This window comes from Candoia aspera, chromosome 13, assembly GCF_035149785.1.
Source record: "Candoia aspera isolate rCanAsp1 chromosome 13, rCanAsp1.hap2, whole genome shotgun sequence".
Lineage (NCBI taxonomy): Eukaryota > Metazoa > Chordata > Lepidosauria > Squamata > Boidae > Candoia > Candoia aspera.
The window spans coordinates 18,347,719-18,418,640 of NC_086165.1; the positions used below are offsets into that span (position 1 = coordinate 18,347,719).

Sequence of the window (70,922 nt, forward strand, 5' to 3'; positions counted from 1 at the left end):
GTAACCTTTCTGTCCCACCAATAGTCTTCTGAAGCACATCTGGGTTAGAAGCTGAAGGCTGGTCTCAGTGATTTTTTATTCTTCTCCCAAAGCACGTTTTCTTAGCTTGTTCTCTGAAAGGGAAGGAAAGGCCATCAGGATATGTGCAGAGATTTTCCACCAATGCCACATGAGTCAAATATGGTTTCACCAGTTGGATGGCATGGAGTCATCTCACAGAGACTCTCATTCGCCCCCTGTCCCCGTTCCTTAAAATACGCCACAGAAAAGAAAAGAATGATTTTGTCCTCAGCTTAAAAGCAGTTCTCCTTCACTCATGCTTAAGACAGAGAAAGAATAGTTCCATGCCATATGTTTACAGATTAAAAGAGCCAAAACATGCACATTACCTTTTCTTTGAAAAGAGAGAGAGAGAGAGAAGAGGAGGAGAAGGAGGAGGAGGAGGAGAAATTCTGATTGCAGATAACCGCTCAGTTTGATTTAGTGTCGAATGATTGTGATGGGGTTGATAACTCAGCATTCATCAGTAATTCATCTTCTCTTGGTAGAAATTTACCGCAAAGCAGAGCTTTCCCATCCCTGACAAGTCCTATTAATCTTCTTCAGACACATTTCAATAGGTGTCTCCATCTCAGCCCTTCATCTAAACACTCGTGAGTGTTGCCAGAGACTGGGATATGCCTTTATTTCAGATTCCACAAGGAGAGACGATGGAAGAGGGAACTTTGCTGGGCTGGGGGTGGGGGAGGTTTTTAATCCTCCCTGTCCATTTAGTCTTTTGTCACTCATGGATAACTCTCTTTAACCCAGCCTGAAAAGGAAAACATTACTTTTCTGAAAGAACAACCCATTGAGTTAGATCAGCGTTCTTTAACTTGGCACCCCAAATGCCTGGAATTCTATCTCCCATCATGCCCAACTTACACATATTAAATAGTCATAGAGTGATAAATGCTTTATGTTACTCTGGTGAAGCAAGTTGAGAAATGTTGTGCTTTTTAAGATGCAACTCACATGATGAGGTCAAGCTCCCCTAACCTAACAGCCTTCAGATCAGATGGACTGCATCTCCCATCATCCTGATCCAGTAGTACAATGGCTGGGCTGATAGGAGATGTAGCTTAGCACATCTAGAAAGTGCCAAAGGAAGCTAGGGAAGGTTGAGCTGGACTGAGTGGCTTGGGTTTAAGAAAGCCAGCAATCCTTCATCTGAAATCTCTCCTTAGGAAATCTCTATCTCGTCATTGTTCAGCAGGCCACGCCATGCAATTCTCACTGTCTCTGTCATGAAAAGGTAATCATACTGGCCTACCTGGTGAAGGTATTGCAATATATGATTAACGTCTTAAAATATCTTTCCTTCACATGGTCTTAATAACAGTGAGATTTGAGGGGAAACAAACACACGCAGGTGCATGTACACTGTAGTTACGGTCCTGTAAGATGCTGGCCTGACAAGTCTCCCCACTGGGACTGCAGTTGTGATAAAGGACTTTGCCTGTGATGAAGTTCTTCTGGTTAAATTTTAACATGCAGGTAGATTATCTCTGAGGGCCTCTAGAGAAACATGGAACTTTGGCAACATGCTGTGGGTGCTCTCACAAAACCCGGGCCATGGCGATGACTTTCTATTCAAGGCTGCCTGCAACAGTGAGCATAACACACCATTTATCAAAAGGCAAACTAGTGAGGCTACAGGCCCTACTGTGTGTGTGTGTATGTATGTATGTATATGTTTTAAGAATTTTGATTACAAAGGCTACTCTCTGTGTTAGGACTACTTTTATCGTAACAGCTGCAGTAACAAAGTCTTGCAAGTCTGAAGGTGCTTCCCTGCTCCCTCCCTTCAACTTCATGTGAACCAGGGAGGGGCTTGTCTGAGACATTTTCTCACGTTACTTTCTTGGCCTGGGCTCATTCCCCTTTTATCTGACTGTTGCTTTGGTAGCAGCTCTTCCTCCTGTCCTTCAAGGATACTTCCTATGCCCTCTACATTAACCCCCATCTAGGAAGTTTTCTACCATTCCAGTGCTTTTGACTTCTTCTTTTCTTTCCCTTGGGACAAAAGGGTACCCTTCCAAACAAAATACTGAGTTGCAAGCACCTACCATTTGTATTTTCTGGGAATATCTCTGGCATCCTTGGAAATAAGGGGGATGCCAGAGGCTGACACTAGCAGCATGCCTTTTAATGATTTAATTTTTTTTCTCTCACTAATCAAGAGGCTGGCAAGCCCCCTGGACACCATGTCGCTTAACTCTAGTGTAATGCAATAATTGCCGGATGTTTACATTAAACAAAGATTCTGAAACTTAGAAATTTTGAAGGTCTTCATATTGGTAACATTATTGCAGATGGTTGGAGACCACCCACCCCATTCTTCTATTTCCAGTCACCACTGATTTGGTCTATGTCCTAGTTGGTCCTATTCCCACAGAATACTCAACTGGGTCAAAGTGGATGACAGTGTTTTGTGGGAATACCCACAGGGGAGTCAACTGCCCCAATCAATGAACTGCAGGGTTTTAAATGTAACACCCCACCCCCCAAATATACAGTATCTAGTCATCCAAAGAGTTAAATTAACTCTACTCAGTCAGTCAGGCTGTAGGACAATCTAAACCTGGTAATTCAATCCCTTTTTCCTAGTCAGTCATCCAAGAAAAAGACCTGGGGAGGAAGAGTGGCTGGAAAGCAAGCCACTCCATTACAAGAACTCACTGCCAAAGCCTAGCCACATGGTATAAACCTCTCACACTGATTGGCTGTTGTGGCCAAACCATGCCTCCTTCTGTCTGCCTAGCCATGAATGTGGGACTCACGATGTCATGAGCAAGAGGCTCATGGGATATTAGGCGCTTTCTAGGAAAAGTGGACAAAGATGCTATACTCCCTGTGTGATGATTATTGACCCAATCTGTGTGACTGAGTGCAGCCAGAAACACCAATAAGTAAACTGGATTATTGGCTAACTAGGTGAAGCGCATTATAAATATAGGCCAATGTATCTGTCCAAAGTGTACATCCTTTTTGTTTCTAAAAAGCAATGGTCACTGTTAATGTGGGATTTCCAGCTCAAGGCTGGCAAAATCCAGATGACCATAAGGTGGCAGCAGAGACACAGAAAGGTCTAATGCTTTGCAGCCTGTCTGGTGGCCAACTGGATGTTTACACCCCAGATAGGACAGCTCTAGCTTTATCCTACTCCGCAATACATTTCTTAGTCATATAGTGCCGCAAAAGACTTTTTGTAGCCTTGTTGCAATAAATCACATAGCTTTGCCTCTCTGGAAACTGTTCTGTTCTGATCGTTTTGCCATAGCTATAACATAATAACTCTCTTAAAAGATATTGCTTAGGGAGGGATTTTACATATGACCCAGTTACCTTCAAAAGTTCCTGAGAATCTTGGCCACTATGACCACTATGACCACTCACCTTCCTAAATTCCTAAAAATACTGTTTTTAGGTATTTATTGTTTGAGCTTTGTTGTATGCCACCCAAAGTCATGTGTTGTGAGATCGGTGGCTATATAAATTGGACAAATAAATAAATTCCTCCTATATATTTGAAAGAAAAACATCCATGTGGTTTTTACTTTCTGGTTTCTTTATGAAAATAATAATCCAATTATCAAAGCTTTTCATTTGCACCAGACTGAAATATAATCCTGGACTGTTCAATTAAATTGTGGGTTTCAGCTTTTAACTGGCAAAGTTTGCAAACAGGATGAAACAGGATAAATTTGATCCATCCAGTTTTAGCCCAATTCTCCGCACCCCTGCCCAAACCCAGCTCTACTTCCGCAGGCCATTCTTGATGGAGCTCTGGTGGGAGAGGTAAGGGCATACTTCGAATAAATATGGTCTCTGGAGTGCAGTGATTGTATGTTGTTGGGCAATGGCATAACAGTGTGGAGAATTCAAAACCTTCTCTTCCAGCCTGATCCATTTTTAATGCACATCAGTCAAATGCCACTTGAGACCCAAGCACCATGATATAACACCTAGGATCCTCTCCGCCCCCTATCCCACTTTAGCTACCAAGGCATGAACAAATATTGCTCTGTCAAATTAGTTCTATGTAATATTTAAAGATGGATTAACTCTGGGATCCGTTGCAGCAGGCAAAGAAGATGGATGCAAAATGGTTGTGTGTGTTGTGCCAAAGGGCTGCTTGGAATTCAAATGCAGTCATGGGGAGCTGAGATAGTTGGCCAGTGGAAGATAAACATGGCACTACCCTTTTGAATCAAATTCTCAGATTGGTTTTAATGCACCAGACTTGGCACCTTTGAATCAATTCAGAGGTTTGATGAGCTCTTCACACACATCCTTTTTACTGAATCATTGCAACTCATGGAACCAGTGATTTGAATCTACTTGACTTACCATATTGTAAATCCAAAGTGGATTTTGGAAGTTTCACAGACCCCTAGTACTTAAGCCTGCAGTTCAGTTTGTTACAGAATGTTTACACTCAAACATAGGCAGGAGAAAATACAGTACGTGGTGGGGAGGAAATGAAGCAGTGGCAGCATTTTATGTTCATTCTTGTAGCTGTGATGCATGATAATGTTTTTTGCTGCTTCTCTCCATCCAGAAGTTGAAACAAATAATATCTAAATGCCAGCTGATAAACTGTCACTTACGTAGTTCCCTGTGGTGAGTCAAACTCGCATCCCGGTGACTAAGCAAAGATGGTATTATTAATAGATGCAGAGATTTCTAAATTCTCCCCACCATTTTTTTTTCCTTTCTAGCATCTACATTCCATAAATTACATATACAGGAATGTGTTCACCACGGACTTAATTGCACAAATGATTAAGTTGTTGTTGGCTGTTTTTAAGTTTTTGCATTTCTTAGGAACTTCTGGCTGGGATGTATGTTTCATTTCCTGCTTTAGTAATGACATTCACAGGTGCATGAGAAAGAGAGAAAAGGGAGAGTTCAAACAGTCCATTTTATATGCTGCATGGCAATGTCCTTTAGGGACCACCCATGTAGTCATGAGTAGCATGCATCTCATTGTCTGTGGGTCAGTGAGATGAATTAGTCAGTGGGTTGAATATGTGGAAGCCATATGTTCCCTGAATAATCCTATGTGGCATTTAGCACTGATTCATGGAAGCAATTGCAAGCATTACTTTTTATTTGTGGAGGTGGCCAGTGTTCCACCATCATGTTGAGAAGTTTCTCAGCTGACCTTCTTTTTCCTACTCCTAGAATGTAGGAGTGTTCATCACTGAGTACCTCCATCAAAACCACCATCAGGGATTCCTGCAATAAAAAGACTGAGCTTCAGCAGCATCCCTCTTGTCTAACCATAACAATTTGGGAAGAAATGGACAAACTTCAGACTTGTAGGATTTATTGCGATTTCTTCTTGTTTTGAGCTGAAAAATTCACCTGCATTTTTTTCCTTATCATTCAACTGGATCCAAGGGAATTTGTTTCTGAAATATCCTTCAAAGAACATAAAATCAGAGGAAGTATTATGGGTGAAATCTGGTTTTGCAAATATTTAGTTACATAGTTACATTAAAAATACAAATTAAAATTACTGTTAAGTATGAAAAATATCTAAAAAATCAAATGCCTGGAGAAAGAGTTGCTTCTTTACAGATTTCCTAAATATTGAGGAAGTGGGGATTACACACAAATTGTGAAAGGACTATGTTCCTGACCCTGAGGTCAATACAGGAGAAGTGTTAGTGTACAGATAGAACATTAGATAGAATTATGCAAAAGCATTCCTCATCACCAGAGCCATCACTTGCAAATCCAGAGAAAACTGAGAATCAAGGCTCCCAAACTTAAACCAGCTCTTTCTGGAGAGCATGACCCCATTCATACCAGACTGAATTTCATTCCCCAGTCCATTGGCCAACAGTATCTTCATCTTGTTTAGGTGCAATTCCAATTAGTTCTCTCTTATTTGACCTGTATCTGATATATCTAATGTTCAAGGGTAAAGAATGTTTCCTTGAAGGTGGATGGTAAAAAGCAATAGAGTGGAGGGCACACCACTCCAAAAGATCATATGACGTGTCCGGAAGTCTCAAGTAGATGTTGACCATGAGGTCAACTTTTGATCTAGTAGGTTGGGTATGCTGCGGGTCCCGTCAGCCAGGGAGTGTTGGTTGGCTGGAACTAGAAGGTGTGCCTTCTCTTCTGTAGTCCCTCCAGAAATTAGGATGTCTCCAACCCTGTTGGCCTTTCATAAGGCCGTGAAGACCTGGCTTTGTGCCCGGGCCTGGGGCCTCAAGCGTGTGGATGGTCCTGTCTCTTGGCTGCATTAACATTCATACATTGCTCGCTTGGCAGCCATGTATATTTATTTTGTATTTATTTTATATTTTAACTGTTTTAATTGTAATTGTTTTAATTGTTTTATAGTTTTATTGTTATAAGCCTCCCAGAGTCACTCGCTGAGATGGGCGGCTATAGAAATCAAATGAATAAATAAATAAATGGGGACAATATACGTGAAATCCTGTAGGACATCAGTATCAAGCAGTAGTTTTCAGCATTACTGTCAGCCTTGCAGGGTAGACCAGATAGGAATCACAACCAGATGAGCTAATTCTACTTTATTGTAAAGTTACATTGACAAAATCTTGCAAGCCTTAGAGTACATGTCTCTTTTATTGCCCAAGAAACTAGGGAGCGTCCCCTCTGAGCCTCTTGCCTCACCCACTATCCAGCTGCAGGCTATGCTGTCTCTTATCTGACTATTCCCTTGGCAGCCTCTCTTTGCCCAGTCTCCCAAGGTCTTTCCCACATTCCATTACAATTATTTTGTGGAAATGTTCTGGCCAGAAGGACCAGAACCCCTGTAAACAGAGTGTACAAGGTCCAATCCTGCTAAACAGACTAGAAAGGTACCATGGACAATGGTACTGAAAGCTGCCAAGAGGTCTAGGAGAACTAGTAGTAGGGCCACATTTCCCCCATCCATTTATTTTCTACCAGCTAAGGTGAATCAAGACATTTTCAATACCACACCCCACCTGAAAGCCTAATTGAAACGGATGCAGAAAATCAGTATCAGTCAGATGCATCTGGAATTGTGAAGCCACCACCTTTTCAGCCACCTTTCCTAGAAACAGGATATTTAGGACTGCCCTATAATTATATGGGTGTCTCAGGTCAAAGGGGAGTTTCTTTAATAAAGGTCTTACGAACAGCTCCTTTAAGCATCAGGGAATGCATCCCACCCACAAGGACACATTGATCACTCCAACAACAACATCAATTCAAAACACCAACAAGATCAATCCAAAGTCATTTCTCAGACTTATCAGAGAATAAAAAAGAAAAACAGATGTTTGTTCTGCAGGGGAAGAAAACTTCTGAGAAATTACCATACTAAAATTGCAGATTTCAGCATTAGTAAAAATGTTGCAATAAAGCAATCAGGGCCTGGTGAAAGAAAAAAATATATACTCAGAAGGGAAGGATGCTGAAGCCTAACAAATTATTCTAAGTTTCATAATGAAGTTTTAAGGAGGAAGGAACAGGAAAAATTGCCCTAAATTGGAATGGGACTCCTCCAAAGTGTGTTTTACTATTTAGAAATAATGAAATCAGTTCATCCTTGTACTCCAAGCAGAACAAGTAATCAGTTCAAAAGGAAAATGTTTATTGTTCTATCGACTTTCAATGGACAAAGAAGGAGGAAAAAATATACATTGGCAAAAAAGGGGAAAAGTCTCAAATTAATGTTCTACCTCCAGACCCACCATTCTCTCCAAGGTCAGATGATTAAACAATCTCCAGGCCATCCAAGGGCAGAATAATCCATATGAATCACAGCTACAAAAACACAAATCCAAAACTTAAAGGGTAAATACTGTTATATACAAGTGCAGGTTCAAAGCAAACACTCAAGTCAATAAACAAATAAATAAAAGGGAAAGAAGCGTTGAGTGGCATTGGGCTCTCTAATGGATGGAGACCAACAATTCAATAACCATCCCAGGTATAGAAACTTCCATGCTGCTGTACAAATCCCTAAAAATATCCCATGCATTTAGAAATGCTTTTGTAGAAAAAGTAACTTCAACCATTCTTAACTTCACTATATTTATATACAATCTTTCTTTCTTTCTTTCTTTCTTTCTTTCTTTCTTTTATTGTTAAATACATTCAATTCCACTTTTTCCCTACCCTAATGTTTCATCTTTCAGTACCTTTAATGACTATGTTCATAACCAGGGCAATGGCAATCCTAGCAGATACATCTGTAAGCTTTGTTAATTTAGACATTGATCAGATCCAGCCTTTTGGGTTTGTTTATGGTTCAATGTATTACACACCCCCAAAATAGGTTAATTCAGTAATCAGGTGAAGTGTGTTGCTGAAGGCAGCTACAAAGAAGTAAGCTTGACTGAGCACAGCTGGACATCCTTCCAATTGTGCATGAGATGAAGGGTGAACTAAGATGGTATTTTTCATGCCTGACCTCTAGCATGAATTCAGGAGTTTATCTTTGAAGCAGATCTACAGTTCTTCAACCCCACTGTCCAGCATAGCCCCAGAGACACTGGCTAATCTTACAGGGCTGTTGTAAGAATATCTGAGCATGAATGTTAAGTGTTTTATTGATCATTTATATGTTGTTCCACTTTTTCTTTACTGTTTCAGCCAAGCAGCTGCGTCTTTTCTGCTATTTCCAGAATAACTGTATTGTATTGAGTACCCATCTTTGCATTACCCAGAAAGTCTCCTTCCTGATGAATGAACAAAACTAATCACCCAAATATGCTTTTGTTCAGGCCACAACCCATTATGGGGGATGTGCCTCTTCAGATGCATCTCCAGAATCAATCCTGAACTTTTTAACCACCCTATCACGTTGCTGCCCAAGCAATTTGAAGAGTTTTATATGTATACAAAAGCATCCAAGCCCACACTGCAGCCTTTAGCTTGATTTTTAAGCAGCTGGTTTGGTTGCCATATGAACGCGTGGGTACATGGCAGTGATCTGAATGCAAACAATATATGCTGGGAGATTTGCCCACTACATTTTATCAACATTGAACATGTATGCAGTATCAGAGAAGGGAGGGTGACAGTCTCTTCTTCAAAAGAAAAATCATTCACCATTATAATAATCAAGAATCATTGCTATTCTTCCCACTTCGTGGATGGAAAACTGAGGTATCCAAGCAAGGATTTGTCTGAAGAATTCCAGCTAAGATAAGGCTTTAGTCTAGCTTTTGTGTCCAGGACCTTTTCCACTGGATGAATTGCTACGTTCCCACCCCACTTCCTCCTGGTGAATGCCATTTCAGACTTTACTTCATATTTCCCTGAAGCACCCTCAAATCTGTTCTCCAAATCATGTAAAGATCTCAATGACCTTATTGTAGGTGGCAAGTTTAAATGTGCCATATTAATAACTTCTTATCCAAGACAAATTAAGTCCTTATGTGTCAAAAGCTCTCTGCGCTGGATTACCTACAAGAGAAGTATTTATTGAATAAATGTTAGATCCAATTTCATTTTAATGTGACTGACAGGAGACTTCGGCCTTTGCAAATGAGATTTAAAAAACACTCAAATTTGAGCCTGCATTGCAACTTTACACCGAACTTGTCTTTTCCTATTACGGTCTTTTCAAAAAGGGGACATCAAAAAGGGTTTGGTGATGAGGAGAGGGGTTTTTTTTGTTCTTTCATTCTTATTCTTATTCTGAAGAGCAAGGGGAGAGATAGAAAGCACAAAAAAAAAAAAAAGGCCTGGCATTCAGCCTAAAGAGAAATCATTGAAACAAATTAATCCTATGCCGTTTAAATTGACATGGTAATCCATCATCAGCAAACTAAACTCTGAAAGCAATCTAGAATCGGCAGTCTTCTTTCACTGCCCCTGAAGGCACAAAGGCAGATAGTTTAAAAAAAAAAGGAGGGATAGAAGAGAAGAAATATGATAAAAGTAAGCAATGCCTTGAAAAGAAGGGAAATACAGATAGGACGGATGAATGGATGGATGGACAGACGGACAAACAGAGGTAGGTAGGTAGGTAGGTAGGTAGATAGATAGATAGATAGATAGATAGATAGATAGATAGATAGATAGATAGATAGATAGATAGATAGATTTGAGATCTGAGTTTCTTCTGCCCACAACCAAAGCTGTTTCCCCTTCCAAGTCGAAGAAAAATAGATAAACCAGGCAATTAATGCTGCATAATCTTCCATAATTCCTCTCTTCTTTTTAACCTCTTCTTTTGAATTGTCTACTGCAGGGAGGAAAATCTCATTGATTTTATCTTTGGGTGGTCAAGATTTTCTGTAGCATATCCCTCTCTCTTTCACACAAACATAGGCACACATACATACAGGGGCACTGGGGGGTCAAAAAAGTCAGGATGGTGGCCATGACTGTGATCAAAGCTGCTCCTCTTTTTACATGTGTCGTAATGCATGTTATAGAGCCAGTTTGGTGTAGTGGTTAAAGCACCAGGCTAGAAACTGGGAGACCGTGAGTTCTTGTCCTGCTGTAGGCACGAAGCCATCTGGATGACCTTGGGCCAGTCAGTCTCTCTCAGCCTTAGGAAGGAGGCAATGGCAAGCCACTTCTGAAATCTCTCAAAGAAAACTGCAGGGACTGGCCCAGGCATTGCCAGAAGTCAGCACTGACTTGAAGGCACACACACACACACACACACACACACAATGCATATTAAAAAGGGGCAGGTCTTTCACTGCACAGTTCTTCCTACCAGCTTGACTATTTTGATTTCCCTTGCAGATACCCCCTCGCATTCAGATGCTGTATACTGTACTTAAGTGCACACCTTCAGAAGACAGGGTCATAGGGAGTCAGGTGGCATACAGATTTGATCAATTGATCAATCAGTCAGACAGGAGAACAGAATCACTAATGCTAGACATGGGAGCTGATCTTTAAGAGGCTCAATCAAGAGTTTTTAAAGAATCACCTGGAGCGGGTTTCCCAATGCTGACACTGTCCAGAAATGTTGGCTTCAACTCTTAGAATTCTCAACAGTGGCTGGAGAAAACCAGCCTGAAATAACCAGCCTCATTCTTCTGAATCTTATTAGGCTTTATTGCTGAAATTATAGCAATGATATCACTGGAAAGCAGTTTATCCTACATGACTACCTCTTTTTCTCTGCAAGTGTAGGTGCAAAAGATGGGCCATCACAAAGTTGTACAGCAGTTGGGTCATTCATGATGATGTTAGGGGGTCAAATCCCTGACCAGATCCAGTAAACAAAGAACTGAATGTCCTTTCCGTTCTATGTCTTCTCAATCCTGTGTATAGAAGTCTAAGCACCCTTTCCTCAAACAAAGAGATATCACACTAAAAGCTGGACTCCACTCAGTGCCAGCATCAAGGGCCACTCAGTTACATCCAGGCAAAGAAAATGCCCTGCGTTTTTAAATCCCAGTTCTCATTCCATTAGAGGAAAGAACTTTTGCTACTGGTTTCTTCCAAAGAAGAAAATTTCTGGGCAATTCTCACAACAGAGTCCAGGATTTATGAACTTCTTTAGCAACGAAGTGACCAAGAATGTACAGGAATGTCCTGTTTTACAGTGTAGTCCATTTGAGCCCAGCCCTTATCCTGGTTATGGAATTTCAGCATCACATGCAAATATGAACCATAATTATTATGACAGATATTTTGCATTTTAAGCCTCTAACCCATGTTGGGCCAGGCTATACAGAAGACTGCCTGTTGCAATGACATTTGCAATGATATGAGACTGCCTAATATTTCTTCAAATAGACCTACTTCTGAAAGAAAGTTGATGACCAAAAGGAGGAAAGGTATTTTGGGTATGCTTCTAAAACCTTGAGAGAGAGGAGAAATCATTATTCTTTTCTTCACTTTTCCTGTGATTGGATGCTATCCCTAAGCATGGTGTGTGTGCCTGATCAGTTGTTGTTGAGATGTTTAGGCATCAGTGTACTTTATCTTCTATGATTTATAATGGGGTACTTTTAGGAGGGAGGGAGGGAGATAGATGATATACACCCTGGAAGTGAACAGATAGTTAAAGGATAAAATCCGTGTCCTTACCACATTCAAGCATTGGCTGGATTTGCACAACTAATGGTTAGCTGAACCATGTTTTAACTCAACGTTCTGGTTTTGCACAGCCACAGTTTTCTCCCCCCTCCCCTTCCCCAAATTAGGAACAAAAATTGGGACACACATTTTGGACCGTTTTGCAGAGCTAGTGTTAGCCCCTGACTAACCTTATCATTCACAATGCACTCTCAGTTTTGTAGTATAACAAGGAGACCATACAACAGCATAAAAACACAAATTTGGTTTTGGAGTTATGTGTTCAGGAAATATTTCATACTGTATCATCAATGGCAGTAGGATTACAAATCCATAATTCAAATCGTATTCAAAACAAGAGCTATTTTAATTTAGGAACATGAAACGAAAAACATATGATCACCCTTCTGCTGACATTATTATGGTTGCTACTGAGAGTGAGCATGGATGAAATATAATTTTGTTTGAAAAAATAATATCCAAAAGGAAGATGCTTTGCCTTTCAAACCCTTTTGTTTATCTCAGTAACAACTATGGTCCTCAAATCTGTGGATTAGCAATTTCCTGATTTGCATGAAAAATGTGGAAATAGGAAATGTAGGATGGATTTTCCAGTGACAAACTGTAGCAACTTAAAAAAAATAAATTAATGACATCAGCCTCAAAGGTTTGCACAGCATGAGGCAAGATTGTAGATTCCTAAATGTGTAAATTATGGCCAAAAAACCCACATAAACACAGTATGCTAGAGGAGGGGGGGGAAGAGTAGGAGAAAATATTTTCTCCCCACCTCCAAGAAGATAAATACCTATCATCTTTAAATAATAGAATTGTACAAATTATTCACAACTTTAAAACAACTCCAGATTTGGAAATAAAAAGATACTGGGGCAAGGGAGGGGGACTACCTTAAAACAAAACAAAATAATAATAACAACAACAACAACAATAACTTGGGGGAGAAAACTGCACATCTTGTTACTGAAACTTAAAATTTTAAGTTACTGAAACTTAAAATGCCAGTGTTTCATTATGAAGATTATAACCCTATGTCTGCTTACTCAGGAGTAAACCTTTTCAAACTCAAAAGCTATTTCAAGTCAATATATGTAAGACTGCACAATTCCTAAAAGGTCCCCCCCCCCCCGCTTCCCAAATAGCTCTTTCTAAACTGAGCTGTTGGCATCACTTGCCCATTCCTGCGTGGAGAACTTTCTCATGAATTGCATTTGAATGAACAACAATAATAAAAATTCCTTGGAAAGATAATATCAGTGGGAAAAGCAGATACAAAACAATGAGGAGTGTTATGAAAAAGTGGCTAGGGTTACACCAAGAAGGTTTCCCCATGGGATTATTTTACCAGACCGTGTGCATGCTTTAATTGGAATATTGGTTTAATTGCTTAATTAATTAACTAAAGGAAGGATCACTTTTAATCAACAGGACTACAAGTTCAGGACACCCATGTTTTGAAGGCAGTGTGAAGGCAGCTCCATTTTCTTCCACCTCTCAAAATGAGGGGTTTTTTTTTCTTTCCTTTTCTTTTTGCTTTTTGAGAATTATACTGATCAGTTCATAGATGGAAACACAGCTGATTAATGGATTCAGGATTCTGAAACTGCTTGACAGCATGCACAGAGTTTAGCTAGCTGCTCTAAACTGGTGGATGTATAAGAAAGAGGATGGCAGATCTCCTATGAAACAAAATCCCAAATTATGAGCAAAAGGAATATCAGGAATGTTTGAAACTTTTTTTTCTCAAAATGTGTATATTAGAAGGTTTTCAATGCATTTTTTCTCCCTATGACACCTGAACTGGACTCTTCATTCCTATGTTTGACATTCTTAAATACATTTCTATCCATCTGATACCCAACAGGCAGTATTTTTCAAGTTAGCTTTGAAAGAGAAAGGATGAGAAAGAAAATACTCCTTGATATGAAAGTGAATGTTAGTAGAAGAAAAATGGGGGGGGGGGGGAATTAGGGGTAAGTGAAATTTTAACTTCCTCTTACAGTCAGGTATTTAACACTGTTTATGACTAGCTCACCTTCATTCACTTGAGGAGTCCCAGTCTCAAAAGAGGCACTTAAAATGTTTGCAAGGATGTGCCAAACACTTCCAGGAAAAAGAAACAAGGATGTGCTAATCATTTCAGGAGTACATAATGTAGCGTGGGTTAATATTGGTTTTTCAAGCTGTCCACCGCACTCATGCAAACTCAGAGTGGGGTTTTCCTAGACTTTTTAAAGCTTCTCTTCTGAATACCACCCCTTAAGTAGATAATGCTTAACATAAGTCATCGTCCTCGGAAACAATGGAGTGGCCTCTTTAATTAACGTGGGCTCCTATTTGTTTAATATTAACTAGGAACGTTAATATGTGCAGAAGAATTAAAGGCAATTCCGTGTTCAAAAATAATTTTACAAGAAGCATATTCTTCATGTTTGTTTTAATGCTTTTTATCCTTAATTTGGCATCTGACAAAAAGACAGGAGGGTGGGGAGAAAGAGAAAATGCCACCACTAGAAGAGACTGTAATTGCACTCCTTAATTGTTGTCAGATTATTGGGGGAAAATATATATGCGTGTGGGTTTTTAAAACAGTAATTGTAATTGCTTTGATTTTTGGTTTTTCAAATTGCTTCATAAAAAGATTTTTTTTAAGTCACATTTTCTTGAAATGTCTCTGTCCAAAATAATAAACCTGAATGTATCACTACCTAGGTGTCGATATGTTATATGCATATATACACACACTTTTTATTTACAACGGCATGCAATTCTAAGTTGATCTCTGTCTCTGTTCTCAGTTGGGAAACAAACCTATTAAAATATGCAAATGAGAGTTTTTCTTGGAGTTTTTTTAGGGGGCATGTTTTTAAATTGATTTTTGGTAGACTAGAACTGCTGGCTTAAAATATGTCTCCTGTTCATTTAATGAAATGGCAACCAAGCAATTAATTCTGGAATTAGAATAGTTAAACTGATATACAAATATTATTCAAAGCAGAAATTTTTATAAATGCTTATAATAGAGTGGGATATCTACACATTCATACACACACTGAAAAGTGAGACTGCAAGTGATAAATCATTCAGGATGATCCCTACCCACCTTTTATTTAAAACCCCATTCCTGCCCATTCACACCTCCATCCTTCCCCTATCTGTTCAACGTAGTTAGCCTTGATTCTGCTCAGGGCCTGCAAGAGTTAATAAAACTCAGCTGCTTCTGACCTTTTGTCTCAGACCTTCCCTATCTCTGGTCTAAAGAATTAGACAAAAAGTTATTAGATTATAGGGGAAAATAGCAAGATGCCTCTTCGTCCTCATCCCCTTAAAACACGTTGGTCTAATCATACTGTAATATTCTTAGGAAGAAAGTTGCTCGGCTGAAGGAAATTTACTTTAATTCAGAGTTGTCAGGAAGTGTGAGATATCTTAGATGAACAGGGCATTGTGAAGTCCTGTAAGGTTTTGTTTATTTTAGCCTGGCAAATGCATCTTCCACCCAGCCCTCAAAACTAGGATTGGGGTACGGTCGCTCCAAGCAAGGAGCAACAAAACAGTTTAACTCAAGGTCCTGTTTTGTTTTGTTTTTTAAAGGAAATCTGGTATCTAGTATCCTTCTGGTTCTTAACTCCAAAAGTTTGCGTGTTTGTTTTCCGCTGAGAAAGGGAGAAGTAGAGAGACTTAGCTCTTAAAAACTCCCTCTCAGCTAACCTGTCCACTCTAAGGAAACTTTGGCGTGGCATCGGTTGGGATTGTGTCTTCTCGGTTTTGCCACCTTCCACGGTGCGAGTGGGAAAGTGCCTTTTGATGTGCGATTAAAGCGGGGGGGACACCTGCATTGTCAAGGCACCCCTTGTTTCATCTCTAAGCTGAGAAAATCTGTTTTGTGCCTTTCAAGCTCTTTTTCTCTCCTCCTGTGATTTGACACAACTGGGGATGAAACCTCTTAGATGGTTGAGGAATTGACTAAATGGCTGTGTTTTTTTTTAAACAAAACAAAAAAGACTCTGTCTTTTATTTATTTTTCTTGGATTTCTCTTTTTCCTTCCTTCCTTTTTCCCAAGAGTTTCTCAGGAAATCCCAAAAATTCGGACAGTTTCACTTTATTTAACCTTACCTATTTCACTCTTTCTTTTGGAAGGAAAAAGCCCCCGGCCAGGGTGGATTGGAAAATAAATCCAGCCTGCGTCCCACCAGAGATCAGAGGGAAGGGGGACGGGGTGGAGTTCATTCGAATAAGAAGATTTTTCAGCCTTGCCTCTGCCCTGTCCCCAGATCTCTCTGCCTCGCTCCATATATTTAAGGAGAGTGGGACTGAAGAGGACTTGGTTGACGGTGGGTAAAGGCTTCCCTGAAGTTCTTCAGAACTTCAGGTCAACTGATGGGGCTCGAGACAATCGGTCAGAGGAGGCCTCCCTCTGAGTTCCCTCAAATGGAGAAGACAATCCCGCTCCACGCCTGTCGTCCTGGAGTCACTCACCCCGGCGTCTATCTCTCCCACCAAGGCCCTTCCAGGATCCGCGTAAAGCGCGAGGGGAATGATTAATAACTGCAAGGGCGGAAGCAGGAATTAAATAAACGTTTGAACCACAGTAGGGCTGTTTCCAACCCGGGCCTTCCGCCGTCTGCTGGGTTCTCTCACCTTCCTCCAAAGAGGGAAAGAGGCGCTGATAATCTCAGGGGATGCGGAGCGAGTAACCCCTCCCCTGTCCTGGTCGGGTTTTATTTCTCTCTACCAAGGGGAGCAGCGGACACCTTCCCTTTAAAGCCGCGGCCCGATAGGTCCAGGTATGGCATTACCAAACGTGAGAAATCCTCAGCTCTCCCGCCTGCCTCGCTGCCTTTTCTCTCCCTCTCCATCCCGGGAGCTCCTAACCACTCCGTGTCGATTTCGCTAACTCTTTTCATCCCGCAAAAGACACAGCTTAAGACTCTCCTGCTTGGAATGTGTTTCTTTGTTTTAGAAACACTGATAAAATGGTTTCCCCCTTCTCTCTGAGAAAGAAAGAAAGAAAAAGAAAGAAAGAAAGAAAGAAAGAAAGAAAGAAAGAAAGAAAGAAAGAAAGAAAGAAAGAAAGATCGGAATCACCTGCCTATTAGCGGGCGAGCGGTAAATATTTAGCTTCCTGGATACCTCCAGCGTCTCCTTTGGATCGATAGATCTCAGCCCAAGAAAAGGGGGGGGGGGAGAGAGGGAGAATTATATTGTTGTCCTGAAGTGGCCAAGAGAAAGAACCCACGGGGGGGGGGGGGGGATGATAGCTTATGGCATTTGAGTCAAACTTCTCGAAAAACTTAAGCTCCCCGGAACTCAGTCCGCGGAAAATGCTCGCAACAGAAAAGCATGGACGTAAAGAAAAAAGTGCTCCCAAGGGCTGGAAGGTCGCTACCTCTTTCTTCCCCCCCCCCCCCATTTTTTTTAAACTTCTCATTTGTATCCCCCCCCCTCCCCATCCTCCCAATACGGCCGTCTCCTCTCCGGTTTAACTTCCGACCTAAATTTGCAAGTTCGTCTCCCGCCGCGAGAAACCTTCCTGACAGCCCAACGCCTGCCCAGTTGAAAGCGACCAAGAGGCAGGAGGGCGAAGATGGATTAATTTGCTCAGAATAATTCCCGGTCTCGCTTTCGCGCGCGCGCGCGTAAGATAGCTGGCGTCCCAGTTCTACACCGCCGTCCATTCCCCATTAATCAAGAGTAGATGAGAAGCATTTCCGAAATTTCTGCGCGCCACGCAGGTCAGAATCCAGGTACGGGTCTGCGTGCTATGGACAGCATAAGCAGCCGCGCATTGTGTAGGCATTTCATTTAGGCAGACAGCTAGACAGAGCTCAGAGAAATCAAAAGAACGCATCAACATAGATTGAGGCAAGGTGTGTGTGTGTCAAAATGACTCCAAAGCTGTTTCTTGGACGAAGGATAGTTATCTGGAAGAGGGGAAGAAAAGGGAAGAGAGAGAAGGAGAGAGAAAGGGATCAGCATGGAGGAAGACTTTGCTCTTCCGAAGCTGTTAGTTTCCTGCCAAATCTTTCCCACCGTGTCAAAAATCTGCAGCAACACGCGTTAGGAGAGATGTGCTCAAGGGGATGCGGGCCTTCTGGTGCCCGAAACAAAAGCAGTCCTGGAGAAGCGCAGCTCTCCATGGCTTGGATTTCTCTCTTCGGACGCATCTTGACACCTGCTCCTCCTCCCGTCACGCATTCTCACGCTCTCTTTCGCTCTCCAATTAGCTGGAGGCATAAATACTCGGGCGGACAGATAAAAATGGGCTAAGTGGGTGGGGAGGCCATTTCGTTCACACCACAGGACAGCCTGCCCGTGTTTTGTCAGGAAGGTGTTTGAAGGCACAGGGGAACCCAACAGATGGTTTGTGGGGCCAGCCTCGCTTCCTGTTTCCGAAAATAAAGAGGGTTCTCCACCCCGGGGGCTCTCGAAGTTCGTGTGAATGGAGCCAAATCTGCGCGTTCCTCTATCCCCCTAGCAACAAAGCCAGGCGATCCAGACCAAGTGAAGGAAATTTCGCGGTCTGCTACATGTAGGGATTTTTTTAAAAAAAAGTTTTCAGGGCATGGAGAATTCGCAGTTCGCAGGCCAAAAATTTCCTGCCAGCAGATCCGTCGGAATTCAGTGGGACTTACTCCCTCTCCGCCCAGCCCGGTGCTGCAGGGCACGTGGATCGTGCCCGCCCAGCAGATGTTTCCGCATCCTAGTGTTTCTTCCTCTCCCTGCAGATTGGCAGATAGGGAGAGACCAATCTGCCCTGCAGCTGTGTTGTCCTGCAATTCCCACCAGCCCAACCCAATTCGGGGACCAGAGTTGCGGGGCGGTGGAAAGTTGGGAGGGCATACGTCTGGGAGGGGGGGGCGCCCGGCTGGGGAACGTTGCCCCGCGCAGTTATCTATGCCTCCGATATAGGGACGAACGCGCGTTCTTCCAGCTGACAGATGTGTGTCTGGAATAACAGAAGGACGCGAGCGTCTAAAACAAACATAAATAAACGTAGCGGTGGCTACAGTTCCTGGATCCGTCCCATCATTCTCACGGAGAAATAACTCTCGGATGCAATTAGAGCCATCTCCCCTTCCCTCCCCGAAGGAGGTCGTTTCGAAGCTTAACTCCCAGTTCCATCAAGGGGGAGGGCGAGAGAGAAAGACACTCACAAATGAATCGCCCAGAAGGGGGGGGGAAGGGGGGGGGAAGGGGGGGGGGAAACCGCAGCAGCCCTCCTCAGATTTGCAGCTGGGGAAGCCCTTTCCGCTGCGGCAGAGACCCTCCGGTTTTCTCCGGACTGCACGGCAGAAAACCCCGGAGCCTTCAACAGAGAGCGGCGTTCCCGCTCCACTTCTGTGCTATTTTTTTTTTTTTTCCCTTTTAAGGTTCCTGTCCAGAAAGGAAAGGAAAACTTTGCCTCCTCTTCGTCCAGGTGAAATCGGACTGGGGGAGGAGGGAGGGGCGATCCGACACCTTTCCTCCGCCGCTGCTTTGTGCGGGGGCCACTTTTTCCGCCGCCCCCTCCCCCCTTTGGGCCCAGCACATTCACTTTTAAGCGAGGTCTCCCGAATCGTCCCGCCTGGACCGTAGCAAACAATTTAATTAGAGGCCTTTTTGCCTCGCCGGAGAAGAAAGAAGGGTGGGGAAGCGTTGGTGTCGGGGCAGACCGAGCACCCCTCCGCCGATTGAAAGGCGCTGATCCGAAAAGACAGAAGGGAGAAGAAAAAGCGATTTGCTGGGGACCTTCTCCATCCCTTTCACACTATTCACACTGACTCACACACACGCTTTCTTCAAGACAAAACCCTCTCCTTGGAAAAATGCAGAGGGAAACACCAACTAGGGGACGAAAACACACACACACACACACAAGAGGACTATCCTTCATATTACTCCCAAATTCCTTGAGTTCAAAGGGTTCGTTTGGAGGGGAGGGGGGGTATAAACCCGACCCACCCTTTGTTCAGCTTGGTATGTTAGGGGAATTTTTCTCCAAGGCCCGCCAGCCAGCCGAGGTGGCGGGCCAGGCGAGGGACCGCCAGCCTTCTTCCTCGCGTTTAGGGTTAACGTAACTCTCACCTCTGACCCCTTTCATCCCAGCGCCTGGGCTAACCTCCGAACTGCAGCCAAGCTTTCGAAAAGAGAAGAAGGGGGGGGGGGAGAGAGAGAGAGGAGGGGAGCAGAGAGGCAAAATGTTGAGACTGAAACCATTTCTAACTGGATTTTTTTCTCCCACTGCTCTCCCCCCCGCCCCCATCTTTCTCTCCTTTAGCTTTGTTTCTGCCAACAGATAACATGTGCAATTATTATTATTATTATTATTATTATTATTATTATTATTATTTAAAAGTATTAGTATTTCTAACAGATGCAAAATGAATTCTTTACTGGCTGTCTTCCCTCCACCCCCACCACCCCCACGCACACACCGCACATACCGCACACAGACAAATTCCCCCCCCCCCCACCAGCTTTCAAGGAAAGGAATACTCTGGGAGCAAAAAGGGAGAAAGTGGCCAACCCGGGAGGGGGCGGGGATGTGGATTATTTGGTGGGGTTTGGGGGAGGGAGGAGAGAGGAGAGAGGGGGCTCTAGGTCGAAGCCTTTCCCGTCACCGCCACCTCCACCGATCATAAAACTATCAAAACGCCTCCTTTTAGGTTATATTTAATCTTGTACAACATTTCCAAGATTGAGGATTTTACAGGCCTATAATGTGGGCATTTGATGACCCACAAAAGAAAGTCCCCCTCCCCCTTTTTCCCCCCTTCAAAACCACCGCGTTATCCCACCAGTCTAAAGCCACCCTTCTAGACGAACCCAATTAAGTGGGGTGGGGGGTGCGCGTGTACGTGTACGCGCAATTATTGGGGCAAATCCATTTGTAAATTTCATTTGCCTTGTAAAAGCTCAATTAACGCTCAGGTAGACGGCGGGGTTCGCGGTCCCTTTTCCAGGTCTGGAATGGGAATACTCGGAAACGAATAAAACAAAATAAAGGTGTGAAGCTTTTGTCTCTTGGGACAATATCTTTTCACCAACTACTGCGAGAGATTATCCCTCCCTGTCCCCTCTCTCTCTCCCTCTCTCTCACACACACACCAATTACTGCATTAAAATTATCTTTTCAAAGCACCTTTCCTTCAGGAGGGAATGCCAGAAAGGCGATTCTCTACCAGCTGGAAATCTTAGCGTGAGCTACAAAGGTCTGCCCTGATCACTGCTCCCCTGCTTCCAACCGAGGGTCCATTCTGAAGGCGGCAGGACCAGCGAGGTTTCACAGCTACCTCCACCAAGTATTTTCGCTCTCTCCCTTCCCTTGCCACCAACCCCCCGCTTCATAGAGGAAAGGAAGGGGAGCTGCTGGCGTGGCTTGGTTTCAGTTCGAGGGACCGCCAAGGTGCGGTGTCACTTTGGACCTTCTGGAAGGGAGGAGGGATCCCGCAGCGGGGAGCAGGCGGCCGGGCTCACAAGGCACCGCTGAACCCGCTCCTCCACAGCCCTGGTGACTGCATTCCTACGACACGCTAAGCTTGGCTGGTCTTCTCTTTACCTAAGCTTTTTGGGATGGCCTTTTGAGTTACCTTAGCCTGAGATGCACGGCTCGAACCCGGAAAGCAGGTTACTTCAGTAACCGGGGGAAGCGCGTTGTGAGAATGCAGCCAGAGGAGGGGGACCGGGGGAGGAAAAGAAGCAGAAAGTCCCAGAATTTTAAGCTTCGGACTTTCCCCCAGGCAGATGCAATTATGGTTCTGGATGTGGTTTGTTGTTGTTGATTTTCTTATCTACTCCCGTTTTCACCCGGACGCACAAGCACTCAAACTCCTCCGTTTACGCTAGGATCTGTTTCCCATCCTTCTGCAACACACATTTAATTTGGAAGCATCTCCCCCTCTCTCTTTCTCTCTCTCCTTTTCCATTGGGGGAGGGGTATGTGCCTGCGTGTGTGTCGGTGTGTGTGTGTGTGTGTGTGTGTGTGTTTCCAAAGTCTCGTCTTTCCAGCCCCAAACAAGGTGTAATCAGACGTTCTTCCTTCTAAGGAGTGAGAAGAGCGACAGATCTTTAACATTTGGGTGGGGGCTCTTTCCTCTCCCCCCCTCCATTTTTTTAAAGGCTTACATTCCTCCACTACCGTGGAGAAACTCACCCCCCCCCGCTTAAACTTAGATTGTGTGTGTGTATATATTTATATAATTCTAACCCCCCCTTTTTTTAAAAAAAAATCTTCACTCGAAGGATACGCAGGGGGAAAACACGTTTCTTCATAGACTAGAAAATATCTCACCCTTTCGTCTTTCTTCCTTTGTAATTTTTTTTTCCTTCTCTTCCTTTTTTCTCTCCCCCCCCCACCTCCCCTCGCTTAAAAAAAAACAATCAGTTTGCACAATCGTTTAGATAAACACCAAGAAGATACGTCTTCACAGCCTAAGGGAGGGAGGGGCAAAACAATAATCATAATAATAACAATTAAAAGCAATTTTGCCAACCGCTGCCCAACTAAAGAAGAAGATGCAAGCGATTTGGGATCTTGAACAAAGCAAATATACTTTGGGTATGTTTAATTCTCGTTTTAAATCTCTCTCTCTTTCTCTCTCTTTCTCCCCCACCACTCTCTCCCTCTCCCCCCCATCCCCTCTCTTGCGACGTGTTTTGGGGTGGCTGCTTCTCTTTTTCTCTGCCTTCTTCTATATTATTATTATTATTATTATTATTATTATTATTATTATTATTATTATTATTATTATTATTTGGGGGGATGTATGACTGTGTTGAGCTTTTGTGTTGCAATCTGAAGCGCTTTGCCTGCTCAGGAAGCCCCCGCGTTGCAGTCCGAGTCTGGGACTTGTTTTCTAAGCCAATGCCCCCCCCCCCCGCCCCGGAGCAGAGCAGAGCAGAGCAGAGTTGGGAACCTCATTTGGGAAAGGTTACCCGGGACGGGGTGAGCTGCACGGGGTTCTTCTCCAGGCGTCACACCGAGAAAGGAGTTGGTGTGCGGGCGCACTCTCGTGGGAAGTTTTCTTCTTGGGGGGTGGGGGGGACGATCCCATTCGCTTCTTAAAGACACCAAACGGCACCCCACATCCCCGCTTCCCAAACCCCACTGCCGATCATGCGGGAGCGTTCGGGGAAGCGAATCCATGGAACAACTGGAGCCGGCGCTACTGTGGGGTTTGAGCAAAGATGTGGTGAAGAGGCGCGCCTGGGGCGGGGGTGGAGGGAATCGGAAGGTAAGAATGCAACTCCCAGGCTGTGTGGCCACGTGCATGTGAGGTCGGTTCAGTTGGATTGATTTTTTCCTTTCTTGCAGAAATAGAGCGGTTTCTCCAACAAGTTGCTCCCCCCGCACCCCCGCACCCCACCCTTCTTCCCTTTCTTAGAATTTTTGACGAATAATAAAATAAATAAATAGGGGGTACTCACCATTGCCAGAGTGAATCGGTCGTTGGTCCAGGATCCGGGCGCAAAGTTTTGTTTGTCCCTTCCAACTCGTGTGTGTGTGTGTGTGTGAGTGAGTGTATGCGCGCGTGGAACCTGGTGGAGGGATTAAAAATCATCACGCTGGTGTCACTTTTAAAAAAATGTGGCGTGGAAAAGAGACACCCTGCCCTGCAGCCAGAAATACTCATACTCGCCTTCTGCCTGTAGAAGGAGGGGGGGGGGATATCCCCGAACTCATGCCTTCTCACCCCTCGCCCCTCCCTTAAAAAAAAAGGCTTTTCCCGGAAGCTAAGGAGGCTCGATCGAAGTCCCGAGGCCAACAGAACCTGTCTGGATAAATGGGCCATTCGGGGGGGGGGAGGGGGGGGATCAGGGAGATGTTTAAAAGCTAGAGAAGTTTAGCCGCGACTTCTCTGTCCATCCCACCCTGCCCCCGTTCGCCTGGTTAGCCTGACTCCGCGTGGCCCCCCAAGTATCTTTCACTTTAAGAGCCGCTCGTTTCTTTGGTAGCTGAGTTTTCTATGCCGGTGACAGACGTTCGCTAGGGGGCAGGCGCATACTGTACTTCTGGAGTCTCCCGGCCAGCTTCTCTGCCCCCCCCCCCCCCGCCCGTTTCTATCCTCTCTCTCTCTCTTTCTCTCTCTCTCTCTCTCTCTCTGGCGCGCTCTTTCTCTCTTGCCATCCGTCTAGCTCTCTCCTAGCCTACGTTCTAATTTCGCACTGTAAATTTTCCGACGGGTCCCGCTCTGACAGCCCCTGGGGATTTTCAAAGTGCCACTAGCCAGTGGTTAAAAATTACATTGACTTGAAAGATCAGAGCAACACAATGTGGGCCACTTTCACCCATTCAGGGCTCTTCGGGTCGAGCTGGGAGGGAAGAGAAGAGAAAGACGGGCAGGAAGCAGCCCGTCTTTCCGTACTGAGACCTTCCAAAGGAATCCGCCGAGAAAGAGGGGACTGGTCAGATTTACACCCACAGGCAGGCTGGCAGAGGAGAGAAAGAGAGGGGGAAAGCCTAAAGCGAAGGGAAGGAGGCGATCTCCCCTTTCCCAACTTCTTGGCTTTGGTTTAATTTTGGCCGCCTCTCCTTTCTCCTGCCCCCGCCCCCCCCCATTTCATCCCGATTTTTATTTTAGTTTGTTTTCCGATCCCCAATTTCTTCCTGCCTGAACCCCGGCTTTTCCCACGGGCAAAGGAATACACAGCGCTTGTTATTTACTCCAGCTGCTGGCGTCCCCCCACCGCCACCTCCGAAACTTACACAGTAGACCCCCTTCCAGCACTCACTCACGCTCAGAAGTAAAAGCGGGGTCCCAACTGGGATTCTAGCTCCCCTCCTTTCACAGGACAGCTTGAACCGGCCCGAAAGGATCCTACCTAGCTGTGCAGGGAGTTGTCCCTGAGTTCCGCGCGCCCGGGTCTCCTTTCACACGTGACGCGGGCTCCCCACGGCCAAACCTAACCCCCAGCCAGCAAACCTAGCCAGGTACTCCGGCCGGCCACGTCCACACCTGCACAGCCGTCCGCAACAGCGCCCGTCCTTTGAAAAGGAAGGGACCGGCGTTCCGCCACTGGACCTGCTTTGGCAGCTCCTTTTCCTCCGGGTCACCTTTCCGAGGCAGATGAGCCGCGCTTCTCTTGTAGGGGCCACAGAAAACACTCAGCCTTTCTCCTGGCCGCCCTTTCTCGGGTCGCCTTTGTGTTCAGGAGAAAGACATAAGACAGCCTCTTTGGTATTCATTTTCCCCCTGCAGGCGTCTTCGGAACGACCTTGCCTGGAAGAAGTTGGGAAGGAGAAATCGAGACCCTGGTCTGCAGGGCTCCCAGAGAGCGGGGCACGTCCAAAGCCCGGCCACTGCAGCTTTTCACTGGCTGGACTGATCGGGTAGCAGGTTAACCTGGCCACTGAAATTAACCCATTTTCTGGGTTGACCGTAGGCATTCCCTAACCCAACGGTCTGGGTTCGCCCCAGCCGTGCCGCGCGCACCCAAGGTTAGCACAGCTAGCCCCGCTTGTGCCCCAGCCGCTAATCTTTCACCGACCCGGCTAAGCTTGTGAGAACACAACCTGTGTGTGCATGAAAGCAGGCGTGTTTCTCGTGGCGAGTGGTCGGGAAAAAGGGCCAAGGTCGGGGCCACCCTACAGGCCGGTGGTTTTCTGGCCAGAAAGGGCTTCGCCTCCTCTCCTCGACACTGGGCCAGAGGCAAGCACAGGTCACATTTTCACTTCCCTGCCATTCCTCCGTTACACCTGCGAGCTTTTAACAGCGGCCTTTATTTCTGCTCCCCCCAAAAAAAAAATTCTGTTAGGAGGAGGAGAAGTGAGGCCAAATGCCGGTCATTGCCGGGCCCGGAGATTCTGTCGCTCTCTTAGAATGTGTGTTGCAGACCTTTGCTTCTCTGGATATACATATACATATACAATGTGTGCAGACAGACTGGGGTACTTATATGGGTGTGTGTGTGTGTGTGTGTATACATATCCTTCATACCCACCCACGTACATATATATCGCATTGCACAGACTATATATTTATGTGGGGTGTCTATCCTCTGCTTGTTCTGTCTAATGTTAACCCCGTTGAGACTTACTATTATTATTGTTATTGTTGTTGTTGTTGTTGTTGTTATTTGCCTGCTCCGAAAAGGTATTTTTGCGCAAAGGTTGGTTAGCTTTGCCCCTGTTTACTTCCGTCTCGCCACGGGCAGCGGGGTGGTTTGAATGGTTAAGCTCAGCTCAGACTGTAAAATAAAATCTAATTGCGTTGGTCTGGACATCCCTAACGTTTGGGTGTTTCGTCTGAGTGTGGGGCTCGCTGGCCCTGGATTTTGTCGCGAACTAAATAAAGAAGTCCTTCCATTCTCGGTTCAGGACGGGGGCAGGGATGGACCTCTGAAATTCCCCCTTCCAGGGTTTTCAATGTGTTTTCTTGGAATAAAAGCATGGTTTTTTTTCCTACTTCCCCCCCCCCTTTCTGTTCTCCTTACCTTGGCCCAGGGAAGGCATCTGGGTGCGAGGTCTTCCTACCTGGGAGACATACCAACACCCTGAAATGGGTGCATGCATCTGGGTACTAATGCTTTCTCATTTCTGTGTGAAACGTGGAGCAAAAGTAATAAATGGGGGTGGGGGGATCATCATCATTACCACCATCGTCTGGAGTGGTGGAGGAGAATGGCAGGGACTTCAAGGGAACAGTGAAGTTTAAGGGTCTCTATTCTGAAGTTGGACACCAGATCCTCGGTCTGATTCTCTCTGTGGGTAGGCTGAGAGATGCCTATCTCACGTATATGCCAGCCAGGCTACAAGGGGAAGATGAGCAGGTGGCTAAATCTGTACCTTTTATCGTAGGATCAGCCTGTCCCAGCGTTAAAGAAACCGGAGGTCCTAATCTAGACATAGGATCCTGAAAATGTTCAGGTTGGAAATCCAGTTTTAACTGCCTGGCTCAGAAGGACGGGTATCGACAGTGAGATCAAGTTAGACTTTAAGCCTGTGCAAACGGCAAGATCAGTGGCAGAATATTAGAGAGACCGTGGATGTTTCGTTTTATAGAGAAGTCGGGTATTATTATTATTATTATTATTATTATTAGCCAGGTAATTAAAAGTTCAGCCCGTGTACCTGTAGAACTTTAATCCGCAATGGATATTAACGGGCATTTCAGCATTGAGTGGTCTTAAGTTGTGTAAAATATTGATTCAGATCACTTCCAAGCTACCTCGAATCCCCTCTGTTGCTCCTGCTTCACAGAGGTGATTACCTTTTTTTCGGAATACCTAAAATCTCCCCGTCCAGTCTCAAGGCTAGTGGTAAAACAAGGACGGGGTGACTTCCCTGCAAATAGACCAGCCTTTCAGAGGTGAAGAAGGCAACCACTGATCTCCCAGCAGAGTTCAGAAAGTCCGTTATCTTACAAAGAGGGTTCAGACTGGTGTTATGCATTCATAAATAAATGCACACACGCACTCACACCCCTGTCTAGAATTCCAGATGCACAACCAAGCTCGTTTTTATACAAAAAAATCGGTGACAATAAAGAAGGATAATGTAATAATAATAATAATAATAATAGAGTCCCCCTTTTGCAGGAGATGGGCGGTAACAAAATTTGAATAATAAAATAAAATAAATAAATAAATGATGATGATGCATGCCCATAATCTTACTGTTGTTGCTCTAAGTTTCAAAATCTCTCAAAGTACTAGGGAGACGGAAGGAGGTAGCGAAGGGCTGAAGAGAGGGGAAAAAACAAAGTCAGACCAACAGACAGACGGGGCTGGTTCCGAGCGAAGGATAGAACAGCGGAGGTTTGGGGGGGGGGGGGTCCAGGGACGAAGCGAACAGAGCTCACTTTAGGACCGCGCGGACTTCCCGGGCTCCAGCCATCCCAGCCCTGCACAAGGCTAAACTGCCAATGAGGGGCGAGGGGAGGTCCGCGAGCTTTTGACCAGTCAAAGGCAGCCTCTTGCCTTATAAGGCGAGCGGTCGCCATGGCAACGTGTGCTAAGTTGCAGCCTCGGTGTCAAAGTTCACTATATAGAGAGCTGGGTGAGCTGAGCGCGGAGAAAGCCTCCGCCGCTCGCCCCAGCCGGTCTCCTATAAATTGCATTCACTCCTTTAACCCCCCCCGCCTCTCCTCCTCCTCCTCCTCCTCCTCCTCTCTCCTCCTCCTCTCCCGCACATCGGATCCCTGCGATTCTCGGCTCCCCCCTCTTTTCTTTCTTTCTTTCCTCTCTCTCTTTCCCTTTCTCTCTCTCTCTCTCTTCTTTTTTGTTCTTCTCCCCTTCCCCCCTTTTCTCTTCTCCTTTCAAAAAAAATAATAATTATCACTAGTACCCTCTCGGTGCATGTGCAATCTCCCCTCCTCTCTCCGCCCCCCCTCAGCTTTTGCAATCGCTTCTCCTGAAATCTCTTCTTTCTCCTCCCCCCCCCCAATCCCTACTTTCACTTGCATGCAAAACCCCAGCGCATGAATATATATATATATATATTGCTTCGGCTATTTATTATTAATCCCCCCTTCTTTTCCCTCTCTGGGGCGCTCCCCCGCCCTAGGCACCCGCCTCCAGCCCCTCGCCTCTTCCTCCTCCCGTCTTTTTATCGCGCTCTCCGGCTGGGGGCTCCTAAGCCTGGGGAGAGTTCACGCCGGTTGCCCCCCTCGCCGGCTCGCTCGCTCGCTCGATCCCCCTCCCGCCCCCTCCCCCGACCCCCCCCTCCTCCTCCTCCTCCTCCTCCTCCAGCGCCGCCGCCTCCCTCCCCCCCCTTTCCTCTCCTCCTCCTCCCCTTATCGCCCCCTGTGTTGTGCGAGGAAGCAGATTTGCTAAGAGACCCACTTGCGAAAGAAACGGGAGTAGCATAAGGCGCGGGCAAGCGGCGGCGGCGGCGTCGACAGCAGCGGCGGCGGCAGCAAGAAGAGGAGGAGGAGGAGGAGGAGGAAGGGGGAACGAGAGCCGGAGTAGCCGCAGCCGCGGAGGAAAAGGAGGAGGAAGGGGGACAAGAAGAAAAGGAAGAAGAACTGGGGGACCGAAGAGGAGAAAGAAAAAAGAAGGCTCGAAGCAGCCGACGGCAAAGAGAGAGAAGCCGAGCGCAGAACACGCCGGGAGAGACTTCCGATTTTGGGAGGGAGGGAGGAGGGGGTACGTGTGTGTGTGTGAGAGAGCGCGCGCGGGTGCGTGAGCGCGTGGAGGGTGCGTGTGCGAGGGGGAGCGCGCGCGCGTGTGGTTTTTGTTTGGTTCCTTCCCCCCCACGCCCCGTCTCTCTCTCGCTCCCTCTCTCCTCCTCCTCCTCCTCCTCCTCCTCTTCCCCGGTTGATGTTTCTACAGCTTCGCCAAACTCCGAGCGGGGCATCCGATCCAAACCCCGCCAGGAGCAGGAGCCAGGCCGGGTCTCCGGGCCGGCGTGCGGAGCGCGGGATCTTTCTGGGCTCGCCTGCGCCTCCTCCGAGCTGCTGCGAGCTTTCGCCCGGCTTGCTTTCCATGGCTTTTCTGAATGGCTGACTGCGGGCTTCGCTGGATCTGGCCCCCAGACGCCCGCCCCTGCTCTTGCTACTCGGGTCGGCTCCAAGAGAGAGAGGGAGGGAGAGACCTTTGAAGAGAAGCGCTCTCTCTCTCTCTCTCTCTCTCTCTCTCTCTCTCTCCCTCCCCAGGCGTCCCCTTTTGTATTTTTTTTTACTTTTCTTCCTCTTTTGCTAACAGACAATCGCCTCGCGCCTTCCTCCTCCTCCTCGCCTCCTCTTTCTTTCTTTTTCTTTTCTCTCGTCCACCCGTTCGCGTTCCCCCTTTCCTTTTCAGTCCACTTTCGCGTGCGTGCCTGCTGTTTGTGTGTATGTCTCTGCGTGTGTGTGTGCGCGCGCGCCTCCCGCATTTATTTACTATTTTGCAAGGACGGGGGAGCCACACAACCTTTTCTACCACCGCCCCTCCGCAAAAAGCATTAAATTAAACTGAACGGAAGGACCCGGAAAGGGAGGAAAAAACAAAACAAGTAAGCAAACGAGGGGGAAAAAAAAGAAAATCACCACCACCACCAACGCGCCCCCTTCCACTCCAGCAACTTCCAGCCAAGAAAATAAGAATAACTTGCCAACGTGAACTGCGAGAGAAAAAGGCTGGGGGGGGAGCAAATAAACTAAAATAAAAGTGGACCCCCGTTCTCCTTAGACCTCCGCAGCTCTCTCCGGCTCAAACGGCAGGCGCAACCCGCCGGGGAAGCGGATCCGCCGGCCACAGCAAGCGACGGGGGGGCGCGCGATTTGGCCACGGTGTCCCTTAGATATGGCAATGGTAGTGGGCGCCTGGCGAGACCCGCAGGACGATGTGGCCGGCCCGCAAGGAACGCAGCCTTCGCAAGCCCCCCCTGTGCCGGGAGCCCCGACGGGCGCCCCCCATACCCCACAGACGCCGGGCCAAGGAGGGCCTCCCAGCACCCCGGCTCAGACCAACCCGGGCAACCAGCAAAACCAAGGGGAGAAGCAGCAGCAGCAGCAGCACATCGAGTGCGTGGTGTGCGGGGACAAGTCCAGCGGCAAACACTACGGGCAATTTACGTGTGAAGGCTGCAAGAGCTTCTTCAAGCGCAGCGTCCGGAGGAACCTTAGCTACACGTGCCGCGCCAACCGGAACTGCCCCATTGACCAGCATCACCGCAACCAATGCCAATATTGTCGCCTCAAGAAATGCCTGAAGGTTGGCATGAGACGGGAAGGTATTGGAATTTCATTTGTTTTCCATTTCTCACCCGTCGGCGGGGAGGGGAGTCAGGCAGGGGTACCCCCTCCGAATACGCAGCACCCATAAACTGAAATCCAGCTTGGGGAGGACTAGATACTTGATTTTTTTTTTTTTTTTGAGTCTGCTTTGTTTTGGCGGGCAAAATCGAGGTGCTTCCTATATACTTTTTTTCTTTTCTTTTTTAAGGACTGATCTGGGGTTGGTTTGTTCTCCTGCGTTGGAGGAAATGAGGCGAGAAGAGTTGGGGAGGGAAGAAAAATGTCTTGAGTTTCTGGGCTGGGGGTGGGAGGAATGCAAAGGCTTTCCTTAGCAGCCTCGATCCTAAGAAAAAGCAACTTTGTCTTTTCGCTCTCTCCTCCCGCATCCCACCCTCCTCGAAATGGGTCGGGGTCTCTCTTAGCTGGGATAGATTCCAAATGGATCCAGAGAAGGGAAGAAGGAAAAACGCTGAGAGGGGGGTTAGCCTCACCAACCGAGGAGAAAGGCAGGCTCCGGGCGATCTCAGCTACGTAAACTTCTTTCTCTTGTTCTCGTTCGCCCACCCCCACCACCCCTCTTCCTTTTCGTTCCCGCTCTCTAATAATCATAACCCATAAATAAATCCTCGATCGATCGATCCCCTCGCCGCAGCTTTCCGATCGTGTCTTCCGTTCGGAATTCCGGCAGGCTCCTCTCCGCTGTCTTGGCTTACCGGAGTTCCGGAGAGTCTCGCTCTTCCACGCGGTCCTTTTGGCCTTCGGAAGACGACAATAAAAATGTTCCCGATTTCCTTGATTACAGATTGCTATTTTTTGTGGCTCGGAGAAGGGGTGGGGGGGCGTTGAGAAGACGGACGCGGGGAACCTGGGGGACGCGAAGCTCTGGAAGGAAAGCAGATTTCGGAGCGTGGAAAGCAAAGGGTCGAGAGGCAGGCGAGGATTTTTATTTTTATTTTTATTATTATTTTTAGCAAGATGGAGCGCCGCGGCGGAGAAGCTCGGAGAGGGAAAGGCGAGCTGCTGCTTCTCTTAATGGCGTGGCGCGCTTCCACTCCCTCAGCCTCCGCTGTTTCGTTGTTTTGGGGCTGAAACAAGCTTTCCCTCTTTTGAGGATCTTGCTGGCTTTCGGTAACCCTACGGGTCAGGCTGCGGCCAGCCCCCTGCTTTCCCTGCCTTGCTTCGGCTTTCCTTGCAGTGAATCTCGATTTCTTTCATTTTCTCTCTGTGTCACCACCATGTAAATTTATGAACAAAACCCAAGGCCCACTTTCTGCAAAACAGACGATTCCCGAGCCTTCCAACAGCCACCGCTTCCTCTCGCCCCTGGCTCGGAGCAGCGGAGAAATGTAACAATAGAACCCAGGGAATCTACATTTTCCTCCTGCCCCATTGCAGTGTTTATTTTATTGGATTATTTTTTATTTTATTTTATTTCTTTTTGCTCCGGCCTGTTTTGAGGAAGAGGGATAGGGAAACAGCGGTGGAGATCTCTCTCTCTCTCTCTCTCCCTCCCTCCTTCCCTCCCTCTCTCAGCCTGACAGATTGTCTCCCTTTCCTTTTGGTGGTTTTTGTTTTTATTTTATTTTATTGTTTAGAAATCAACAGATCAAAGGGCTGGTATAAAGGCCAAGGCCAAGAAGATTTCAGAAGAAAGGCGGGTTGGAAACGTGGGGCAGTTTCATCCGAGGCGTTTCCCAAATAGCTTCTGCTTGTATCTTGCTCTTATCTTGAGGTGGGGGGGCATCCCCCTAAGAATTCAAACTTCCCCTTCCACGTCCACAGCCCCCCTCGGAAACTATCACACAAATATGTGAATGTCTCTACTTTCAGTCGATGGAGAAGGGGGGGGGGTGCGTCTTGACCTTCCCAGGTCCTTTTGATTCCCTCCCCTCCTCCGATCTCCCCTTCTCCCTCCTGCCCCCGCCCCAGAAAACAAGCCAGCCAGCTGTAGATCTGATAGCACCATCGCCCTTCTTAGCAATGCAGGTATTAATTGCTGTAGTTTCTTCCTTATTTACTGCAGCCGTCCAGAGGGGCAGAATGCCACCCACACAGCCGACCCACGGCCAGTTCGCCTTAACCAACGGGGACCCCCTGAACTGTCATTCGTACCTCTCCGGATATATTTCTCTGTTGCTGCGGGCAGAGCCTTACCCGACTTCTCGCTTCGGCAGCCAGTGCATGCAGCCGAATAACATTATGGGCATCGAGAACATTTGCGAATTGGCCGCTCGGATGCTCTTCAGCGCCGTGGAGTGGGCCCGGAATATTCCTTTTTTCCCCGACCTCCAGATCACCGACCAGGTGGCCCTGCTGCGGCTGACCTGGAGTGAATTGTTTGTTCTCAACGCCGCCCAGTGCTCCATGCCTCTCCACGTCGCCCCTCTCTTGGCAGCCGCCGGCCTCCACGCGTCGCCCATGTCCGCCGACCGCGTGGTCGCCTTTATGGACCACATACGCATCTTTCAGGAGCAGGTAGAAAAGCTCAAAGCCCTGCACGTGGATTCGGCGGAATACAGCTGCTTGAAGGCGATTGTCCTCTTCACCTCAGGTAGGGGCAGCCTCCGCCGGGGAGGGGGGTGCCTCCGGTTTGGGGTCACCACTTGCGACCGTTTGTGGGGAGCGGGATTCAGGTCCCAGACACCAGGCCCCCTCTTTCTCCTCTGTCCTGATTTTCCTGGAAGAAATGCAAAAGGAGAGGTAGGAGCTGTCTATAGAGGTTGGTTGCGAGCTGGCTGGGTTTTCCGGGGAAAGGAGAGGAGGATTGGAGCTGTGGTCTTTCCTGACCCGGAGGCAGGTCCTGCTGTATCTCGCGTCAGCTCTGTAGGCCTCGGGTTAAATAAAGTTCGGAAACTTCTCTTCCCCTTCACTTGGGGGCAAATAAAGAGAGGCCGAGAGAATATATATTGCTAAGAGCAGGAGGCTGGATAAACTGTACGTGGTGTCAAGACAACAGGGAGAGAACAACTTCGTCCTGTTTTTGTTCTCAATGGAGCCCCACCGAACCGCTGTGGATGGGAAGGGGTGGGTGGGTGGACGTTAGTCTCCAGAGTTGTCCCACGGAGCTCAGAGAGACTGGCTTTTGTGTCTCTAAGCAGAAGACTGTGCCGTGCAGAAAGCCTAGCTTCCTATTTGAGACGATTGAAAGACAGCAAGCTGCTAAACGACAAGGACCAGCAAAATAAAAAGTAACATAAACCAATTGCTTCAATAAAACAAAATAAATAAATAAAATAAGGTCACCAGGCAAGGTGATGTTCTACTCACAGACAGAAAGAAATCTGCTGAGCTTCATAATAATAATAATAATAATAATAATAATAATAGTAACAACAATAGCAATCACCATCGTTCTCTGCAATAAGCAAACCTGATCTGTCCTAGAAATGGTTTGAGTAGATAAATCTTCACTAGAAAAGCTGTTGGCCTTCTAACAGCATCTAAACAAAGAGACAGGTTTTGTCCTTAGTTGAGAAAAGATTATTAAGTTTAAATGTAGCACACCGGTGTGCACATGCATGCACTTATATTCAAATTGCTGTTTCCCAAACCACAGCTTCCTATGAATGAATATTCCTAATAATATTGTTTCATCAGTAACTGCAGTAAAGGATAAGGCCATTGTAATTCAGCAATTGCAGAATCCCAGGGTCTTCCCTCTCCCCATTTTAACAAGTCATAAAAGCTGAAAATAGGCCATTTGAACAATCAAACATGGGGGAAAAAAATCTAACCAGGGAGAAAATATATTTCTGTGCCAACTTTCTCCTGTATAAAAATAGTGCTACAGTTATAAAACAATAATGGAATGTATGATGAAATCTAATTAACCATGGCTGGACCTGGATGACTAAGATATCTGATGTTAACTCTGGAGGTGAAATATTTCAAATCATGTCTGCCTTTTATACGACAAGGAAAATAAAAACAGCAACAACAACTCATGAGATCAAGTCTCTAATGTTTGCCTAACAGTCCAGAGAAAGTAGCTGAAGATGCAGTCATATCTTAAGATTTCTATTTCTTTCCTAAATAATAAGTAATCTTGGGAAAAAGGCCACTTCGTATAAAAGGAGGCAAGGTCTGTGAAATCCTCGTATGTAGAAATGTCCTTGCAATCAGGAAACTGGCCTAGCAAAGTGCAGTTTATATGAGAAAATAAAGTCTTACAATTCAGTTCTTGTCGTGTTAAAGGAGATCTGGGGGGAAACCAAGAGTCTTTCTGGACTTTGTCCAAAATTTAGGTCATGACCTGAACTTCCTTTTATATATTATTGCTTTCCACAATTGCATTTTTTCCCCTGTCCAAATCTTCGTTCCCCACCCAAATCACTTGAGCTCCAAATGTGGTTGATTGTCAGAAACAATTCTATAAACGAAGTGTGTGTGTGTGTGTGTGTGTGTGTGTGTGTGAAGTTGGTGTCTCTCTGTATGTCTGTGTAATTTAAAGGGAAATAATTTCTTAGGGCTTTTCCTTCAAACTCCATCTCTCCTTTCTCCCAAATATTGACTTCAAAGAAATTTATCTTCCACATTTATGATTATCATTTGAATTAGTGCAATTAATATTGTTCCCTTTTCCGGGAAAGTCTTCAAGGCATGGTCACCTTTAAAGTGTGAAATTTATGACTGTTTGCAAAATGCGGATCTGCATGTAAATTGCCTTTCCAACGTAGATAAGGCTTCTGTTATCTGATTTTGTGGAGTTATAAAACGGGGGGAGGGGGCGGAAACGGATGCGGGATTGGCCAATTCAGACGCCCTAATATACCGCAGGGCCTGGCGTGTATTTGAAAGCCCGCAGAGAGGCATCTGATTTCTTTCTTTTTTCCTGGGCCTTTTCTATAGATCCTGGACAGGGATTCTAATGGCTTTCAAAATATGCATGTGTTAGTACTTTACCCAGCCAGCTAAGGTCACAACCTGAGTCAAGCCAGCTTTTGATTAAAAGGGCTTTCATTGTATTTTAGCTTGTCAAATGTGGAACCGTATTTATTTTATTTTATAAATAAATATATATATATTATAAATAAATATATATATATATAATATATATATATATATATTATTTCATATTATATATATGAAAGCCAGCAGAGGGGAAGAGGGAGAAAACAGCTCTAATGAAGAGAGAGATCAGACTCTGCATGGTTGCCTTTGAATAAGCTAAACTGACAAGATCAGTTTTAAAGGACCACTTAAATCACTTTCAAAGACGAGGAGAAACTGCAGTGTCTCTTTTAAGGAGAATCGCTTCTTTTTTTCTTTCTTTCTTTCTTTCTTTCTTTCTTTCTTTCTTTCTTTCTTTCTTTCTTTCTTCCTTTCTTCCTTTCTTCCTTTCTTCCTTTCTTCCTTCCTTTCTTCCTTCCTTTCTTCCTTTCTTCCTTTCTTTCTTCCTGGGTGCTGCTGGGCACCATTCTTTTGAGCCGAACTAATTTCTGAACGTAGGTGGCTTTCTTTAAAACTCATCTGTCTCCCCTACTCTCTCGGTTGGGGTCTGCATCATTTATTTTTCCCAATATTTTTTTTTGTTTTGGGGGGACAGAATACAGAGCTTCTTATTTCTCCCTTCCCTGCTCCAAAACACACCTTCCCTTTTCCCAACTTCACCAAGAAATTACAAATCTGTGCAGATTCGGGGAAAGGGGGAAAGACACCCACCCATTCCAGAAACTCGGGGTGGAGGGGGCAATTTTTAAAAAAAGCCCAACGGGGAGGGGGGTCAGCACGTGCTCAGCGTGTTGTCTTCCTCAAACAGCCCCCCCCCCCCCGGGCTTCAACACCAAAGAAAACACCTTGCTTGCTTCAAAACAGGGTTCCTCGGGAGAAAGCCCGGCTTTCAGTAGGCGGAGAGGGAAGGTCGCTGTGATGGGAACTCTGTAAGGGCTGAATTTGGGGTGAATCGTGTTTGGAAGTGGAGCAGATCTGGGGCGCAAGTCTAGAGGGAGCCATAAGGCCCTGTCCTAACCCCTTTTACGGGAGGGTAAGGTGACCGATTTTAAACAGGCCGTCCCGTAGGATTCTAGCTCTGTGCCTGTTTCACTGTAGTGAATTTACCGTGCTTGTACCGGTGGCGATGATGTGTGTGTGTGTGCGCGCAAACTGTATACACCATTTATTAAAGAAAACCATGTCTTATTTAACACTGACGACGGTCCCCCCCTTTCTTTGAACCCCCCTTTCTTCTAGATGCGTGTGGTCTATCCGACGTAGCGCACGTTGAAAGTTTACAAGAGAAGTCCCAGTGCGCGTTGGAAGAGTACGTGAGGAGTCAGTATCCAAACCAGCCCACCCGTTTTGGGAAACTGTTGTTGCGCCTCCCCTCTCTTCGCACCGTCTCTTCCTCGGTCATAGAGCAATTGTTTTTCGTCCGTTTGGTAGGTAAAACCCCCATAGAAACCCTTATCAGAGATATGCTACTATCTGGAAGCAGTTTTAATTGGCCGTACATGGCCATCCAATAAGAGAAAGGGGGAAAAAATGTTGGAGAGAGGAAAAAAAACCCCACAAATCAGAGAATTGGACAAAGCAAAACAGAACAAAAATGGAAAATTTGGAACAGAGGAATCGCGAGTGACATTGGGTCTGGCGGTTGTTTAAACGTCCTTCAGTTAAGCAAGGATGTAACATCTTGGCTAAAAGAAGAGAGGAGAATAATTTGAATGGACTATAGATTTTTTAAAAAGAGAGACTTGTTCAATGGACTTTTTACAGAATGCATTAAAATTCCCTTGTCTTTCACAAGTTACTATTTCTCTCTCACTCTCTCTCTCTTTAAAAAGAAAAAAAGCTTTTTTTCTCTTTCTTCCTTCCTTCCTTCCTTCCTTCCTTTCTTTCTTTCTTTCTTTTTTGAGGGGGTGTTAAAACGTTGAAATGCAATCTCTCGCTAAAAGTGCATTTTAAAAAAAGCAAATCTGTAGAAAATTAACATAATGGAAAAAAAATTCTCTCTCTTCCTTTCTCTCTCTATCTCTCTTTCCAAATTACTGATTTGTCCAACATTGTCTGCGTACCTATAAGATTTTGTTTTGGCTTTTTTTTTTTTGTTTTAAGAAATCCTGGTTCCAAACCAGTTTATTCTGTGGCTCTATAATAATTTTGATATAATCTTGGTTTCATTTTTTCTTTTTCTTTTCTTTTTTTAAGAACTGTGTATCCTTTAAAAAGTATATGTTCTGAAAGAATTAAAACTGTCTTGGGAAGGTTTCTGAGAAGAACATAAAATTGGGAATAATGGAAAAGCCCCCACCCCCCAATAATTCTAGAAAGATGGAAGCGCACTTAAATCCGGTCAGCCAAAAATTTAGCTTCAAGCTTCAAGCTACAACTATAATTATAGCTTTTTAAAAAAGAGAACCACGATCATCCTGCCTGTAGCCTGTCTGCTGGTAGAGGTATGTGTATATGTGTGTATGTGTGTGTGTGTGTTGTGTATATACAATACACGCACACATACACACACACTTAAATGCATATATGGCAAAACATGGATTTTGGAAGGGAATTGGGTATTTCTTGGAGAGAGATTGTGTCCAAGACACAACGTGGTTTTGATGAAAACATGCATACATACATGTACACAGGAAATCACACAGACAGACTCATCACAAAGTTAACTTTTTTGTAATTTGAATGAAATTGGGTTCCGCCTAGTTGTCCTGAATTGTTACCGAGTTCCTCTATCTGTTTGTATATTTGCAAGCTCTTTGTATTATAATACTTGTTGATATTTCCCTTTTTTTAAAGAAAAAGAAAAAAACCATTGAATTCAGCATGACAAAAAAAAAATAACACTACTGTTGGCACTTATAGATAATGTGGTTGATTCAGTACCTTAGAGTTTACAGTTTTTGTGTTTTAAAGAAAAAAAAACTGAAGGGTTTTTTTTAAGTGCAACATTTCTGTATACTGTAAAAGTTATAATAACTGAAAACTGTTTGGTCCAGTCTTTGTGTGTTATATTCCAAGGAAAAAAATTGAAAGTATTCAGAAATTAAAATATTATTTGATATCTGACCACTTGTACGACTCTCCTAAGTGTCCTTGTGGGAAAGTAAGTGTCCATGGGTGGTGTGTGTGTGTCCCTGTTTTCCTTCTCTATATAGTTCAGATTAGTCAGTCCTTGTCAAAATCAGTGTTACAAGGGAGTTTGGATAGCTGTTCTATTTTAATTTGTAGAATGGAAGGAAATATTGGTGATGACAGGGAAGGCACAGAGATTCAGCTCTACAAGTCTTCTTTCTGATTTTTTCAAAAGGAAAAAAAAGTAAATTTCCAAGATGTTGCCTGGAGCATGCTCAGCCTCCTTCCCTCCCCTGTTTGTTTGTTTGTTTGTTTGTTTTTTGTTAATTACAAATAATTTAATTTCACAGAATGGGTAGGAAAGAGAGTTGCTTGTCCCACTGAAATGTAAAAGTAAGAAATGTCACTCTAGATTATTTTTTTTAATTGGGGGAGAAGAGAAAAAATATCACAATATTAGGATCGATGTGGAGTGTATAATTAATAGGGTTGAAGTGACACTGCATTTTCAGGAGCTGTTTGTGGTCATTTTAAGGTGTGTGGCTTGAAATTGTTCTTCACTTAGGACAGAACATTTGCACAGGTTGAACTTTTTTTAAAAAAAGGAAGAGAGAAAGGTGTAGAACGTAAACCCATGTAGAAGGACCCGCAAAACAGGGCCCTTTAGGATGCCTCTTGCCTACAGTGGGCCTATTGAACTTAATGGGATGTATTTCAAAAGGAAGGCGCTTCATATTGCTCCACAGCCTTTTGAACCAGGCTGGCAAATTTTCTGCTTGGCGAGGCCTCTAGCCCTAATATTAGCCTCCCAGCCTGATCCCTTCTGATCCAATGTTCTTTAAGAGCTTGCTCTCTGTTCTGTTTGGCATATTGTTGTGGTGGATGTTATTCCTTTGTGCGGTATCCTGAATGGGCAGCTGGCGAACTAAGCCTCTTTTTCATGACCCCCCAAATTGGGCTGCTTCCTGGAGTAGGTGCGGTCTACTTCTGTGGTGTTTAGTGAAGGAACTGGGTGGGTTAGCCTCGTTTTCAGAAGGCAAGCTTTGTTGCCTTCCCCACTGATCAGATGTGCATTTTTTCTCACCCCCCCCCGCCCCCAGGCATTGCAAAATTTCTTGGTTTCTATAATTTATGAAGAAGAAACTTTCCTTGCCCCCCAAGCAACCTGACCCAAGGCATCCTTTTTCTGGCCTTCTCTTGCCTTCAGAGGTCTGTGAGATGGACTTGCAGCCTGTAGTCTGTATCTGTCCCATTTGGCAACGCCTCTCCAGGCTCAGTTTTGAAACCAGCTCTTCTGCTGGAAGGAGGTTGGAAGAAGGCCTTGGCAGGGTGAATCACCTCCCCAGCTGGAATTACTCTTCGGCCACCAAGCCCTGCCACTAAGATGCCTCCCAGGGGCATCCACCTGTATTTCAACCCACTCTGGAGATAGGTGAGTTTATGGCAATTTAAGGAAAATTTTCCTTAGCTTGCTGGGTTGGAGCAAAAGCCGCCACCCCCCACCCCACCCCCACCAGTGCCCATCCCCAGGCACTGGCCTGGACAATGGAGCTGGGAAGAGGTTCCTAAGGAGTTGGGAGTGAAATTGACCGAGGGCTTTTTAGAGCGCTGGTAAATAGGGGCAACTCCTTCTCTCCGAGTGTCCCCCCACCATCTCTTTGAGCTTGTCTTTTACCCGACCTCAGTTCTGCCCTTTCTCAGCACCGGGGAGGGGGGGAAGGAAAAGTATAGAAGCAGCTTTAAACAGAACGTGTTAAATTCCTTCTCCTTCTCCCCCTTCTCCTCCATAGCAGAGATCACACACACACAAAATCACCTCGCACTTGTTCTCACTCCCCACTCCCACGCATTCGGACCCCCTTTCCCTTTGGCCTTGTCCAATAATTAAGTTCACGGCACAAAGAAGGAGGGGGCGAGCCAGAGACAGCTCAGTATCCCCTCCCGCTAAAACAAAAGGGTCAGGGGAAGGGGGAAGCCGCCTTGCTCAAGGCCGCCCCCCCCCGCCCCCCGCCCCCCGCCCTGCGCGCCTGGCGCTTAAGAGTTTAAAAGGCGACTTCGCGCAACTTGACCTCGCCGGGGCTGGGGCGTCCTGAGTGTCATTTTAGGAGATGGAGGTGGGCGAAGGTCTTGGGGTGGGAGCGAAGCGGAGTGGCTTCGCGAACACCTTGGCCCTGAAACTGCCCCAATATGGCGCCTCCCGTCCACCGAGCGCCTTGCAGAGAAAGAACCGGAGCACGGGCGAGGTCTCCTAAGGAAGCCAGCGGCAGAAAGACCCCCTCGCCTTGCGTCGGGAAAGCGAGCCTTCCGCCTTCTCCCCCATGCTTGCCAAAAGGATGCCGGGGTCCTTCCCTCCCTCCGCCCCCCAGGGGCCGCCAAAGCTGTGAGCTGCAGGCAGTTTCCAGCAAACTTAGAGCCTAGCCGCCGCGGGCGACGCGAGGCCAGTCAAGTGGGGCTAGCGAGGCCTGAAAGCAGCCAACGCGTTGCCTGCTCAGGGTGGGAAAGGGGCTGGGGGCGTTCCCTCTTTTCATCCCCTGCAGAACTCCGCAGCGAGAAGGGCTGGCTCTCCCAATTTGGAAAGATGTGAATAATCAAAGCCACCAGCAGCATCATCCCAATGATCAAGAGGGGAGCGGGAGGGCGGAGGGGGGAGCTTTAAAGATGCCACTGGCTCTTGTCTGTGAGTACGCCTTTATTCCTCATTTTATCTGGGGCCCGGAAAGAAACACAAAGTGAAGCCTTTGGTTCGCTCTGCTTCAACATCCAGGCTGGGTTACTCGGTTTTGAAACTCTGGGTCAGGAACCTCGGCTTTCCTACTACTTTCCGGCGTCTGGCACCCGGAGGAAAGAGAAAGCGTCTGGCTGGTCATTTGAAGGAAGTGTGTCTTTCTCTCCCTCCTCACCGACCCCCCACCCCACCAAAATATTTGCCACCTTCCTCCTTTAAGCTCCTGCGGGATCGTGCGCCGTGGGTTGCTTGCGCCTCGTGATGGGGTTCGGCTTCTTGGAGCTTTCGATGGGAAGAGGCGAAAGAAGTCGGAGAGATTAGGCGAGAAGCTGGACCCTCGGCCTTGGGTGGTGGCTGTTTCAGGCGAGGGCGGAAGGGAGCCAGGACCCCGCGTTGCAAGGAAAGGGATTGGGTTTTAAGCTCAAGGCAAGAATCAGGGGTGTCTTTAAAAAAAAAAAAGCAAATGCCGACGTATGTAGAGGCCAGAGTGGGAGGTGGGTGGGTGATAGTATCCCCTCTCTTAACCAAAGATGCACATTAGAAGGGTGTGAGACTGGTATACTCTCTTCAGCGAGAAGAATCGAGGCCCACTTCTCTCTCTTCCCCTCCTTCTTCCACCCCCACCCCCCCCTGCATTGAGTCTTGGCTTCAGCGAATGTAGGACGCCTCTTGGCCAAGTCGGTGCCCTCTTCTTCTTTAGGCTGAAATTCTGTGCCAATTTACCTTACTTCCTCAGGGCGATGCATTAGGGCTGGGCTCGCAAGATTTCCCGAAGCTGGACAGAACCAGTCCCCCCCCCCCCACCTCCAAATAAAACACGCTTCTCCCTGTTTGGTTCTCCAAATCTCCCCCCCACCCCGGTCTATTAAACTTCTCAGAGTGCAGTTGTTAAATAAAAGGCAAAGGTTTACCTCGTCGGCGGTCATTAAAAAAAAAAAAAAACAACCTTAGGTCTGATCTTTGCTTTGTCCCATCCGCCCCCCCCCCTTCTCCCCAGCAAATGTAAGAGGTTTTCAAGTTGACTGCTTTCTTGGGGGTCTGGAAAGAAAGCATCCATGCGTGGAGCACCTTTTACCTTGGACTTACTCTGGCGGAACGGAGGGCGAGTGAGATCCGCCTAGACACGTTGAGCGTCGGTAGGGGAGATTTATTTAGAGATAAATAAATATGATTTTTAAGTGAGCAGGCTTGCTCGAGAGGGCGAGACCCTTAGTGGCAGATCCGTGTTTGTGTGTGGGATCAAGATGGGGGGAACATCCTTTCCTTCCCCATTTCCCCTAAAGCGAGAGGTGAAACCGAATACGCGGAGGAAAGCGGAGGGGGTGGGAGCAGCTTTGAGATCGAGTGCGGGGCGAGATGAAGACAGGCCTCTTGAATAAACAGCTCGCATCCCGATTGTAAATAACTTTCTGCTTAAGGAGGTGACAAACGCTGGCGGGGCTGCTGGAAGTCGGCAACCTTTAGGAAGGGCCGGGGAGGCAGGGCTGGGAACTTTGTGTCTTTGCAGGAGAATGGGGGGGGGGGGGCTCGGCCACGAAATGAGGCGCAGCCCCGTCGTCCCTAGATCTTCCCCTAATGCAAACCAGACTTTTCTCCGTTGTCTGTCATCCCGGCTCGTGCCCAGGCCGAGTTATAAATCCTTTGGCCCTTTTGATAACGCAGTTGTAATCAGTTAGCATCGCAGCCGAGCCCAATTGTAAAACTGCCTCATTTAATACATCAGATGTGCCATTAAAACCGTTATATATTTATATAGGGAGAGAGAGAGAGAGAGAGAATTCTCCCTCTTTTTTCCTCCCTTTGGCATGTCCCCAGAGAGTATCCAAAATTCTCCTCTTTAGTTTTAGAGAAATGCTTTATCTTTAGCTTTTTAAAGGTAATAATAATAATACAAAGGAGAGCTAGATTGCGGTATAAAGGAACACTCTTCTTTAAGAAGAAGATTGGGATTGAAGGAGCTTGACTTCAGAGGTCCTCCTGTAAAAATGGCCTGTGTATGTGTGTGTGTGTGTGTGTTGGGGGAGACATATATTTTCGCCGAGGAAAGGACTTTTCAGCCATAGTTACTTGAAGGACACAGATTAAGAATATATTATATTAACTATATTATATTATATTATATTATATTATATTATATTATATTATATTATATTATATTATATTATATTATATTATATTATATTATATATTAATATAATATAAAGTGTCCTGTGATTAAGTGTGCAAACCTATCTGTTTTTATGCTTGGGGCACAGTTAGTTATCCAGACAATGCCACTTAAATATCCCTTCCTTTAAGAAAAAATCGCTGGGGAAGAGCGACAATGTGATCCTAACATAGCATCCAGCGGAGGGAAAATCTCCGGCGCGTTGCTGCGCAGGAGGCGGCTTCCATTTCCAGGAGCCATTTCGGCGGAGAGGGGTGGAGAAGAGAGAAGCAAGAAGGTGTAATGACTTTTTCTTCTGTGTCAACATCCACACGGCCTCCAAATCCTTCGCTTCCTCCCGCTTCTTCCTTCTCCAGCCCGGAGAAGCCTGAGCGTGAGCAACAACGCCGGGACAAGTTAGCACCAATTTGGATCAAACCTGCCGCAGGTTCAAGTTTGACAGAGCGGGTGGGAGGGTGGCTAAACTCCAATAATGTATTCTTCTGTTCTTTACTAGGCTTGGACAGCGAACTAATGACCCCCCCCCCCCCAAGACTGTCACTCCTATTTATTATTTTTTTTTCCTCTTCCCTCCCCCCCCTTCCTCCCTTACACACACTTCCGAAGGAAACCTGGAGATAAGGTCCCTTTTAACGAAACGAAGTGGTGGTATGTAGTAGACTTCAATGGTCTTCCCACAACCATAGAGGCAGACCATCATCATCATCATCACAATCCCATCACTGTGGCTGTTTTATAAGAGACTTCGAACTGGGCGAAGTCTTCCTGGCCTATATCTGTTCTTAAGTTAGGAGCCATCCTAAATAACCCCATTAGTCCAAGCCTAAGGCCTGTCTTCCAGTTCCTCCCGAATCTCTCTCTCGCTCCTAATTCCTCCTTCTCGACTGGATCCCTTCAGTCCTTTCCAAAACCAAACCGCAAAGCCCAGTGAAGAGAGACAAGAGGTGGACGCACTGTCAGATCCCAGGGGATCCCTTCCTCCCCTTGTGAAGGAGAAACTTTCCCCATGGATTGGGTCCGAACCCGGGCAAGCAGGAGAGAAAGCAGGGCCCGGAGAGACTTTCTGCTGGACGCTCTGTCCCCGAAGCGACTTTCAGTAGCATCTCAAGGCAAAACGGAAAGAGAATAAATGCGTTCACCAATTTAATGAAGAAGTCCATACCTCCCCGTCAACCCTCCAAAAAGAAAGAAAAGAAAAGAAAAGAAAAACCTAGGGAAAGAGTGTATTGCTCCTTTCTCCTCGGCTATTTATTTTCTTGGGGAGAAAGTCAGAAAGGGGTGGGGTGGGGGGTAAGGAAGGAAGGAAGGTCCCCTGCTTTACAGATTTCTGGAGCTTGCCTTTGTACTGAACCCTTTCGTTTAATTCAGATGCGGCTCTGGGTCTCAAGAAAGAGGCTGCGGAGGCCGATCCCTGCGTCCCTCCCTCGAAACCTGTTCGGTTTACCTGCTTGTCACAAGTTTGCTGCTGTCCCTTAGGGACTCTTCACTTGGAGGAGGCTAAAATTAGAGTTAAAAGCTGGCAGGGAAGGGAGGGAGCTGCGATGAGGCGGATCGAAGCGCGAGCATCATAACAGAAATAATAATGATAAATGGAATTTCTCCGGAATGGACGCCCTTGCCGCTCTAAAGGGATAACCAGGGTTGCTGTCGCGACTTGAGAGAAGGGGTCGTTTCAATTCTTCCCTAAGGTTGGCTCTCCTTCCGGTTCTCCCCGGGGCGAAGCCGCCCCGAAGTGTTTGGGCGACTTCTCCGATCAGATCTGGCAAGGCTGGTTGGGGTTCTGCCTCTTTGGGGGACCCCAAGCTGGCAGAAGGGTTCCTTGCTCTCTTTCTCAGCTTCTCCGCCTTTCCTGCACACGGACCGAGCTGTAACCCGGAGAAGCCCCATCTCACTCTCCTCCCCACACGGCTTTAATAAACGCCCATTAAAAACGCTTCAAAGGAAGGTGAATATTTACTACCTCCGGTTTCTAAATGCGACTATGGAGGGAAAGAGCACCCGGGAGTCGCTTCCGAGGGCTGGAACGAGAGACTTTGGTCTGCAAAGAGCCAGCGCAAACGTCTTTGTTTCTACAGCACCACACAACTAAAATAAAATAATTAGAACGAGACTCTATGTGTTTAATGTGAAATAAAATCAGGGGACACACCTATGCCCCCCCCTTTTTTTTTAAGTACGCAAAGGAGCAAAGGCTTGGATGTAAATCTTTCCCTTCCGGAGCTGTTATTTCTAATGCCGAATTAAGACTTGAGGACGCTTGGGATGCTTTCTACCCTCTCTCTTTCTCTTTCTCTTTCTCTTTCTCTTTCTCTCTCTCCCTCTCCCCCTCCCCCTCCCTCTCCCCCTCCCCCTCCCCCCCTCCTTCTGGAGACTTCTTGTGATTCTTTTCCTTCACTCTCCAGGTTGTGGATTAAGTAACCCCCTTCTTCACGTTTCCGGGGTCCCCAGACGTAATGTTACATTTCCGTGTCGCGTCTAAAGAAGTGTTTTGCCCTTCCCCAAGTCCCCAGTTAAACTCTTTGGAATCCAGACCGGAGATTGGCCTGATCCCGCTTTGATGTTCTTCAGCGCCCAGCTTCTGCCACCCCTAGGAAGCCTGGAGCCAAGAGGAATTCCTAAGAGGGAGGAAGAACCGGCAGGCTTCGTTGGAAAAGACCACCTGAGGCGGCAGAGCGAAACTTCAGTCGGGATTGTAATCCGTGGTTCGCGTGGCAAAAGTCGGCTGCGCTCTTTCCTTGGAGGAGCGAGTCACGGAAAACCCTCGGAACCTGGTTTATGAGTCAGCGTGAGGAGAATCAGCTCTCCGCATCCTCAGCTACAAGCAAGGATCGTAGATCTCAGGAGACAGGTTGGATGGGGCCTTCTGCCTTGACCAATGGAGTTTGGTTAGGAGTAAGGCCCACTGAAGTCCATCAGGATTGCAGCTTCGATCCTTTCTCTGGGCCATGGTCAGTAATGTCTGACTGTCTATGAATGTTTGTGTGTCCTATATGCGGGTGTTGGGGGAATTATGTAAAGTATCTATCATCCACCTATCTCACTTGTGTGTGTGTATCTATATATCTATATATCTATATCTATCTCCAGATATAGTTTATTAGCAATGTCTGCTACTAAACTGGGAATAAATATCCACTCTTTCAAGTTTCAGGTCGACCGGACATGTCTGTGTGTTCAGAGCTTCTTGAAATCTAAAAATTACTACTCCTGCTACTATTACTATCATTACGTATTCAGCATGAGCTCTATCCAAAATATCCCTTGCCCTGTATCGTTCCTTTTCTCTGCCACTTTCTAAAATGCTGTTCTCCCCCACCCCTTTTTTTAAAAAATAGTAGATATTAGACAGCCAGTTTGGTGTAGCGGTTAAGGCGTTGGGCTAGAAACTGGGAGGCTGTGAGTTCTAGTTCCACCTTGGGCACAAAGCCAGCTGGGGGACCTTGGGCCAGTCCCTCTCTCCCAGCCCTAGGAAGGAGGCAATGGCAAACCACTTTTGAAAAACCTTGCCAAGGAAACTGCAAGGTCTTGTCCAGGCAGTTGCCAGGAACTTACCTTGCACTGTTTGTATTTTGCCTCTCTCTCATTTTAATTATAAAAGTAAGACCTTGGATTCACAGTGGCTCTCTTTTGCAATGCCCACCCCCTTCTCCTCTAGAAATTTCATTGAGTTGTCTCCTGTACTGTGGTTGTCAGTGATCTTTGTTCCTTGAAATAAAGGGCTTTTTAAATGGACTTCTGGCTCCCAGCTTGTTCGCTTCTTCCCAAAGGTTAGAAAATTCTGCCATCTACCAGCTGTTCTAAGTACTGTCGCGCTCTAAGACCTCCAAAGACCTTGGAAACCCCAGCTTCAATGCAGGCATGTCAAGGGGTAGGCCAAGGGGTAGAAAGGTGGAGGAGGGCTGGAATCAGAGAGCCTGTTTTGGATTAAAGGGAAAAAACAGATTTTTGTTGTTCTGTTTTAAAGGAAGAAGGGGAGAACGTCAGAAGAAAGGGACGGGGGAGGCAGAGGAAAAGTTGAAACGAAAAACCTATTGCTTTCTAGAAAATACCAAGGTTGTTCCTGCCTGCCATCCTCCACATCAACTTTCTAAGCAATTTTAGCCGTTTGCGGGGGGGGGGGGGGGGGGAGAGAAGGTACTGTTAAGCTTTCTGTTGAGTCAGTAGCTAACCTCTCTTTGATCTGAGCACAGCTCCTGTTTGAGAGATCTTTCCCTGCAAGGGGGAGGAGATTGCTCACGGGTGCTTATTAACCACCTTCAATAGATATTTCCTCTATGAAACATCATATTTTGGAGGGGCAGTAAACAGCAGCACCCCCTGCCAATTCTGATGCCTAGGACAAGGGTGGGCAAGAAGTATGAATGGTTGGTATGGCGCCCTGCAGCAGATCAGGAAGGAGGTTCGTTTCAGAGGACCTCCAATCCTTAGCCCCTCCAGATGGACTACAGAAGTGAAACAAACTGGGGTTAATCTTGGGTGGGGTAAATAGTGTGAACTCTCTTCTGCGCTAAGGCTCCAAATGTATTCCTGGGCTCAACTTTTTTTTACATTTCCCTTTTAAGTCTAAGGGAACCTTTTGCTCTACTTCCACGCAGCGGTGGGTCTTGGAGGTCTAGGAAAAACACCATATAGATATCTCAGACCTGAAATCTGGCCCCTCTTGATCTGGAACAGCATTTTGAAACGGGGCCATATTTCCAACACAGAGTGTCTTCCCCTCTCCTAGCTAGGATGAGTGGCCTTCTCCTGGGCTGGTTGGATTGGGTTGGGTCGTGAAGCGTCAGGCCTCCAGAGACAGAAGCAGAATCACTCTCCACTTCACACACACACCCTCCCAGTAAAGCTGGGGCTGACTTGCTTTTATTGCCTGTGCACCTGGCTAGATAGAAAGCAATGAAAAATCGAACAAACTTGGCACCTTTCTCTTCCAGAGTTATGCACACTGAACTGGAATACCTATCGGTGAAACTCATGGCAAGGACGTATATGGTAGGAACAGTAGAAGGCAATGGCCTCCAGACACAGATAAATAGACAGACAGACAGATCGATTTCCCAGGCCATAGTTGGATTTCAAGTAATTCAGGACCCACAAAACCTTGACTGCAGCATAATGTCACTTTATTTTTGAAGAAAAAAAAATGGAAGCAACATCCAGATATCTTTCCAGCGGGCCAATACCATTCTATAGACTCCTGACTTTAGGGTGACTTACTGCGCTGGCTTTAAACAGGGGCTGGAACATCCTGGAGCATCACAGAATAGGCCTTTGCTTACCTGACCTGCTTCTTCTGCACAGGCGTTTGAAGGGAGGGGAAGCTTATGAAACTTTAACCCTAAGGGGGAATCAATCAAGCTGTGGGTTGAGAGGGAGAGGAGACCTATCAAGGCACATTGCCGTCGCTTCTTCCTGATTCCCCCTCCAATGGATCAACACTCACCAACATTGTTGCCTCTCAGGCCACCCATTCACCCTCAAAGTGTAGCTACTAGACATTATTAATAGTTACAATCGGAATTTCACATTTAGTGGTTCACAGCCTTGCAAAGAACGCCCGTTTCAGCTCCCCAGCAACTCCAGGCGTCAATCGTCAGTCGCTCCGAAGGAGGAACCCTTGTTGCTAGAATAGATTTGAGCTCCAGGAATTAAAGCCGAAATGGGGATTTGAGTTGCTTGGGCTCAGAAGCGCTACTCCGCAGCAGCTTCTGAGATTGCGTTGATCTGCTGCAAGAGGTAAACTCGTGTAGGAAGATTCGTCGTGTTTAAAAAGGCCTGATTGTCTGGGCCTGGACCGCGGCTTGATTCTGGCTTTCAGATTGGAAGGAGCCGAGAAGTGGGGTGGGGTGGGGTGGGGTGGGGTGGGGGGACGACTTTCAGGAAACCCACTTTTCCAAGAAGCAGGTTTTAAGCAAGGTGCGGCGCACCTCACGTCCTGCGGGTTTGGCCCATGAAAGTCCACAGTCCCTTTCGAACTGCTTGGAGAACGGTTATTAAAAAAACTCCGCGTCATATAAAATCCTTAAAACACACACACACACAGAACAAAAGCAAACCTACACTGGAGGAAATGGCGTGGGTGGGGGGGAGGTGGGGTTTCCCTACAGAATCTCCAGTTCTACATCTCTCCCCTTCTGATTAAGAGGTAATGGATCCTAAAGGTATTTCTTTCAGAAGAATGGGGGCCTTGCTGTATCTTTATTGCCTTAATTCCACTTAATAGGCCACTAAGAAGGGCCCGGTTGTTTCAGAAATCTCGGCAGGGGAAGAAAATACATCTTCTAACAAGACCGTGGTATATATCTGTTCTCTTTTGCTCCCACGCGTGTATTTATTTATATATATTACGCATACATACGGAGAAAGAGAGAGACGCACAAGACTAGAATGCGTTAATACGTGTGTTCCAACGGTAGAAGACACGCGTTAGGTCGGATCCTTACGCACCCACTCTGACTTTCTCTTTGCGGTGTGTATCGATCTTGCTCATATATTTAACCACAGTGGTAGGCGCGTTAAATTTGCTCCTGATGCCCACCCCGCTCCCTCGCTATGCCCACAGAGCTTACACGTCGCAGCGCACCGTGGTATTCCCGCCTCCCTTAAAAAAAAAAACAACTATTATTACAAGGTTACGACTTTCGAGGAAAGATTATTCCTTTATTTTTATCCCAGGCAAGAAGAAAGGGAGGGAGGGAGATCGATACGCAGATGGGTGAGGTGCTCCGGTCGGACAGGGGCAACCTTCCAAACGGCAGGGATCCGAAACTCAGGGAATTGGCCAAGTTAGACGGCCTGGCGCTCCATCTCCAGCACCGCTGCCGCCGGCACGACCAGCCTTGCGCAGCAGGTCCCACCGGAGTGAGAGAGCGGGGCGCGGCGGCTGAGCCTCGCCTGGGTGAGGGTTATTGATCCTCGAAATTACCCTTTTTTACTCGTTCGCTCCCGCTCTCCTCACGATCTGCGCCTGACAAAGAGTCCTGACCCACAATGCACGCCCGCACACTCACACACACACACGCACAGGCGCGCGCGTTGTTCCCTCCCCTTTCTCCTCCCCAACATCCCCGCCACCGCTCGTTAACGCCCCCTCCCGCGTTACATTATTTGTTCCACTGTTATTTATTTATTTGGTCCTGCCACCCGGCCTGCTAGCAGGATACTTCCCCATTCCCCCTCCTCTTTCTTGACGTCTCACTTCGAAGACAAGCCGTCCTACACTCCCGACCATCCCCCTCTTCACAGGCAAGCGCGCTCAGGCGCGCGCCCGTGCACACCCACACAAGGCATCGCCCCCCCCCCCGGAAGTGATATCCTAGCGATCTCAATTGCCCCGCTGAAAGACACATTTTCTCCGCTTTGCTTAACCCGGGTAAAAATTTCCCCGCTCCAGCAGCCGACCTCTCTCGCGACGAAAGGGAGAGGCGGCCGGCGTTTTCACACGCTCCTCTCTGTGATTTTCACCTCCGAGTGTGAGGCTCTGCAGAAAGGGAGTCGAAATAACAGCCCTGTGGGTGGGTTCGTGCGCTGAAGCGCGCGCAGGCCAGGGCCGGGGATCGCGCGTGACGCGCGCGCACGTTCCTGGGCTTAGCAAGAGGAAAAGGCAGCGAGAAAGTGATAAGCGGAGAATTTAGAAAAGCCTCCAGCTCTGATGCTTCGTTCATTTCAAAGGATGTGGCGCCATTCTCCCCCGACTTCCCAGTGAAAATACAGGAGGCTGGATTGTGGCTGAAGGGAGGGAAGGGAGTGGGCTCGATCGCAGAACAGGGTCTCTTTAATCCACCGCCTTCGTCGAACTGTCGACGACGGAAAGGGCACCACCGGGAACTCTATTGTCCGTTGTGTCGCGATAGCCACGAAACTTCTCTCTGGCACGTTTTGCCTCCGCGTGAGTTCTCCCCACCCCTCCTCCCGGATCAGGCTGCACTCTTCTGCCTAACAGACAGAAGGGTTAATGTTTTGTGGTCAGCATTTCTAGGAGAGGATCCCACCCGTAACTCTCTATCCTTACACGCACAACTTGGGCTAGGCCTACAGCTTCCTGCATTTCTGCCCCCAGGACTACATTCTTTAGTAAATCCAATATTTCCAAATAAACAAACACATCCAAACCCAGGCCTTGCCTCCTCCCTTTCTCTTTTAATATTTAAAACGCCACCCCCTCTCTTGAAATCTTTTGCTTTCTCCCAGGTGCCCCCCCCCCCCGTGCCCTTTTCTCTCCCTTTCTCCCCACTTTCCTTCGACTGCAAACTTTCTATAACTTACCTGTCCCTCTCTCCCATGATGATGGCTTGATTAATCCATCTTTTCATTCACCAGTTCTAAAAACATGGGGGAGGGGCAGAGGGAGAGCAGAGCTTGGTCAACACCAAAATGGCAAAGTTCAGCTGCCCGGGGTTGGCGCGGGGGGGGGGAGGCAAAGGAGAGGGAGAACGACTCTTCCAGCTACCTACGCACAGCCCGAAAGCTTTGTAATCGTAGGGGGGAAAAGTGAAAAGAAAATCGCAGTTGAGTCTCAAGTGTGAGAGTATGCTTGTGTGTGTGTGTTTGTGTATCTCTGTGTGTGTGTGTTTTAAAGGCTCTTTTGAACTGCCTTTGTGCTGAGCTAGCAAAAAACCCTTTGCTAATGCCAGTCACGGTTTAAGGAACTTTGAATTAACCTCTTATATCAAATGAATCTTTTCATTTGGAAACCAATAAATCTCAATCTGAGGGAACTACCTTTTGTAGAGCCAAGACGGGGCTTTACGGAGGCAAAGCTCTGGCAGTTTATAAGAAAGAAGAGATAAAGTTTGCCTCTGTCCCTCTCGCCTCCCCCCTCCACAACCTCAGCCAGCCACCACCAAGCTTTTTGAGAATATGAATCTATCTATCTATCTATCTATCTATCTATCTATCTATCTATCTATCTATCTCCCCAATTGTATATGGAAAAAAAAATTGGGAGTGGTGGTTGTCCTTGTTTTGGAAGTTTTGAAAGAGGTTGGAAAAGAATCCGGAGAACTTGGACCTTTGCTCAAAAGTAAGCAGATTTATTTTCCTCCTGTCTAGAAAGTTCAGGGATGATTTAGAGTTTAACAACAACAACAACAACAAGGCATATTTGGGGCTTCACTAGTGGGGCGGAGCTTAGAGAAGATTTTGTGCGTGTGTGTGTGCGTGTGTGTGTGTGTGTCTGGGTCTGTGAAAAAGGAAAGGAGAGAAGGGCTCAGAGATAGAAGCGAATTTCTCTGCCCTAACTCTATAGGGCAGTTGGTCCCTCTTCTGAATTGGAGATTAGGCTATTGAAAAAGATCAGCAGAAAGGTGGAAACAGACGTAGTTTGGGAGAACCGAATTCTACCTCTTCTGCCAATTGTTTACTCCCTATTCCTCAGAATGTATATATAGAAATAAATGTAGATTTTGATTTAGGTATAGATATGTACACACACAGGCGCATACCCAGTACATTAATTGCTTCTGGGGCATGGGTGTGTTTGCACTTCGATAGATATAGATATATAGATCTGCCAAAAGGACAAACGTTGTTTACTTCTGGTTTACACATATTCATATAACTCTTCGGTTTTCCATGTGTGTGTTACAGTCCGCGGATAATTCTGGACCACATCCAGACGTGTGCAGGCAAGCAGGCACAGACATCCTGCATGCCCTTGATAATTCACACGAGCATCCATATTCTCTCTCTTCTGAAGAAATGTGGTGCCTTCTTCCGCGAACCCTTCATTCACTACTCTTTCTTTCTCTCCCGTCTTTCCTTTTCTTTCGGAGCCTGCCTCCCCCCCCCCCCCCGCCTTCAGCTTGTCGCCCTGCGAGAGAGTTATTAATTACTCTTACAAGGAGAGCGATTCTTAACTAATAACAAAGTTGTAAATTGTCACCTTCTCGCCAATATTTCTCATTTGTCAGTCTTGATTGATTTGATTAATAATCCACCGGTGGAACTGATTTTGAAGCCGGGGTTCCGTAATCAAGCTGACTTCGAGTCTCTTTCCTCCGGTTTGCTGGATGACCTTGGCAACCGAAGCTTCGGTCCGGTGGGGGTGAACCAAAATTGATTTGGACTCTCGGCATTATGAAAAGCTAATCAAGCCGGCTGGGGAGTACCAGTGAAAGCTTTCCAAGCCCCCTCGATTCCGAGTATTCCACCCCTCTTCTGTTCTGGATCCAGATCTTTTCAGATTCAGGATTTGCCTTTGAACCTTTTTGCCTGGCTAACCGAACTGCCGGGAAGTCTAACTCAATCGGGCTTACTTCTGAATAAATCCGTGCAAGTGGGAAGCCTGAAACGGCTCGAATTTACGTTTTTTTTTTTTTTTAAAAAGGCTTTGGCTGAGTGGTGACTCTGGATGTGAAAATGGGGTTCAAAGGGAAAGTGTCAGGCGGTGTGATGTATCTAATTAATGGAGGAGGAGGAGGACAGAGAAAGGAAGAGAGGCGAGCGAGCAAACACATTTTCTCGGCCTGCGCCTTGAAACCGTGTCGCCGCCAACCCCCCCCCCCCCCAAACAAGGCGCTTCATGTAGCCCGGCAGGCGGGCAGCGTTAGGGGCTGGGTGGGGGGAGAGCTGCCCAGAGACACGCCTCCCTTTGGCCAAATGGCTCGGACAGCCAGGCGACCCCGCCGCCACCAAGGCAGGTGCCAAGGTTCGCCGCCGCCGCCTCTACCCACCCCGGGTCGCGCGCCAGTGCCGTTCTTTGCGCGTCGGGTTGCCCGGGGGAAGTGCTGCGCTACCGCCCTCACCAGGGCAGCCGCCTCCGAATGCTCTCCCTTGCAATCCATTAATATCTGTTTCCTTCTAACGCCACTTGAGTTTTCTCATCTTAATTATATTAAGTGGAGCAGCAGGAGTTGGGAGGGTTGGACGCGCCGCGCTACGGCGGCCGCCTCGCCAGCCTTCGATCGCTGATCTCTCTAGCAGCGCCGCTATCAATACGCGCGAACTCTGCCTTCGCTTCCCCGAGGAATCGGGCCACCGCGGAGGAGCGGCGGGGCTTGGAAAGCTTCCCCTTCCTGTTCTTAAAAAGGTCACTCTTAAAACTCTGCAATGTGCTTAGAATCTTTTTACTTCCTCTCCATTTGTTTGCTTTCAATTAAATGTAGTTCTTCCACTCATTCCGCCTTCCCTTTATGCTTTCCTCTCTATTAAACAATCCTTCCTTCCTTCCTTCCCTCTGTCTCTCTCTCTCTCTCTCCCCCTCATCCCCTCGTTCTTCCCTTCTCAGAAACAAGCCACAGAACCACTATTAAGACTTCTAGACCATCATTCTACACACTTTTGACTCTTATCAGACCAGCTTTAGTTCAGGGATGGTTTTAAAATAAGAGAGAAAATAAGGACATTCGGGCGAGCAAACATCTACAACTGGTCATAGTACAGGCGACGAGCTGGCCATAGGAAGAGAGTTTTAAGCTCCCGGGTTTAAAGCACAGGACTAAACAGGTGTTTTTGAATCCGGTTGGAATCAGTGAGGCTTCCAAGTGCTTTTCGCGGCTGGTTGGCGCTAATATAGATCGCCCTGCTAAGAAAGGCTTGTCATAAAATCTATCAAGGAAGGAAAGTAAGGTAATTATTCTCCCCAGCTCAGGCCAGGCCAGATGTCTGAAGCTGTCGCCCCTCTCGACTTGCTCTTTCATGCCATTTTTACCTTTATGATTTCTGTTTATCCCCCCCCCCCCAAAAAAAAACCCCAGCTTTAGTTCAGGGATTTTGTCCTCTTGGAGAGTAGGGGGAAAGGGAAGGAAGGAAGGAAGGAAGGAAGGAAGGAAGGAAGGAAGGAAGGAAGGAAGGGCCTTCTCTTTGGACAAATCTTTCACCTTTCTGCAGTCACTCCTTTCCATCTTTCTTTTCTCCAAAGCTACTGGCAAGAGAATGAGAAAAGGTGCAGTCAAACTAAGTTGGGCCGCATCTTGCCAGCCCTTCGGGTAAAACAAATGGTAAAACTCCAGCCCTCTCGAAAAACTGTTACTAGACCTCATCTCAGTGAGGGAGTGTATAAGAAATACACAGGAAGGTGATGTTGGTGGGGTAATTAATCTTTGGGAAGGAAGGAAGGAAGGAAGGAAGGAAGGAAGGAAGGAAGGAAGGAAGGAAGGAAGGAAGGAAAAAGCAGGGGATGAAAGAAGAAAAAATGAGAAAAGCAGAAAGAAGAACTTAGTTTTCACCTAAACTGCCCTTGCTGAATGTTTCACTTACTGCTTCTGAGCCGAACAATGTTCAAGTGAGATCTGACACGTGGGCGGAGTCAGAAAAAGGCAGAGACCTTGCCAAAGGCCCTAAAGAAACTTGACTGGGGTGGGGTGGGGGGATCCTGGATCACCAGGGTGAACAGATCTTTATTTTGAGAGATCCCTAGGTTAAGGGATCTTCAGGGCCCACGCTGAAGTGGGGGAGAGAGGACAGGGATGGGTCTCTTTCTCTGATCCCTCCCTCTTTCCCTTTATGGCTCTTGAACTCCACGCGTGTGGACCAAAGGAACCCGAATTAAGGCTCCCAGCCAGACTGCTAAGGCTTTATTCCGTAATCTTGACCCTCCACTCCCTGGTCCTCCCGACCACCCCCCTCCCACGAGACTCCCACGAGCCTCCCACTTCCCAGACGCAGAAGTTCGCAGCACCTTTCCCTCGAAACGCCGCGCGGAGCTCCTCGGCTGAAACGGGTGACGTCAGGGCGGAGTGGTCCGCCGGAACCTCAACCCGCGGGGCTGATTCTCTCTTCTCCCCCTCTCCGCGCTCCCTCCCCCGCAGGCGCCCCCATGCACACTTGGCCAACCGCGTCTCTCGAGGAGGCTCTGATGCCCGGCAGGAGCAGGGGAAAACCGCAGGCGAGCGACAGAAGCGGGGGTGGGGGTGGGGGGTGGGGGGTGGGGGGAATCCTCTCCCCCGCCCCCCGCCCCCCGCCCGTACCCTATTGCTACTCTCCAAGAGGACAAAATCATGTTAGAAATCTTCCTCCAGCTTGGCGCCACGGAAGGCGGGTTGGGACTACATCTCTCTCTCTCCCTCTCTCCCTCCCCCTCTCTCTCTCTCTCGCAGTCGCGGGGTGATGAGGGTGGTAGTCCGGGCCTGGGACAGTCCGTTCACTCCCCCCTCGCTTCTGCTTTCTGGTGGCGAGGGCGAGGCCCTTTGCAGCCGGGCGAGGTTTCCAACGTTTCATCCCGTTCCCGGAAGCTTTTGGGCCGCCTTAAAGACCAGGCCATTCGCGCTGGCCCAAAGCTTTCGAGAGGATCGGGGCGTTGTTGCAGACCTTCCCATTTTGCACCGCAAGAGTCGTTGGGAGCTTTCTTACAGCGCCCCTTCGCTGGCAGTACGCTACAGCCTTTAGAGTCAATCCCACGGAACTCCTGGAGACTTACTTTTGGGCGGCTGGTACTGTATGGGACAGGTCGGGAGTTCTTTTGCAGTTCACAGGCAATTGCAGTTCAGCACTGCCCAGTGTTGGTGGGCGTTTGTATGGATCTTGCCAGGAAATTGGTAGGCCAAGACCTCCCAGCTGGATTGGGGAGGAGGGAGTGGACGGCTATGGCCAAGATTCGTGAAATATTGCCCAGGAAGTTTTTTATTTTGATGATAAAATGTGGGTTCGAGAGGCTGGAGGCCATGCCATGAAGAAAAAGGTTGGCATATGTATACGTGCGTGCGTGCACGCCCATGCGCCCGTGTTCATTGGGAGGGAGCCTAGAGAGCCAGGGAAATGGAAATCGACCACTCCCCTCTGTGCTAGTTTTGATACCCCGCAGAACTGTAAAATATTTTCAGGAGGGCCAACAGACACTGTACTGGCTAAGGATGATGCACAGATCTATCCCATATGCGGGACGAATGATCCGTGAAGGAGCAGGGTCCTGTCCAGGGCCTATAGCCGGAGAAGCCAGGCTGAGAAGCTGTCCAGCTCTGAACACAGAGGAAGACCACCAGCCTCCTGGCCTGCGGCTGGGAGGGCAGTTTGAGTGAAGAGAGGAGTGAAGAATCAAATAGTGAAATAATAATAATAATAATAATAATAATAATAATAATAATAATAATAATATCACCACCCGTCGGTTGCCAAAGGCAGCTTTACTTGGAACAGTTTACACCCTGCGATGGTACCTTTAACGCCATCAAACAACATCTGCCTATCCCAGGTCCTTGGGAAGGACTCGATAGGTGGATAAAAATGCCAGATCTAATCTAAGCATCTGGCTGACTGTGCGGCCAACAACAACAACAACAACAACAATAATAATATATTCAAACCTGGAATAATACAATTACTTTAATCTGAGAAAGACACCGAACCAGACCTTTTTAAGTTGAATTCCAGCTCCGAACTCCCACCATCTCTGCTCTTAGCAAAAAATCTGTTGGGGGATGCCAGGAGAATGTCTATGGTTTCGGAGAGCTCTTGTCTGCGAAAGAGCAGATTAGACAGGCCGCGTTCTCACAACTCCTGGCCAGGGCAGTTCAGGGTGGCTTGTTTTCCTATTCCTGCTCTTGAAGTGGGTAAACTGGGGGACTGTAGATGCCTGGGCAGAAGGCGCGCAGGGACAATACACTTCTACTCCGCCCTACACAACCTAATACTTTCCAGGGTGTGAGAATGGGGGTTATCTCGTACCCCTGTGGAAATCGGTGGAGGGATCAACTCCCCCCCCCCCATCTCTTTCCTTTTATGTTCTCAGCTTTCCCCCCATCCCTCAGGAGTCCTTCAGAGTGCTTCTGTCCTCAAGGACTGAATGTCAAGTTGTGGCGGTCTAATGCCCAGAATCCAGAAAGAATATGTTTTTTCAGACCCCTGGCAAGCAGCACGCACCTGTCCTTGCCACCCTTCCAGCCAACTGACAGTCCCTTTGCATCTTCAGATGGCCACATCTGTGTCCTTGTGGAAAGGTGTCTCTCTGTGTGGGAGGGACTTTTCTCCATCTCCCCCCAGTGCCATTTTTCCCCATTCCAGTTTCTTTGCCACTGCCCCCCAATGAAAGAGGGGTTATCTCTTAGGTTCCTTGATTAGTTGGCAAGATGGCACATTCTTACTATATAATAATAACAACAACAACAACAACAACAGCCTCCCTTTCATCCAGAACTCCAAAGAAAGTGTTTATTAGAGCTGGTTGGAATAATAATAATAATAATAATAATAATAATAATAATAATAATAATAATAATAACGTTACAGAAGTATGTGTGTTAGTATTTGAGTGAGTGAGGTGTTAACCTAATGGCAGATTTTCTTTCTCCCTCTCCCGCTTCCTCTGCGGTGTGAGGAATGGTTTGATATATTCCGGATTAATGGTTAAATTTCAGACTGCCTTTTGATGAAATCCTTCTCCATGTCTCCCCCCTTTTCTTCTTCTTCTCTCTGTTTCTCTCTAATCCAAGAATCATTAGCAACACCCTCTGGCTACATGTTTACCACCACTGAAACATTATGATCAGGTTGTAATACAAATTCCACTCAGTTATTTTGCATCTTGCGGCAGGAGACATAATCACAATATTTCATAATCCTGGAAAGAGAAAGGGGAAGAGCAGGAAAGAACAAGATGAAGAAGAAAAAGAAGGGGGGGGGAAATAGAGATCCCATCTCCCCCACACCCCAGTCCTTTCTCTCCCATTTTATGAGACAGAAGGAAATTTACTTTAATGAGGAAGGAAGGAAGGAAGGAAGGAAGGAAGGAAGGAAGGAAGGAAGGAAGGAAGGAAGGCAGGCAGGCAGGCAGGCAGGCAGGCAGGCAGGCAGGCAGGCAGGCAGGCAGGCAGGCACCCACATGCGATCCCCAAGTCCATGCCTTTAAAAATCATCCCCACCCCCTTTCTGTTGATATGATCAAAGCCTTTCTCTTCAATCCAGACTGTCTTTTGAATCCTTTGTTATTAAGAAAAGTGGACTGTGCACATTATCTCCCTTCTAATACTCAAAATGGTAAGGAAGGCAGAAGTCCTCATTCCCCCCCACCCCCACCCGTTATCAAGGGGACCCACCTGTCGCAGCTGTTTGGTTCTATTGTTCTCAAATCAGATCCTGTTTATGCTGAGTCTCTCTTTTTCCTTTTCTCACACACCAACTCTTCCGTAGAAAACATTTTTGGCGAATTAAAGATGGGTGGGAATAGAAAATAATAATAATAATAATAATGAGGAGGAGGAAGGAGGAAGGAGGAAGGAGGAGGAGGAGGAGGAGGAGGAGGAAGAATCAGCTTGCACAGAGCTGAATCTCTGAAACACACAGCAGGAACAACTACTGGACCTGGTGCAGAGGGACGGGCCTGGCTCCCCAGATTCCCGAAATAACGTCCGGGTCTTGAATCAACAGCCTCCCAATTTATTTTATAGACAACCTCCTAGTCCCTTCATTGTATCGACTGGGGGAGTAATCAGTCCGAGAAATCTATCTTCTATTCGGTTAAACCAGGGAATAAATGTCGAAATAGGCAAGGTTGCTCCTTCAGCTTAGCAGAAGCACGGTCCCCGAACTGTATCTTTAACAAACAGTCTCGAAAATCCCCCCCCCCCATCTGAAACATCTGGGATGGAATTCATATTCTTTCGAAAAGGCTGGTATGGCAAATCGGTCCCTTCAGGGGGGTTGTTCCTTACATCAACTCTTCCCTTCTGCCAATTGTTTTCTGAAGATTAAAAACAAGCCCAGAGGAATGACTCTAAATACATTTTCTGTTTTATCCAACTAGTTTACAGCAATAGTGGTCCTTGGTCCACTATTGGGAGGGGGAAATGTTATTTAATTCGGGTTGATTTCAAAAGGAAAAGGGGGAAAAGAAAACGGTCATAGGGTTCGCTTATTCCCTAAAATGTATGCCTGGATTCGAGAGGAAGAGTCCCTAAGACTTGATATACAAATGGCATGTTCGTCGTGCGTAAGCACATTTTAGACCTTTCTCGCCCGGGGAGCTGAGAATGCCTTGGGGGCCCAACCTTCAGAATTTAAAGACGAGAGTGGCTCCCTTCGCCCTCGATTATGTCTCTCTTTTCCTCGTTTTGATTTTCGGCTGAGCCTCTTTACGGACGCAACTTGAGAGCTTTCCTTTCGGTAGACTCCGAAGGGCGAGTTTAGTTACCTCCCGACTTGGAATTAAATCTATACGCCAAGGAAACAAGCAAGCGAAGGCTGGAAGTCTTTTAAATTCTAGGCGAGGTGTGAAAAACGATCTGTTACTGTAGAACTTACATTCAAACATTGCAGCTCGGGTTGCGACTGGCCCCCTCGGCGAAACACTACACCCAGGTTGGTTTCGTCTTTCCTGCCCACCCCCTTCCTTGCTTCCCACCCCTTCCTTCCCACTTTCTTCACACATCCACCCACCCGTACTGATACTACGGAAGATACCCGGGATGATACAATGTCTCTTCAACTCTTAGTGAAAGGGGCACTTTCAAGTGTCCCATTCTATTAACTCTCTTTGATTATGAAGAGAGAGAGAGAGCGAGCGAGAGAGCGGGCGGGCCGGCGGGCGGGGAGGAGAGGAGAGGAGAGGAGAGGAGAGGAGAGGAGAGGAGAGGAGAGAGGGGGAAGAGAAAGTAGGCAATACAGCGCGTCTTCCAATTGCGCGCTTCTTCAGCCCCGCTTGGGGCGTGCAGTTCGCTTTCCAGCGGCAAGGTGGCGCTCCAAGGTGACAGGTTTGGGCGAGAGCGCCTGGTTAGCAGGGTTTCTGCAGGGAAGGGTTAGGAGAGAGATATAATTTCAATGGGCAGAAAAGAGAAGCTGGGGAGGCGAGGGTCGGGGAGGGGGGAGCCTTCTTCAGACAGTTTGGCTCGGGAAAAAGAGAGGGGAAGGAGGGAATGGCATGAGGGAGGGAGGGAGGAAAAGAGAGAGGAAGGAGGGAATGGTGTGAGGAAGGAAGGAGGAAGGAGGAAGGAGGAAGGAGGAAGGAGGAAGGAAGGCAGCCCTATACTTAGAAGTGAGAAGGGGAAAAGATGGGAAATAAATAGAAAATACTAAGATGGTAAAGTAAAGGAGGGAATTAAAAAGGAGAAACAAATCACGATTTTCGAGAAGGAAGGGAAAGACATTGGAAGGAAAGGGAGGGAGAAATAGAAAAGATAGAAGGATATATAGAGGAGGGAGGGAGGATTAGGTAAAAGATACAAAACAAGCTTTATTCGAGAACACAGTGAAGTTTTTGTATTTTAGCAACTTCACCCCCATCGATCGTCAACCTTTTGAGGGGGAGAGGAGGCATAAAGGAAAATCATGGTGTGTGACTCTTACGATTATTTTATTTTATTTAAAATCGGAAACGTGTCTGGAATGGAGACAATTAAGTCGGGCTGGGGGTCAGCTATCAAGCCAACATGGGCTCTCCTAAAGTTGTGGGATTCGGAGAGTGTGGTGTTTTTCTCCTCCCACCCTCAAATATTCTCTTTAGCTGGAAGGCAGCACAGAGGCGCACGGACAATTCAAGGTATACACCTCAACGCCTCTCACGTCTTTCTTCCTTCGCTTTTCTCCTCGCTCTAATGCCTCCCATATGCTAGCTAGAAACAGAGGGGGAACCTATGATCCTGAACATCAATTGAGCTTTGTAAACATGCGGGAAAGGAAAAAAAAGTTCATTGCTGCTTTCCAAGCAAGCAAGCAAGCAAGCAAGCAAGCAAGCCTGGTTTCATTTTTATAATTCGCCAGGCCTTGTAGAGTTGGGAAAGATGTGAAAAGCGGCTGCTTTCATTTCCCCGTCTGTCTCTCGAGAAGGCATTTTTAAAATGGCTGGTAAAACAAGAAGGCACCCAAAGATGGTTTAGCGTTAGCCCTCCTTCTCCACAGCCTGCTTTATGCAACCTTTGCTCTGACCCAATCTTTTTTTATTTTGAAAGGCAAGGAACAGAGGTTTGGAAGAGAAAGCAAGGCACTCTTCCATGTCCCCGTCCCCCGAAGAGTTCTCTTATTAAAATGATGACCCCCCAAATGATTCTTAATCATCCCCCAGCGATATCTGGCTCCAAGAGGCGGCGCAGCAGGTCGGTGCCTGACGGCATTGAAGTCGATGGGCAAGGGGTATCCAGAGACAGGACCCTGGCCTTGGCTGTGGCTCAGGGTCATCCTCCAAGAGCCGTCGAGATGTTGGGGATCCGCCTTGAAGCCCCCAGGGGAATTTGGCTGGGGAATGGACGGGGTTTCCTTTCCTAGCGCTGGGGCGGCCGAGAAGCTGCCGCCCAGCCGGTCCGGGCTTTGGAAACGAGATGAACTCGGAGAGAAGCAGTTTTCCTCTGTCCCCATCGCTCGTTTGCATCCTCACGCCCCAACCGCGGCGTTTTATTGGCCCTCCGGGATGAAAAGCAGAAGTCCCCAGGTAGACTGTTTCTCCAAGGGACGAAGTCGGGCGCGGCTGGAAACAGTCCGCGGGTGCAAATGAACGAGGAACGGGTCCTGCTAGCTTAACGGGGGGCTAAAATACAAAGTTTGCATTCCTCCTCCTCCTCCTCCCCTTCTCCTCACTCATTAACTCCCTCCCACCAGGAAAGGTTCCGATCCATCCCATAATCCCCGCCGCCGTGCGTGAGATTCGCTTTTCCCCTTTCCCACGATTCTTAGACAAGAAAGCATTCTCAGAATATGCAGGTGAAGGTGTGAACAACTCTGCAAAGGGATAATTGCAACAGGAAGGGACTATCGAAATGTTAATCCCATAATAAAATACTATTTTATTGTATTAATAATGGGCAGCTTCATCAAGGTCGCATGTATTCAGAGGAGCGACGCTGAAGCTACTTCGTGTTGTTCTTTGGAAGAGATGTAACCTTACATTTTTCTTGACCTGAGACATCCAGTTGAAAAATTAGCTCCCCCCAGCCTTTCGTTATCTCCTGTCGGGACATTCACTTTTTCCTCCCGGTAAAGTTTATATATTTAGACAGAAATTGTCACTAAGAAACAGAATAATATTAAATTCTCAGGCCCTTCATATCACTCTTAAGGATATGGAAACCTATTTCAGTTCGGAGGATTAAAAGATGACGACGACGACGATGGGATTCTCTGCACGTTTTTTAAAAATGGGACTTTCTTTTGAATAAACATGCAAAAATGCTATCTTAAATATTTCACATCCACACAGATACACAAGCACTATTCGAACTTCATATTTTAAAATCCTCTGCTTAAGATAAAGAGGATTAATATCTGCTTGTAAACAAAAAAAAATAGGAAAAACTCTGCTGTTAACCGTTTGCCCACAGAGAAATTGTCATTTGGGTTCCCAAATGGTGCATTTATGTGTACCCCCCCCCATATGGATAAACACAGATACGCAGAGAGGATATCATCATCATATCATCTTCATCATCATCATCATCATCATCATCATCACCACCACCATCATCATCTAATTCTTTTCATTAACTGCATGTTAATTAAGTTGGTGCTTTCACAGCATCTGGCGGTAAGAAACCGGCTTGCATTTCTCCTCTGCTTTAGATAACTTCTGCTTTACAGGGCAGCGACAGCCTGCTTTAAAAACCCAATTTCTCAACCAGTGTGGAGAGTATTTGTCTGTAATTTGCTGCCGAATCCCAGTTGCAGGAACTTTGGGCTCGGAAACCAGAACGGCTCATAAAACTGGTCTGAAAACAGGAAATTTTCCCGTGTGTAGGTATGATAGCCCATTGCTCATCAACAGTTGGACTAGAAAAGTGACGTGTACTCTTTTCCGTGCTGTAAGCTAATCCTGGCGCCTTTCTAGGGTGCACGACTGCAACTCCCATCATCCCCAGCCAGAATGAACCGCGGCCTGTCGCTTTAAGAGGATACCATCTCGGGCCAGGACGGAGTTTTTAGTTTCTAAAGGAACTTAAGACGACGACGAAGCCCTGAAGTTCTGAAGTTAGTCCTTGGCCTTTCCTGGCGTTCGTCATAATTACAGGTTGTTTTAATCTTGAGTAGAACTAAGCAACGTTACAATGCTAGGACGGGGTGTTTCCGGGGGGGGGAGGGGGTTAGGGTTAGGGGGGAGAAGAAGAATTAAACCTGTTTGAGAACAGAAACAAGTAAGGAAGAATATGTAAGAATTATAAGAGACGACCAAAAAGAAGAAAACAAATGAAAAGAGAAGTAGGTCTATGCAAGGAAGAAAGGTGCATAAATACATACATGTTTTCCAGCTCAAAGGGAAATGTTCTACTTGGCTGTTTTCAGAATATGTGGGATGGGACCTGGGGGGGAGGACTGATCGCCCCCCTCCTCTGCAAATCCCAGCCAGACGATTCCACCTTTCAATATTCCCTTTCTGAGGCATTTTCAATGCCCCATTACTGCCGAGCGAATGAAGAGTTTTCCATTGACCCGCGACCTAGATTTCCCCCCCAGGAAGCGAGGAATGCTATCCTCGGCTGGGATGGAATGGGGTTGCTTGCCCAACAGAACAGGTGCCTTTGCGGGGAAGCTGAAGGCAGCGCGAGATCATTCACGCCCCCCCGCAACCTGCTCCTCTTTACTGAAAATGTGGAATATTTTCAGTTACGCCCGAGGTCACACTCGCTCCAGAAAAACGAACGAGAGTTCCCTTAAGTCGAAGCCATCGCGATAATTATGATTACTATTTCAATGGCCGATTAATCAAGAACGTCTTTGGCTGGCTGATCTACCGATTAAAGCTGGCTTTTCCGAATAGGTAAAGCGGTTTGCCTTTTTGTAAGGGATTTGGGAAAGGCGCCTATTAATTCAGGCTTAGTTTGGTGGCCCTCAAGTTAGCCGGAAGGTTCCATCTGAAAGTGGATCTGTGTGCAAATCTCCTGTTTGACGGAAGAAACGCCGGAAAGAATCCCCCCCACCCCCGGTCCGACACTTCGGTTTCACTGGGGACTAGCCTCCGAAAATACTAAAAAACCGGAAGGGAGTCTTTAGGGAAGAAAGAACAGGAGGCAAAACGGAGGGTTGGACGCTTCAAGAAAGACTCCTTTCCTTACACAGTATATAATCCAGGCTTCCTCACCTGTCCCCACGCCGAGATATCTCGGGAGGGCGACTGCCAATTTCACAAGAATAGAAAACTCGGGGTTTTATCTTTTCAGTACAAATTGGGGCGTTTTTAAACAGGCGGTTCATAGAACGGGGCGGCCCAAGGGGTTGTGCACAGGGAATAAAGTCGCCGAGAGTTTGGACAAAAGTCACGGAAAGTGGTTTCCCGTGGCACTCAGTTAAGGAAGTGACATCTCGAGGACGGTGCTCAAAAGAGGAGAAGGAGAAGGAGAAGGAGAAGGAGAGTCTTTATACCCCGCTTCTAAACGCCAGAGAAAGGCGTTTGGCTGATCTGGAACTAATGGGCCACCAAGTAGCATCAAAGGGACAGCGGGTTCTAAAGGAGAGGGGGCAACGTGTGTATGTTTGTGTGTGCGCGCGCCACCTCTGTCAAAAATATAAAAATAAAAAAAGGGGGCTTCTTCTGAATTCCTGTCTACCCGGCGGAGCGTCCCCCCTCGAGATGTGATAGGGAAAACTTTCCCGAAGTAGGCGATCGATCGATCCCTTCTTTCTTCTCTCTCCCCGCCAGGGCGAAGAATTCTTTGAAACGCTGTCAAACTCCATTAGAAGAGACCTCTCAGCGTGGCCGTCCTCAGATGCTTTGAAAAGCTTAAATGGGGGAAGACGGAAGGGGGGGGGGGAGAGGAGTTTCTCGCTTGTTTAAAGAGAAAACACCCCCACCCCCCAGTTCGAAATACTGTGCGAGCAGAATGTGGACGAGGTTGCGACTCCGTTCGGCGGAGGAAGCGCAAAGAAGTTGCTTCTCCGAGGGAGACTGCCTCGCTGTCCTGAACGCGCGATTTGGCGTGTTAATTAGTAAAATGAGCGTTTAGGTTTGGGTCAGTGTGTGTGTGTGTACGTGGGAGACAAAGGAGGGGGGATTATTTCTTTATTTATTTTTTACTTATCCACCCTGTTCCTAACAGGAGCGGACTTCCTTTTCTTGACAAAATCACCCGCAGAAAAATAGATACCACTGAAGTTCCCGGAGCAATCCGTTCGACGCGATCCTCAACTTTCCCAAGTTCCAGGAATACAAAAAAGAGGAGAGATTGAAACCCTTGAGAAGTAAAACTGAATCAGAGGCTGCCCGCCAGAAGCCTGGTTTTGCACGCGGCCCCCAGTCTTTGGAAGTAAAGAGGTATATAAACCTTTGTTTAAATCAATCAATCGATCAGTCACATAAATACATAAGTTTTGGTCTTTCAAATAGCTCGGGAATAACACGCTGTTGAGGGATCATACAAGGTCCCTAGATAATGCCCAGGCTGGCACCCGCATAAGCCTCCTTGCGTTGGCAGCACCAAGGACGTTGTGCTTGTTTGGATTTTAGATGGAAGGCGAAACTGTACCTCCTCTGTCAACCAGGAGTTGGTTCCAGAGAAAGCAGCGGGCCTTACTCCCGAGCACGGTGCTTCTGCTGAACCAAAAACAGTGGGTTTCAAGATGTTCGCCCGACAAAGTGCGTTAGGTACACAAATTAAGATGCTGAGGCAACATCTACGCTGCCTGAAATTAAGTGGGCACCAGGTTTGCTAGATGGGATGATGCCCTACTGCAGAAGGCAATTCCGGCTGGACCCACGCTGTCCACGCTTTCCTACCGACAAGCTTGTGAGGTAGGTGGAGCTGAAAGAGAGGGACTGGCCCAGCTTCACCCAGTGGCTTCCCTGGCTGGGACTGGATTTGAATTCTGAACCGTGGCTGTTTCCTCACTGAGCACCTTCCAGGGTCACCCGACCGTGGCTGTCTCATATATATGTTATGAAGGCGGATGGTCTCCGGCTCCGCAACTGGGGGGACGATGCTATAAGATACCACGAATTCTCAGTGAAGAAATGGCATTGTGCGGACTTTTTATAAAGCTTAGAGGCGGATGGAGAGCAAGCAGAAATAACCTCTCTTAATTCCCAAGAAAGCCTCGAACCTGGGGCGGAGTCCGCCGGTTCAGTTGGTGGCAGGAACTGCTGAGGGAGGAAACAGGCTGACGCTCGGGACCTTTTCAAACCGTTGCGCTATTACTGAGAACAAACTTTCCGGAGCTCAGACCCCTCATCAACATCATCATCAACATCATCACCACCACCTAAAATTCCATTGAATTGAGCTGAACTCTTGGCAGACTGCATGGACACGTGTCCTTGGCAGGATTACAGAAATGGTTTACCAGTGTCTTCTTCTCCTTCCTTCCTTCCTTCCTTCCTTCCTTCCTTCCTGCCCGCCCACCCTTTTCTCGCTTATAGTTCTCAGGCTTCCTGGTGGTTCTCCACCCAAGTGCTGACCAGGTGCATGCTCATGGACTTTTTTCCTACTAAAGCGTACAGCCTAGTCCATCAATGCTTTGCGGAGCGTTCCTCCTAGTCTCTCTTAAGAGAAGGGTTCCTAGCAGGACACCCCTACTAGTCTTGGGCAGCAAAAACAGCTTTGGGGGTTCACAGTTCACTTTCCATAAAGGGTAATAATTCAGTTCACGTGTAAGGGGCCATAGTTTTAGAAGAATACAGGTTCCAATCTGGGGAAGAAAGTCTGGTTGTCTCCATCTTGGTCTCGCTGCCGGCTTTTTTTCTCCAGCAGGCTTAATCCGTTCATGTCAAGGCCCAACGGCTGCATTCACACAACTAAACTGGGTGAGTTTTAAACTTGTCTGTTTTTTGATGGCTTAATATGCAGCATGACCCCAGGCCTTTTGGTTAATCTGTTATTCCTCGTACTGGATCCAAGTAGGGAGTGGGCTCATTCAGCAGCCAGGTTCAGCGTGTCGTCTGAACCCCGCCACGGAATCTTCCTCCCGGCTTAGGTCGAGCACTGCGCTGCTCTGCGCGGCATCTCAGAGAGAGAGAGAGAGACCGCCTTCCTAAGACACCCCAGCAGGACTCCCCCGGGTTTTTCGACATTTCACTCCACGCGCAGCAGATGCTTCCAGCGAGGCTGTTTTAGGAGATAATTAGATTATAGGAAGAGAAAAGTTGTTTGATTGATTCCCGAGGAACCCTCCGGGAGGACGGCGAGGGGAGCGGCGGGGGCGGGGTGGGGGGCACCTTTCATCTCGAGCATTCCTCTGCCTCGGGATCTCGCGAGGAGCGGGAAGTGCGCCGAGATATCCCTCCTCCCACCCTGCAGGAGCCGCGACAAGCGGGGCTGCTCTGCGGCACTCAATTCTCGGGCATTGGGGGCGGTGGGGGGAGTCGGTACGTATCACCTCCTCCCCGTCCACACATCCAAGCTGTTTGATACTGGAGAGAACCTGAGAGACAGAATTGTTCCTCTTCCTATGGGGAAGCGATGTCCGGCTCTTCAGATGGGTGGGACTTCAACTCCCGTAAGCGCCAGGCAGCCAGGGCCAGTGGCAAGGGATTGTGGGAGTTGTAGTCGACAACATCTGGAGGAAACCAGGCTGCCTATCGGTGTCTCATCCCAACTTCATAGGTTCTGATTGGCTTCCTTTCGGCTCCGCTGTAACCACCCGAAATTGGGGTACAGCTCCAGCGCTTCCTAGCCTTGAACAGTCCGCTCCTGGGAATTCTTCTGGGAGGGCACCAGGCAGTGGAAGGCGCTGACATCCAAATTTGAGCAACTTCAGAAGTTGATGCGGTGAGTTCCAAAGGCGTCCTGGGCTGCTGCAGAGTTTCCAGTCGGGCCCCCCTGCTTAAGCTTGAAACGTGGTTTTTCTTTGAAAAGAAGCAGACTTACAACGCGCTTGTTTCCTGCTTCCACATGGTGGTCTCTCTTCCTAGACAGACAACCTTCCAAAAACATGGTCCCCCATTTTTGCGTTTCAGGGAAAAGGTCTTTCAGTTGCTGATCTGGGGATCTGAATGTGGAGGAACCCTAGAATGATCAAAGGGAGGCCTGAGCAAAGGCAGTTGTGTGAACGCCTTTTATTTCTTGCGCGTGATTCTGGCAAGAAACAAGTTTACAAGAAAAAGACCAAGCCAGCAGAGTACCAAGATGGATTGGGCATGCACAGTAATTCACACTGGAGTTTGCCTTTCATATCTGCGTCCATGACTGCTCTGAATATGCAGCATTTCCAGAAGAACAGGACACTTCCAGCTCACACATCAGTTTAACTTAATACTAATTTATAAGACAGAAATAAAGAGGTCTTAGTACTATTACTAGAAGTAATGTTAGTAGAACCTTTATTATCTTTCTACGACTTTGCTGTCATGTGGAATTATTTCATAACACAGGTGGTGGCTTAACATCCTAGCTTCAGATTTTCCTGGGAAGAAAGAAAGAAGCCAAGGACTACCTCACAGGGAGGAGCCAGAGAATAAAGCAAAGCATTTTCTGGAGGGTAAAACAGCTGATAGGAGGAGGAAGGAAGAACAGGTGTGTGCCTTCCTGGGCATGGAATGAGTGAGAGTGGGTCCCCCAAATTGCAGTGGGTGAGAATAAGGGTTTAGGTTTGGCTAAGGAAGATTATGTGCAGTGGTTAAGGCACCAGGCTAGAAACGGGGAGACCGGGAGTTCTAGTCCCGCCTTGGGTACAAAGCCAGCTGGTGACCTTGGGCCAGTCACTCTCTCTCATTCCTGGGAAGGAGGCAATGGCAAACTGCCTCTGAAAAACCTTGCCAGGAAAACTGCAGGGACTTGTCCACACAGTCTCTGAGAATCGGATTGAACTTTTTTTTTTTAAAGGAAGATTATAGAGCAGTGACGAAAATATCGGTGACAATTTTTCAGATTTGGGAGGGGAGAAAGTCCCTTATGGCAACCCCCCCCCTCACTTTTGCCCCCAAGAGCAGTGACTTTTTTCTCAGTAACCATGTGGTTCCTTCTGTGTAAGACTACCCCCACCCCACTTGGAAAGAAAGGCTTGAGAATGGGTTCCATTCCCCTCAAAACAACAGAGAAGGCTAAAATGAAAAAAAAAAAAAAAATCCCCTCCTCTTTCATCCTGAGATTACAAACAGCAAATTCTCCGTCAGGCAGCTTGCAAACCCACTTTAGACAGCAGTCAAGGTAATGCACGCATGGCAGCAAAGTGGGAAGAAGAGGTCGGAAATGCAACTCTGTATTAATTAATGTTCAGTGAAACAGTGACATGTTCTTGCCAGTGATCAGTGCTATTATTTCTCCTCTTTAAAGAGTTCCTTCCCCCCCTCCCCCTTTAAGAGAAGCCGGCAGCTCATGCCTGTCTGTAGGGGGAGCGGACATGGGGAAAAGGCAAGCCAACTGGGGATGGATTTAAGCTACGATGTGATGGTGTGACAAGCTGGCCACAGGGTGACCTCAAACGTTGGACTACCACACCTGGGCTGCAATACTCTGGGCGACCAATAGATGGCAGTGAAGAATCAGGTTCTTTTTCTCTCTTGGCTGCCATCTGGTGGCTGCCCAG

General features: G+C 47.1%; 1 protein-coding gene across 3 annotated transcripts; it reads left to right on the forward strand.

Moving 5' to 3' along the window:
- Positions 1 to 22,490: 22,490 nt before the first annotated feature.
- On the forward strand, positions 22,491 to 37,744 carry NR2F2 (nuclear receptor subfamily 2 group F member 2). 3 transcript variants are annotated; one of them, XM_063314522.1, is made up of 3 exons: positions 22,491 to 22,610; positions 32,732 to 33,259; positions 36,898 to 37,744. In XM_063314522.1, the coding sequence occupies exons 1-3, from the start codon at positions 22,568 to 22,570 to the stop codon at positions 37,170 to 37,172; spliced, it is 846 nt and encodes a 281-aa protein (XP_063170592.1). In that variant the 5' UTR covers positions 22,491 to 22,567; the 3' UTR covers positions 37,173 to 37,744. The 3 variants fall into 3 exon arrangements, with proteins under 3 accessions (XP_063170592.1, XP_063170590.1, XP_063170591.1); XM_063314520.1 differs by lacking the exon at positions 22,491 to 22,610 and adding an exon at positions 28,489 to 30,704 and having other exon boundaries at positions 32,711 to 33,259; XM_063314521.1 differs by lacking the exon at positions 22,491 to 22,610 and adding an exon at positions 28,492 to 30,704.
- Positions 37,745 to 70,922: the final 33,178 nt, after the last annotated feature.

What these genes read in the sequence shown, in the direction of transcription:
- NR2F2 (XM_063314520.1), top strand. Translation starts at nt 30,275, where the DNA reads ATGGCAATGGTAGTGGGCGCCTGGCGAGACCCGCAGGACGATGTGGCC. An exon ending in GGTTGGCATGAGACGGGAAG is followed by an intron (nt 30,705 to 32,710) that starts GTATTGGAATTT and finishes TAATTGCTGTAG; the next exon opens with TTTCTTCCTTATTTACTGCA. An exon ending in GATTGTCCTCTTCACCTCAG is followed by an intron (nt 33,260 to 36,897) that starts GTAGGGGCAGCC and finishes CCTTTCTTCTAG; the next exon opens with ATGCGTGTGGTCTATCCGAC.